The sequence below is a fragment of the Brassica napus genome, chromosome C9 (assembly GCF_020379485.1).
Source record: "Brassica napus cultivar Da-Ae chromosome C9, Da-Ae, whole genome shotgun sequence".
Lineage (NCBI taxonomy): Eukaryota > Viridiplantae > Streptophyta > Magnoliopsida > Brassicales > Brassicaceae > Brassica > Brassica napus.
Window position 1 is genome coordinate 35986355 of NC_063452.1, and position 72089 is coordinate 36058443.

The window sequence follows — 72089 nt, forward strand, 5'->3', positions numbered from 1 at the left end:
AAGCTCCACGAGAGCATCACTGGCGCATGGTGGAGAGAGTTCTCATGTACCTGAATGGAACTCAAGGGCTTGGTATATGGATGGGAGTCAATAAGACCACTGACGTTGTGGGTTATTGTGATGCTGATTGGGCTGGAGATAGAGCAGATAGAAGGACTACAACAGGCTATTGCACTTTCATTGGTGGAAACATGGTTACTTGGAAGAGTAAGAAGCAGGATGTTGTATCATGCTCTAGTGCTGAAGCTGGGTATAGAGCTATGCTAATGCTTACCAACGAGTTGGTACGGATCAAAGGGGTTCTTAGGCACTTGGAGATTGAGCAAACAACACAAATGACTTTGCATTGTGACAATCAGGGGGCTATTCACATTGTGACAAACTCAATGTTTCATGAGAGGACAGAGCACATTGAAGTAGACTGCCACAAGGTGAGGCAGATGATAGTCTTGGGAGTGATCTTGCCATGTTATACAAGAAGTGAAGATCAATTGGCAGATGTGTTCACCAAGGCAGCAAGACAAAAGACTATGGAGTCCATTCACATCAGATTGGGACTCATAGATCTTGGGAAGAGAAGGAGCTGATCCCCTAAGTCATGAGGTCTTTACTCTTTTTCCCTCATCAAGGTTTTGTCCCAATGGGTTTTCCTTGGTGAGGTTTTTAATGAGGAAGATCTCATGGCTATCCAAGCTTAGACTTTCACAAAGCTAAGCTTGAGGGGGAGTGTTGATATGAGATCAATATATGGGAAGAGAAAGACATGAGGAGTTGAGTATGATGAAGAGGCCGTACATGGCGTAGTAATACTAGTTACCCGAGTAACTTGCAAAGGTTAAACCAAAGTTACCCTAGTTATACTAGTATACTAGTTATACTAGTTACCCGAGTAACTTTGGATGAAGAAGAGAAGCCCTATTCTTTTAGCTAAGGCATCAGACCGTTGCAAGGGAAGAAGAGGTGTGTGTGACAGGCTGGAGAAGAGCTGGATAAAGCAAAAGGAGCTTTATGCACAAGGAAGAAGCTCATTGGATGGTTTGAATTAAAGCAAACCTTATCTCTTGTAATAGTGTCTCTTTATGAAACCCTCATCCTAGTGTTGCCTCCTCATATATATTGTAAACTCTTATCAGATTAATAATTAAGAAGTTTGGGATTATCTCTCTCTTATTCATAATGATTCTTAAATACTCTTAAACATGTTTACTACCTAATCTCTCTACAAATCTCTCATTAACCTTCTCTAATCTACCTCTAATCTCTCAATACCTACTCTAATCTCTAAAATCGTACCTTGATGAAACAACTATGGCCAGACTTGGAATGCACCAGCACAGCATCAACAACCTTCAAAATAGGATGCATGTCATTGGGGTTGATAAGGAGATACTGGAAAATCAGTGGACCAGAGGAGATGAGGCCATAAGAAGCTTCATTGGTACATGGTTCCAGATGAGCAAGGAAGATGTAGACACTTGTCTTCCCACAAGTAGTCATCCACCTCCCTACTGGCCAACCTACTTCCAAATTTAAGCTAAATGAGTATAACAAAGCGTTGAGTGGGAGGCAACCCACTATTAGGTAATTTTACTTAGTTTTATTTCGAAATAGTTACTTATTTTCGCATTTAACTTATTGCAGGTCCAAAAAAAAGACCCAAGGAGACGATTTCTCAGTCTATCGATCGATGAGACCATATCGACATCGATCGACAGTACCACACCAGAATCGACCAACAAACACTCACACACGTCGATCGACAATCAACATCAGCGAGCAGGTATATCGTTCTATGATATATATACGTGTTTTTAAATACGTTATAGTTGTTTTGGAGTATTTTTCATATGTTTTCAGGTTTAGGTACGTTTTGGAGGAAAGTGATGATTTTGGGGTCTTTTAGAGCCTTTGGAGTGCAGAATTGGAGTGCAGAATTGCACAGATGTGTCAGATGTTTAGATATGGATGGAGACCTTCCCACGATGTTATTGAGCTGATCTTTTGACACAAAATAGAGCTTTGAGTTAGCTTTCCATTTCCACCAGTTTGAGGTCAATCTAACGGTTAGATTAGAAGTTATTCCCGGTTTACTGAAAAGTGGTCAATCTGTCTCGCGAGAGAGAGAGCTGTCGAGGAGATGAAGGAACCTCGATCGACGGTGCACCCTTGGTGTCGGTCGATGGTGATTCCAGAACACGGGCCGAGTATATTTCAAGACCAACTTAAGCGCAGAAGCAACCACAAATTACCAGAATATCCATGGACGACCTAAAACCCTATTTCTGTATTTTCTAAGCCATTGTTGATGGCCAAGCTTTATTCTATTGTTTCTTTTTGGTTAGGAGAGAAGGGAGGAACTCTTCCAGAGTCCTCTTGGAATTCTTTTGGTTTTATCATTGCTTTCTATTTTATATCTATTCATCTATGATTTATGTGACAAGCTTCATGCTTGAATAGGTTTAGGGGTCAGATAGTCATGAGGGATTAGTCCAAAATATAGAACTGCTAAGTTGTTAGGATATGAATCAAGTAAACTGTTCTTAATGCATGTGTTCAAGAATAGCTAACTAAGACCTTGTCTAAAGATATTAGGGCGCAAGCGGAAGCTTGGTTCTCTGTCTGAACTAGTTTATATTGTGCTAGGATTGCTAGAAACAAGCGGAAGCTGATTTAGTTTAACCTAGTGAACAAGTCAAACCCACGCCGTAAAGCTTGCTAGAAGGAACGTCGATCGACAACTTAGTATTTGCATCGATCGACGGGCTAAAAAGTGTATCGAACGACACTTTTTCAAGACCAACAAGTGACAGCTGAGATCTTAGATCTAGTCAATAGATGACCCAAATAAATGGAAATTGATGGATCATTCTTATGTTTGTGTTCTAGAATATCCAACCTTAGCATCTATACTATTATAATCATGATTGCCTGAATAGAAACCCTAAGTCTAGCAAACCATCCTTCCATCAAACAACTTATCAATTTACTGAACAACTACCTTGTTCACTCTATTCTGTTATTTACTGCTTTATAATCTATTAGCCTAGCTTAATCAATAACTATTTAGATCTAGTGTGTGCCTTAGCTCCCTGTGAGTTTGATCCCTAAATGCTACAAGTCGACCTATTATTTGAGAGAGTACAAATCAATCCTTAGGGTAATTTGAGTGATATGAAATTTAGCGCCGTTGTCGGGGATCCGTAAGTCAAATAGGAGGTCCTTCAAAGAAGGAGACTGCTGATTCACGCATGGCCCGTAAGTCTACAACGGTAGCATCGATCGACACCCTCCAAGCAGCAGCGATCGACAGCGTGAACCAAGCATCTAACGACACTATTCATCCTGTGTCAGACAACACTGTTCACTGCGGCGCTGTTCGCCTCGACACTGTTAATCTGGGCACTGTTTATCCGGACACTGTTTATTCTGACACTGTTCATCCGGCAAAACACAACACCACCTGCGAGGAGACAGAGAAGGTCGAGGTACTCATATTGAGTCTTGATAAGAATGGAGTCTTACGAGACGAAGAAGGTCGCACTCAAATCAGTATAGGACAATTTCTTGATACGCAGGGGACTGCAATCCATGATGATTCTATTGTTGCTGAGAGGGAAGACTTTGAGCTGAAACGTATCTATATCACTCTTATGCGTCAGCATCCCGTTCATGGCTATCCTCACGAAAAGCCAATGGATGATATCAACATTTTCGAGGAATTGGTATCGTTTATCTTCAATGAAGTCCTTGAAGACTACCACTTCTACAAATTGTTCCCATACTCTCTTGATGGAGATGCAACATATTGGTTTCAGAAGTTGCCACCAGGGTATCTCAAAACCTGGAATGACATCATGACCGCTTTCCTCAACAACTATCTCTATGATGCTACAGCAAATCTAGAGATAGAGATGGAATATATGCTGAGATATCAGATTGATGACCCCACCATGGCAAAGAGAGATGAATATCATGGATCTGGAGAGCCGAGCAGAGTAAACGAAGCTGGTACTGGTGATCCGACTCAGCATCAATCGACAGCACGACCTCAACATCGATCGACAACACCATTGCAGCATCAATCGACAGAAACCCCTATTGCCGATTGAGACCTATTGAAATCCCTGAAAGTTTGAGTATTCTTTAGGACATTTCATACTCAACACTGATGAGCACAGATGAATCAAGTTGTTATCTTTCCTCAAATGTAGCGAAAGAGATCACCATGGAAGATTTCTTGGAGCTAGAAGAGTTCTTGGAGCTAGAGAATGGAGAAAATCTTGAATATTGGGATATTGATAAAGAGATCACTATGGAAGATTTCTTGGAGCTAGAGGAATGGTTTGACCCGGAGCAGAAGCTTGATGATGAACGGAACACTATGAGAAAGGATCTGGAGACTTCATCAAAGGCCAGCATCGATCGACACCAACATGATGAGATCGTTCGACACTCACCCCACATCATCAACCAACACCCACCCTATATCATCGTTCACCCATCGTTGGACGAGTTGCCAGTATACATAGTCGAGCTGGAACCAGTTGTGGTTCCATGCACTGTTGTTGAAGCTGAATTTCCTATCCCACCAGATAGAAGTGTGCATTTAGGTTCCTACAATGGGGTATTTGCTGATGATATGTGTTACGGGATTTTTGTGTAGGATCTTTGTGAGTACTACGGAACGATGGACAAGGCTAGTTATTTGTATAGGTTTTGTGAGTATTAGAGAGGAATAGACTTGAAGAGATGTTTTATTAGATAGAACAAGTCGGAACTACAATGATTGGTGTATAAACCCTAGTTCTAGCCGCCTAGCTATAATCTCTAAGTCTTGAAGTGTCGATCCCATGCTTTAGGGTTATGATTCCCTTTATATAGTCTTCCTAAGGTGGGCCTTAGTCGGTTGGAGTAGGTTAAACTCTTCCATATTCGGAAATATGGAAGGTTCTCCTTATCAGAAGTTTTCCATTTCCCGGAGGAAGGGGGGCGATCCTGGGACCGGACCCGGAAAACTCCACAGCGGGGAACCGGGGCTCCTTCTAGCGGGGATTCTGGGAACCGGGGTTCCTTCCAGCGGGGATCCAGAGGCCTGTGTCATGCCTGGGGTCTGGAGGAATTCAATACCTGAGTATTTTTCCCCAACAGTTTGCCCCTTATTGCTCGATTTCGTCATCGAATTCGGGGAATAACCAGTGCACTCAAGTCAACCGGAGTTGCTCATTCTCAGCAGGCTTCCCTTAGGCAGGACATCGCTCCAGTAATCCCGCTATCCCGGGTTCCACTCAGGCCGGAACCGTATTCTAAACCCGGGGAATGATCAGTTTCCCTTACATCAGACCGGGGTCTGGTGCTGTTTGGACCGCTGATTTTTCGTCGAGGACGGGGAGCACTGGGCTTCTGATGATGTCTTGGAGATGGTGGAGCCTAGAGCTCTGATGTGTAGAGTATAGACCGGGGGGCTAGCACCCGTACGGTTTGATGTTACTGGATGCTGTTTTGATTCCTCAAAAAAGCGAGCGCTTTCCTTTTTTGTGGAAAGCATTTTCCCTTTTTCTGCAGAGATCGGGTTTCCTTTTCATTGTCCACTATTTAAATCAAGGATTCTTTGGGATATTTGGAAACATCCCTATTTCCTTTTCTGATCCCGCGGAAAAGGGAACGACCTGGATATAAATAGAGATTCACGATAGTTCTTAGCTGGCCTCAACCCATCCCTAGCGCTGATTCTTAGTTGAGAAAGATGAATCTCGAGCCGCTTTCGTTTCTGTCCTCGCTCGTGGGTGGTTGTGAAAGGCCGTATCATCCTTTCACCGATCATTTCTCATCCCCCGTTCCATCTTGGGGGAATGTTCCGGAGGCTGAGAGTGAAGCGGTTCCGATGGCGCCCCTGAGAAGGCTTCGTTCCTGTTTCTTTGATGATGGTCCCCGTTCTGAGATCCGGAGGAGGATCTTGCTAACATAAGGAGGAAGTAATTGATTCATCCTTCTGTGGGGATGAGGAGTCCAACCGAGTTCGAACGCGCTCCGGATGGCGGATCGGGTGAGGTGGCTGTCTATGAAGCGTACCTGGAAGCAGGCTTCCGAGGTGCTATTCCTTCTCTTATAGGCAAAGTGTCATCCTTCTTCGGTTTCAGTCCTTCTCAACTTACTCCCCTAACCTGGAGGACTTTAATGTCTCTCCAAGTACTCCGAGTACTCCATGGATTTTCCATCGGGGTGCAAGAGATATTACACTTTATTACTTTGCTCCTTTGGCAAACAAAGATCGGTTCTACCATCTTTGATCTCGTGATGGCGCCCCTTTGGTTGAGGAACCTTCGAGGGGTGTCAGAGGGAATCGTCCCTTCGGGGATGGTTGGAACAGTCGGTACGTGTTCATGAAGATTCTTGAGCCAGTGGGTCACCCTACGTCTTGGCGTACCGTGGGTTAGCTCTTCTTCTGAGTTTTGAATTTTACCATCCTTTTGGGGACCTGATCCTGACATTTTAGCTCTTGCTCTGTCAGATGTATCTCGCCCGGTTTCCTTTGCTGGAGAAGCGGTGGCCAAACTCGTAATGGGAATTCCCCGGCGATTCCGCTGGGTGACCTTCTTGGTAAGCAGGGAGGCCCTGCGTCATAGCCATGTTTGGGGTAAGCCTTTGTTCTCCATCTGATAGGACTCTGTCTTATTTTGTTTCTCATGTATGTATACACTTTTTGCTCTAGGGAACACGGTGAGGTCTTCGGTATCAATTATTTATGACGAGTATCAGAAGGTTAAAACGCGGAAGCGACATCTTTCTTATACTCCTCCACCAAGACTAGCGAGGGCCGCTTTATCGGCTGGGGGTTTGTCTTCTATCTCGTCAACAAGCGCCGAGAATATTATGCCTAACTGGGACCTTCTGGTAGATACCCATCGGAGATTGACTAGCGAGGCCCCCCTTCTCCGTGGCCAGGTGCAAGATATGATGGCTTGTCGGGACCTTCTAATTCAGCAAGTGAGAGCTTCGGCTAGGTGGTAGCTGATGAGGGAGTGGCTGGAGAAGCGCGTAGATCATTGGAATCCAGAAGAAGAGTATCGTCATCACCTGTTCTTATCTGGAGGGTTTGGCCGCCAATCGGAGAATCTCTCCCAGGCTGCATCCCCGAGATCTGTTATAGGGTTGCGATTCTCGGAGGGACCCTCTTTTTGATTTATCTTTTCAGACTTTGGTTTTTGTCACTTTCTTTTGAATAAAGGCTCTTTGTAGCCTGCTCCTTGACTTTATGAATGATGCTTCGTTTTTTACCCTTTTACTCCTTGTTGTTACTTCTCTCCTGTATGCTTTTTTGGAAAATATTGTTTTTCGCCTGTTTCTCGATCGAAGTGGGACTTTGGAGTCTACGGTCCCTCTTTTCGTAAATTTGAATGATAATATATGGGGATCATTGGAGAGGGAGGCGCGAGGGCTCCTCTTGGATCCTTAGATTGCGTCTTGGGACCCGGAGGTCCCTGTCAGACCACGAGGTCTTTTATCTTGGACCCGGAGGTCTTTTCTCTTGGTCCTGGGACCGAGACTGGGGCCCGGGGTTGATGTAGGAATCCAGAGATTCTTTAGCAGGATCCGGAGATCGTGGTTGGAACCCGGAGGTTTCTGTGGTTCTGATTGGACCCTGAGGTCGCATAAGAGTGCAGGGTTGTTCCTTAGATCCGGAGATCGTATCGGTACCCTTGTGCACCAGGATCCTGAGGTCGTGTGGGAACCCGGAGGTTCTTTAGGGATGTAATGACCCCGATGCGCCCTAGGCTGCACAGGGGTTCTATCCTTTTTTCTAGAATCGTATTAGGCCTATGAGGCCGTGTTGGAACCCAGAGGTTTGGATCCGGAGATCGTGGTTTGGAATCCGGAGGTTCTTTGAAGTTGTAATGACCCCGATGCGCCCTAGGCTGCACAGAGGTTCTAACTTTTTTCGGAACCCTGAGGCCGTATAGGAACACAGAGGTTCTTCCTTAGACCCTGAGATCTTTGATTGGAACCCGGAGGCTGTAGGGGAACCCGGAGGTTCTTCCTTATATTTTATACGTAGGACCCGGAATCGTTTGGGGAACCTTAGGTTTCCTCTTTAGATCAGGGGCTCGCATAAAGACCCGGAGTTCCTTGGGAACCTGGAATGCTTTTGTTTTTCGCAGGGACCGTACTCCGTCTTCCTAGGCCAGACTACTACCGGTACCTGTTTGGATTTTGCATTCTGCCGCTCGGAAGCTGGCCAATATCGAGTTCCTATGTTGTATTCTACTTCTGCAGGAAGTCACTGACATGCTTAAAGGGTGCTGGTGTGGGTGTTGTGACCCAAGTGCCAAGCTTACGCTGCTTTCCACGTCTGGAGAAGCAGGATTTAGATTGCTCCATGTGTTTCACAGTACTTTTGCAATGAGTATATACCATGTGTTCCATGTATCGCGTAGCTCGTAGCGTTTTCATACAGGTACTTTTCACATTGGTACTCTGGGGACCCTGATGCCCCTTAGGCTGCACAGGTGTTTTAGGTAGTTTTGACAGCATACTAAGGTTTGCGCATACCCATTCGTGTTTTATGTCTCATACCTGTTTTGATTCTTTGTGGGCGTGCCACTTTTGTGAGGGTTGGCCAGGATCGAAGGTCTCTGGAGACCTGATACAGCTCGTATGCTCCTTTAAGTATTATGATTTCCCCTCTACTTTTATTGTCGGAACTATTCTATTTTAAGCTTTGTCCGTAGACGTTAAGCATACATAGGAATAGGAAATCATAATGCTTAAATAGTATATAATAGTAGAGAAATCATGGTCTGGAGACCGTATTAAAAATGATAGGCTTTGAGGTGCAGGGCATTCCAGAAGTTAGATTGTATTTTACCTTTGCTATCTTGCAGCCTGTAGGCGCCTGCTCTCCGCACCTCAATGTCCTTATAGTGTCCTTCCCACCATGGGGTGAGTTTCCCCGTTGTTTTTTCTGCTCGTCGTAGAACCCAGTCCCCTTGCTGGAAGGTTCTCGTTCTGACTTTCTTGTTGTACTTCCTGACGACGTCTGGCTGGTAGGACCAGTTTCTTAGTCGAGCGGCCTCTCTTTTTTCATCGAGCAGGTCGAGGCTTAGCGCCATTTGCTCGTTGTTTTCCTATTGAGAGGTAGATCCGTAGACCGTTTTTCTTATGTGCATCTCTGTAGGTACAATGGCCTCAGAGCCGTAGACTAGCGAGTAGGGGGTTTCCCCTGTTGCTGTTTTTGGAGTGGTCCGGTAGGCCCAGAGGACTCCGTGTAGTTCTTTTGTCCACTTCCCGTGAGAGCCCTCCAGTCACTTTTTGAGCATGTTAACAACTGTTTTGTTTGTGGACTCGGCTTGCCCGTTAGCCAGGGGGTGTCGGGGTGTGGCGAAAGTTAGTTTTATGCCCCAGTCCTTGCAGAACTCCTTGAAGTTGTGACTTGTGAACTAGGGTCCATTGTCGGTGACGAACTTGTGGGGGACCCCGAAGCGAGTGATTACGTAGGTCCACAGGAACTTGCGGATCTGGATATCTGTTATGCGGCTGAGCGCTTCTGCTTCGACCCACTTGGAGAAGTAGTCAGTGACTATCAGAAGGAAGACCTTCTGCCCCGGTGCCATAGGAAATTTCCCTACTATATCCATGCCCCACTTTCTGAAGGGCCATGGTGAGCTTATGGACTTGAGGTTCTCCGGGGGGAGCTTCGAGACTGGAGCGTTCCTTTGGCATTTGTCGCAGTGCTTGGCTTGTCTGTTGGCGTCGGCGGCCATCGTGGGGCAGTAGTAACCAGCCCTTCTGACTCTAAGCACCAGACTTCTGCCGCTAGAGTGGGATCCACAGTCTCCTTCGTGTAGTTCTACAAGGATTCTAGCGGCTTCTTGGGGTGTCACACACCTTAGGTACGGGCCAGAGAAAGACCTCCGGTATAGCTTCTCCTGGGAGATACAGTACCTCGCGGCTTGCTTCTTGATCTTTTTGGCCTCGCTACGGTCTTCCGGGAGGGTGTCGGCCTCCAGGTACCAAATCTGGGGGGTCATCCAAGTTCCGCCTTCTTCGACAGCTGAGACCGCCTCTGATGGGGGATTCTCCATGGTAGCTGGCCATTGAAGCACGAGCAAGGGGATACTCATCTGGCTATTCGTTTCGAGGGCGGACCCTAGATTGGACAGGGCATCGGCTTGTGAGTTCGGTTCCCGGGGGATTTGAGTGAGTTTACAGCTCTTGAACTTCTTGATTAGTCGTTGAGTGACCGCCACATACTGGATCATGCTGTCGTCTTTTGCTTGATATTCCTCTTGTACCTGGTTAATTATCAGTTGGGAGTCACCGAAGACCTGGATATTCTCTGCCCCCATTTGGTGAGCAAGGTTTAGGCCCGCGATTAGGGCCTCATACTCGCTTTCGTTGTTGGTTGCTTTGAAGTTGCATCTCACGGCCCTTGAGGCTGTATTCCCCGTTGGCGAGGTAAGCACTATCCCTACTCCTGCTCCTCTGACGTTTCTGGATCCATTCTCCTTCTTCCTTAATCTCGCCTTGGAGGCGTATCTCCTGCTCCAGAGCGGGGAGAAAGGCAGGGGAGAATTCAGCCACGAAGTCTGCTAGGACCTGTGACTTTATAGTCGTGGCGGGTCGAAATATTACGTCGTACTCCCCCAGTTCCACGGCCCATTTGGCTATGCATCCGGAGACTTCGGGTTTGTGGAGGACCAACTTTACAGGGAAGGAGGTAACAACCACAATTGGATGAGCCTGGAAGTAGGGTCGGAACTTGCGAGCGACGGCTATCAGGGCTAAGGCCAGCTTTTTGAGGTGGCTGTAGCGGGTCTCCGCATCCAGGAGAACCATGCTTACATAGTAGATTGGTAGCTGCATGTTCCCCTCGTCGCGAACTAAGACGGCACTCACGGCGTGTTTAGAGACTGCTGGATATAGCAGCAGGACTTTCTCCTGGTCTTCCGGATGCATGAGTATCTGATTATAGCCGGAGAATGCGTCCATGAAGCTCATCAGCTGGTGCCCCACGGTGGCGTCCAACAGCTTGTCGATATGAGGTAGCGGGAAGGGGTCCTTTGGACAGGATTTATTTAGGTCCGTGAAGTCAATGCAGACTCTCCACTTCCCGTTCTTTTTCTTGACCACGACGACGTTGGCTAGCCACTCTGGATACTGCACCTTACAAATGAACCCCGCGCCGAGCAGGCTCTTGACTTCATCGTTGATGATCACATCTCTCTCAGGAGCAAACTTCCGTCTCTTTTGTCTGACGGGTTGGTGTAGGGGATCCACATGCAGCTTATGCTTAATGATCTTCGGATCGATCCCAGGCATGTCTGCGTGGAACCAAGCGAAACAATCGGAGTTAGACCTGAGAAAGTCTATTTCGTCTTCTTCTCAACCCTTCGGTTAGCTTGGAGCCGATCTTGAGATGTCGGGTCTGATCTCCTTTGGTTAATGGCACCTCATCCATTTCTTCTACCTCCGGTTCCTCGGTGTGATGAGGTTTGCTCTGTAATTGCTATAAGACCTTGGTCTTTCCTTTCAGAGTGGTCTGATAGCAGGCGCGGGAATATTCTTGATCCCCTCTGATCGCCTTTATGCCCCCAGGGCGTAGGGAACTTCACCATTTGGTGAAGAATCGAGGGAACAGCCCCAATTCTGTGGATCCAGGGCCGTCCTAAGATCATGTTGTAGGACGAATCGCAATCAACCACGAGGAATTTGGTTGACATGTTGACTCCTTCGGCGTATACATGTAGGGTTATCTCCCCAGTGGTTTGCTTGACTTCCCCGCTGAAACCTATAAGGGGGGTTACCCTACGAGTTAGAGCGCCTTCCTCCAGCCTCGGGTCCTTGTATGCGGCCTGGAAGATGATGTTGCCTGAACTTCCATTATCTACCAGTATCCTTTTTACCAGGCAGTTCGCTACAGTGAGCGAGATAACCAGGGTGTCGTGGTGAGGAGTGAGGACTTTCTCTAGCTCTTTGGCCGTGAAACTTATTTCATCCGTCCCTAGGAGCAGGCGTTTTGGCTTGGCAGCCTCTAGGCCGTGCTTGGCATTCCAGGTGCTTTTCCTCGCGGCTGCATGGCTTATGCCGCTGACTTCCAAACCGCCCGAGATGACATGGATAACTCGTTCCTGTCGCGGTGGCGAGACGGGAGCAGCTTCAGTGGGCTTACCCGTAGTCTCCTTGCTTAGATGGCTCTTGGCCTTCTCGGAAAGGAACTCTCTAAGGTGCCCTTTCCTAAGCAGGTCGTTGACCTCGATCTTTAGTGCAACGCAGTCCTCCGTTTTGTGACCGTGATCTTGGTGGAAGTCGCACCAGAAGCCAGGATTCCAGAAAGAGTCGTGGGCTTTCATCTTATGAGGCCACTTGACCTGCTGGCCCATCTGCCTCAGAACATTGATAAGCTCCGGCCTTGAGACGGAGAGGTGAGAGATGTCTGGCCACATGGACACTGCCATCCCTTCTGCCTTCTCGATTGGCCGGTTTTGGTACCTTCCCCGGTTGAGTCCCTAGCTGGTCTTTGAGAGGGTTTCTCGTCTCGCTCGGTTCGGTCTGGTCTGATCGTCTTAGGATCTTGCTTTTGTTGCGCCTTGGCACGGCTGGCGACGTCTTCCTCCCATTTGACCTGCGCCCAGGTTCGAGATAGGACATCTTCCATGGTTTTGCACTGGTATTTGGTCAGCTCTTTGTAGAGGTCTCGGTCAGGGAGGAGGCCTCTCTTGAAAGCAGAGATAGCAGTGGGGATACTGCATTCGGGGATAGCCACCTTTTCTTGATTTAAGCGGCTATGTAGCCTCTCAGGGGTTCCGCTCGATGCTGGAGGATTTCGTAGAGGCTCTGAGAGGTTTTCTCCAGGTCCCTGCTTCTGGCGAATTGTTCCAAGAACTTATTGCTGAGAACTGTGAAGGAAGCTATGGACCTGGAGGGTAAGTTGATATACCATTGCAGAGGAGGTCCGGTCAGAGTTGAGCTGAAACCTTTGCACATGGTAGCTTCGCGTGACCCTTTGGGGAGTGCTACAGCGAGCATCCTCTGTCTGTATTGGGCGACGTGGTCGTCCGGATCAGTGGTGCCGTTATATGCCTTGATACTGGGGAAAGAGAACTTCCTGGTCATCTTGATCAAGGTGATCTCATCCGTGAAGGGAGTGTTGGCGTAGGAATCGGGGTTGCTCTTCCTTGTGGGGGGAGTTACCCCTGGGAGTCTCTCTACCATGGATTGCATGGCGTCGAGCCTATCGGAGAACATCTGGTGAAGGTGAGCAATCCTGGGAGACTCCGCTCTCACTGCTTTGTCTGATGCTTCCTTATCAGGCTCGGGTTCCGAGTCGCTGTCCTCCCCGTCATAGGTATGAGCGTCCGTAGCTTTTTCTCGCGTAGATGCTTCTCCTCCCGGCGCCGCAGTTGGGAGATTCGTGCCTGCCCCGGAGTTAGGTGTTTCCAGAGGCGGCATGGGGCGAACCTGAGTCCAGAATCGACGCTTCTTGTTGCCTGCTGCGTTAAGGGCTTGGTTCTCGTCTTGGAGGGTAAGTTTCTCTGATTCTAGCTGGCTGAGCTTCTCGGTGCTCTGCTCCAGTTGCTTAGAGTGTTCGTCGATTTTTTCCTTAAGGATTTGGAAATCCGAGGACAGCTCGGGATTGGTATCTTCCCGAGCTCTATGTAACCTGGTTACTTGACCTTGCAGGTCATCGATTTGTCTTTGGAGTTCAGCCTCTGTCTGAGTAGCTTCGGGTAGCTCGTCATGCTCATCCACCGCCATTATCACGTAGTTTAGATTACTCTCCTCCTTCTAGCGCCAAACTGTTAGGGGATTTTTGTGTAGGATCTTTGTGAGTACTACGGAACGATGGACAAAGCTAGTTATTTGTATAGATTTCGTGAGTATTAGAGAGGAATAGACTTGAAGAGATGTTTTATTAGATAGAACAAGCCGGAACTACAATGATTGGTGTATAAACCCTAGTTCTAGCCGCCTAGCTATAATCTCTAAGTCTTGAAGTGTTAATCCCCTGCTTTAGGGTTTGGATTCCCTTTATATAGTCTTCCTAAGGCGGGCCTTAGTCGGTTGGAGTAGGTTAAACTCTTCCATATTCGGAAATATGGAAGGTTCTCCTTATCGGAAGTTTTCAATTTCCCAGAGGAAGGGGGGCGATCCAGGGACCGGACCCAGAAAACTCCACAGCGGGGAACCGGGGTTCCTTATAGCGGGGATCCTGGGAACCGGGGTTCCTTCCAGTGGGGATCCAGGGGCCGGTGCCCTGCATGGGGTCTGGAGGAATTCAATACCTGGGTATTTTTCCCCAACAATATGTATGCAGTAGCTTCTCAGAGAGAGTGGAGATGTAGAGGTGAAGTCGATAAAGGCTCAGCAGAAGCAGCGATCGACACCGACCGGATACCATCGATCGACTTCGGACGCGTATCAGAGCAGAAAAGGATCAAGGGTGATCCTCAGTTATCATTAATTCCTCATTTCTCACATGGTGTCAAAAAAATACAAAATGCGCTGCAGATGCTTCTCACAGTCATTTGCAAAGCTTCGAGCACTACTTATTGCTGAGATGAAAGACAAAGGAGAAAAGTATATGGAGGAGGCTTTCACAAAAAGTATGATGAAGCTTCAGAAAGAAGGCATTGAGACTTGGTTTGGGGCAAGTTCTCGTTCTCATTCAGACTGATTCAGATCTCTAGAAGTTAAGCTAATGACTGAAAATAAGCGCTGAGTGGGACTGATTCTACAGTGTCGTTCGACATCGCTGCTACAGTGTAATTCGGCACTGTAGCGGCATCATTGTTCATCGCAAAAAAAAGGTTTGAGGAAGACGAGTTCTGCACCAGCAGCGATCGATAACCGGCCGGTGTCGCTCGGCAGAGCATTAAAAGTATCGATCGCCACTTAACTGTGTTGATCGATACTCACATCAATGGTAGGTACACTCGCAGAACCTTGTTAAATTTAGTACTTATGGTTTATTTTCCCACCAATCATAGACTGTATAATACTAGGGACCGTTTTGTTGAAGTCTGAGGGAGGTTCTACTAATATTATGTTTTACTTTGGGTATAAAAAAAAAGAGAGATCCAAGGAGACGATTGCTTTAAGAATCGACCGATGAGACTTGGTCGATATCGATCGACAGTACGACACTAGAGACGATCGTTTGCCACTTTATTGTTTCGATCGATACTGACATCAGCGAGCACGTATATTTTTTTCCTTGCTACATTATGTACTTATGATTTATTTTTTCACCAAACATCGACTAGATATACACTGGGGACAATGTGATTTAAGTCTTGGGGAGGTTTACTGATATTTAGTTTATCTATGTGTTTTATAAAATGTTTTCAAAATTTTTATTGAGTCAAGAAGGGGATAATGAACTTTACAATTTTACTTATTATCTAACCACTCTCTAGCACCACTATTAGATTTACGGACTGCAGAATGTATTAGAGATACCAAAGTGGATCACCTGCCTATTATCCATACTTGCTGAGAATGTTTGAAAGAACCAAAGCTGATCTCGCACCTAATTGAGCTTAATCTGCTTGTCTTGGGGCTCTCTCTCTCTCTCTCTCTCTCTCTCTCTCTCTCTCTCTAGAGAGAGATCCTCTCTCTCTCTCTCGCTCCGATTCTCTCTCTCTCTCTCTCCGACTATCTCTCTCCTCTCTCTCCGAGTCTCTCTCTCTCTCTTCTCCCCTCTCTCTCTCCTCTCTCTCTCTCTCTCTCTCTCTCTCTCTCTCTCTCTCTCTCTCTCTCTCTCTCTCTCTCCGGCATCTATATAAATAAGAGATTGAAATGATTTCCTGTGGATTAGAGGGGTAGGAGTGTCTCATGCCATCCCATTATTAAACTCTAAGGGAATGATGACACATCGTTGGAAGCAAGGGGTAGGGGTGTCTCCTGTGACCCAATTATTCGCCTACGCTTTGTCAAGAAAAAAAAAAGAGAGAGAAAAATAAAAGAGAAAATCGAAAATAAGATGAATAAAGTTGGATTGTATCAGCATCATTGTTCATTGGAATAGAGAAGAAAGAAAGAGGGAAGAAAGAGATCAGATAAGACTATTTGTGTGTTCAGAAACTTGCTTGAGTAAGAGTTCATGTGTCTTCTGATCGATACTCCCATGGTAAAGTGTGGGAACCAAAATTTGCACTGTCGATTTTTGTTAAATTAGGAAAGATAGGAAACCCTAAATTTCCCAGAGGTCGTGGATATTTGCTAAACAACACGCCAAGCAATCAGAACAGGAAAAACATGCTAAGTATAAAATTGATGAATCAAAAAGAGAGCAAAGAAGATCTTATTCCAAATTTGCGTATAAGCGTTTAAAACACGTAAAGCCTCGGCCGGGAGAGCTGTCGGCGAGATCCTAGTTCTAACCACCTAAGACTTGAAAACCTAGTAGAGACGCAACTCGATAACAAAAATGGAAAATTGCCTAAATTGTTCTAGGTGCTAAGTTTTCTGTGAATGTCGAGTCTTCTCTTTGCGCCTCTCGCCTTCGCATCCCTTATATACTCCTCCTAGGTCGGTTTGGGCCTTCCTTTTTTGCTTTTTGGCCGAGTCTATCCTTTGGCGGAAATATTTCATTTTTCCCGATCTTCATGATTATCCTTTGAAACTTTAACATTTTTCCTCGAAGTTGACATTTATCTCCAAACATGACATTTATCCTTTCTCGCGAACATTCTATAAAACCATCATAGTATCTTCGGGTCAATTTTTCGTTAAAAGATCGTAAGTGGGCTTTTGCCGCGTTTTTGGCCCTTTGGGCCGTTTTTCAGCAAAAACGTTTTTACGACTTTCTTTTTGGAAGAATAACCTTCAGTACGACGCCGGTTTTACGAGATAGTCTGAATCAATCGTATGGTCGAGACAGCCATGGTGTTAAGTTTAACTAATATCATCTTTATACGATCGATCCGAACTTATACGAGAAAATAAGCTTTTTGTCGTTATTTCATCAAGTTTCAACGGTAACTCTGATCGAGATGAAAGAAGAGACAGTTCGACCGAGACCCGAATGGGGGAGTTCGGTTGATCGACGACCTCCTTTGACCTACCGAGTGCAGCTACCAAAGATAGACGTAGCATGCCTGGATGCTATCCAAAACCCATCTTAACCTTCAGAATACATTGCAGACAACTTCGAACAACATTCTGATGATGCACTGGAGTCTATGCAAGTTGATCAGTCTTCTGAGAGGAGAACCTTGAGGAGAAGAAAGGAAAAGGTGCATAAGCATCTCAAAAGGGGAGTCAATGAGAAGGAGATGGACAGCTTCACTAAGAGAGTTCTCAGGATTCCCTTGGACAAGCCATTTGAGGAGGCTTACTTTATCCACAGGTTGTGGATGTTTTTCAGAGAGACCAAGGAAACTAAGCAGGACATACATAGGATCTTCAATCAGATCAGAGAGAAGATGAAGCAGAGGATTACACTGAAAAAGAAGAGTGATCCTGGGAAATTTGTTGTACCATGTTTGCTGAAGGGCATTGAGTTTCCATGTCCGTTGTGTGACACAGGTTCATCAGTCAGCATACTACCCAAGACGATAGCAGACCATCTGGGTCTGAAGATAGAGCCTTCGGAGGATTCATTCACTTTTGTGGATTATTCTACGAGGAACTCAGGAGGAATCATCAGACACCTTGAGGTGCATATTGGCAATGCACTAGTTCCAGTTGACTACCATGTCCTCGAAAACAAGCAGAACAGGAGTTCTTCTCTACTACTTGGGAGGGCCTTCATGGCTACTGTAGGGGCAGTTTGCAACATGCAGACTAATCAGTTGTGTATAACACTGATAAATCTTGATGTCTACTATGATCTAGTCAGAGTTGTCAAGCCAAAGACGTCCAACACTGGAGTTAACACCGGATTCATAGCAGCATGCCACTGCGATTATGAGGATGAATACGAAACATAGTATTCAAGTTCGATCGATAGCGGGAATCCACTATCGATCGACATTGCCATTCATCCGCTGATCGACAACATGTCCATAGATTCGATCGACAGCCATCCTGCGAGTGAGACTTTCGCTCTGCCAGCACACTGCTATCCGAACTTTGAAGTCGCTACCCAGCCTTAGACATCGATTGATTACCACTACGGTGATACGATCATCAGACATGGTGACTATTCTATTGGCAGTTGGGATATTATACAACACACAATATAAAAGTACTATATAATAAAAAATATATAAATTACATATATAATAAAACAACACACATACACAAAAAAAAATTAGAAAGTTATATACATATAAAGTACCTAATTACTCAAGCTTTGTTTCCGTAATTTAAATTTTCATTTACATATATAATGTATTTTTATTTTGTGTGAGCTTTATTTAATGTATTCTCTATTGTATGAACTTATTTTAATGTTATGTAGTATTTATCATATTTTATTTTTTTTGGTGTACTTAAGTTATTATAAATTAAGCTTAATATATATATTTTTTTCAAAATAAATAATTACAAAGACCAAAATAAAAATATAAGATAGTTTTGAGATTCGGAATAGTGAAACCTCAAATTTGTGGTTTCGCTTTTCAGAACCTCAAAATTTAAGGATTTGAGGTTGGGTTGGAATGGAGCAAAATTTCAAAATCTGAAGATTTGAGGTTCGATTGGAGATGCTCTTAGTAGATTTTAAGGTTATTTGATAGATTTTTTTTTGAAATTTTAAGATTTACAAACTATTAAATTATAAAATATTAAACATACCATACATGAATAGATCCAAATTGTTATACATGAAACTGCATATCTAACTGAGAAGAGAACTTAATGACACTTAGTAGAATCTTTATTTATCGTTTATAATATAAACTAAAATTGAATTAAAACTTATAAAAACGTATATTTATAATCATGTATAAGAATATTATGACGCTTAATTCCGTTTATTCATTTATCATAAATATAAATTATAAAATTATTTAAAGTTTATAAACAAAGAGATGCCCTTTGCTTTCCCAAAAGTGAAGGGGGTTTGGGGCTTCGGAGCATCTCATCATGGAATGAAATTTTCAGCTTGAAGCTTATTTGGTTCTTATTCTTCCGATCTGACTCTCTTTGGGTGGCTTGGTGTCTCCAAAAGTATATCTCTAAAGGATCTTTCTGGTCTTTAAACGAAAAGAACTACTCTATCTCATGGACCTTCCGGCGCCTTCTTAAGTACCGAACCATGGTCCTTCCCTTCCTCCGCGTCACAGCAAGACGCTGCCTCTTGGGTTATTGGCTCATCCTCTCACTCCCGCTTTTCATCAAAGCTTATGTGGAATGTCATTCGGCCTCGACAACAGTCGCTCATTAGAGCTAATATTGTCTGGCACACTGCAATAATTCCCAGGCACTCAACTAATGCTTGGTTGTTCCTTCTCAACAGAAATCCGACTTTAATGAGAGTCAAGTCTTAGAATTCTGGTACTAAAACTACTTGTTTGTTGTGTGGTCTTCTTGATGAGAGTAGAGATCACTTGTTTTTTCACTGCATTTACTCTTGGACCTGCTGGAGTAATTGTGTGCTTAAGCTGGGATTTGTTATGGTTCCAAGAAATTGGGATAAGGTGATTTACTGGCTTTTTCATTGCCTAAGAGATCCCCTGGTGATATGGCTATTTATCAGGTTTGGGCTGCCGTTCTGTTTGAGGTTTGGAAGGAATGCAATAGACGTTCCCGTGATGGTACCACCCTTCTAGAGGTCGTCTTGATTCGCAATATGCGCATGGTTAAAGATAAGGATATTGCTCTTTTCAATAAGGCCACTCGCTTGGTGCTGACCTTAGTTTTGGCTCTCCAACTATTCTCTGATGTAGAGTTTGTAAGTCTCTTGTAGCTTTTTTCTTCCTTTTCTTCGGTATAAGGCCTCTTTCCTTCTCTTAGTTTGTGATCAAACTTTATTTTTCTTATTTCATATGAAAGCTTTTTATAAAAATAAAATAAAAAGTTTATAAACAACAAAATCAAATATTTAATAATTATTATGATTTGATTATTTTGTAAATATTTATATTTTTGAATGGCAGAATCACCAAGTACAGATGAAATATAAACCTGTTAATCGAATTGTGAGAATGTAATGTTACCTCTTAGGGTGACCAGATTTAGAAAAAAAAAAAAAAGACTTTCCAATGGGAAATTCGAGTTCTTATAGCTATTTTCATTCTTACTAATCGTTTATACATTAGAAACTTTGGTGTCACAGGAGGGGAGTCACATGAACAGACGAGTGAAGGCGACAAACTAAAAAACAAAGTATAGTTTTAGTCAAAGAAGTGTCAAAGACGAATTTGCAACAGATTCTTTCTGGAACAAATCAAATATAACCTTCAATCGATTCCTGAACTTCTCCATTATACTTTTGCTTATCCTCTGTTCAAACTTTATTGGTTTCAGCCACCGGATCCTCAAGTAGACCTCACACTTGCTTGTTTTACAATCAACTCCTGCTTTTTTCACTTCATACCTTAGATGAACCTATATTCATTATCAGAGTCATTTACTAATAGGCTATGAAGTGAGACTTGTTATAAAAACCAGAGGAAGAAGAAGAAGAAGTGTTACGCGAAAATTGTCTCCAAATGGAACATCATGAAGAGCTACAATGTCATTTAAGATCCAGCCTTCATCATTTGGAGCTGTAGATTTCTGTTGTGAGCAGGTAACTCCGCCCCCAAACACAGAGACAGTGTGATTGTATTTGTAAGAAACCCGTCTTTCGTAGATCCCCGGTTTTTTAGACTCCCATGTTGTGCTCGCGTAATTGAGACATCCAGATTTCTCCATGATCTTACGCTCCATTTCTCCTCCACCGAAGATCTTCATAACTAATTCTACCTGTAACAAATGACCATATACTATGAATGGGTCAACACTGCATTGTTGCATGTACTCTACAAAAATGTATAAAACATGAAATAAAAGATAAAGGAATGAAAAAGATATACATCGCCAGGTAGATCACATGCGTACACCTTTGACATCTGTAACGGATCGGCATCTGAAACAACTGCAACATCTCCTGGCAAGAAGAAAGGATCTGACACATCTGATTCTTCTTCTGCTATATGTGCTCTTTGATCAACACTTAACGTCCTCGTTTTCCACAAAGCCATGATTGTCCTGTCATTTTCATGTATAATTAAAATAGCTACCAACTATGAACTTTTATCGCTGTCGGTTTGGTCAGGTTGTTAATCTTGCAAACCAAATTGCTTTGAATACCTGCTAGTCGCATCAAATGAGACAAATGACTGGAAATAGAACCAAAGCCTTCCTTCCTCATCCTGAGATTTAGCCCCATGCTTTGCATCAAGACCTCGGTTCTTTTTCAGAATAATGAGCAGCAAAGGGCTACCTAAGGAAGCAAGAGTTGGGGGGAGCACTTGGATGTCATCCATATCTTCCCAGAGAAAGTAAAACTTTGTCTTGTGTCCAAATATATTAGAATAGAACGCCACAATTCTAGCCGACAGAAAGAGCTTGCCCTGAAAGCATTGCATGTCTTAGATTCCATTAGCCAGCGTTTCTTAGATAATCAGCCAAAACGAAATGACAATAAATCCAAACCTGCACAGGGAGTTTTCTCTTCAAGTAACATGTATATTCTTTGAGAAGAAACTCTTCATGGGGCAAACCAAACAGTTTCTGGAAAGCGGAGTTCTTTTGTGGCGACCGAATGTTCAACTGTCAACACATAAAACAAGGGATCAGACATAAGAATTTTTCGAGCAACCACATCGAATTGCAAAGACTGGCCATTTAATGATACTTCCCTACAGTAGATTAACGTGTTCACCTTCTTTCCGACTTCCTTTTCCACCTTGCTCAAGTAATCCTTCATTGTTTCAACACCGTTCTTGTTTTCCAGAAAAATTCTCAGCTGTAATTTTGATTGAGACGCTTGAGCATGATGACCAACTAAAGGAACACACAAGTCCGCAAGTTCATCCGCTGTGAGTTTCAGGAAATTTATCTCCGCATGCCCAAGGGAGACACCCTGGTCAAATGGACCATCGAAATCAAATACCTCAACATCTAATACTGACGGTGGTTCCTCCATTGCATCAAATTCGATCACCTCTGCAAAAACCAAACCATGAATTATTTTAGTGGCATGGTGGCAATAAAATAAAAGGAAACAGAGTAGAAATTAAAGAGACGAAAGGAGATGCTGGAATTTCACTAAAACTGAAGAGGAATAGACAAGAGAAAACGTTTTTTTTTTTTTTTTTTTTTTTTTTTGACAAAAAAAAAAAAAAAAAAAATAGAAAAAGTTTTCCTACCATTCCACTGAGGATCCTGTGCTTGAAGTTTGACAGAGCTTGTTCTTGTTTTCCCATTGCAAGTGAAAACAACATAAGGATCAAAGAGCTCTGTTGCTTCCACCGAAGCCAAATTTGTGCCCTTAATTAGAGCTATTGTCAGAATCCATCCCTTACCATTAGCTTTGCCTCCTTGGTCTCTTCCTAAATTTTGAAAAGTAAAAAAAAAAAACTCTTAGGTAGTTGAACTTTTAAAGTAAATAAAAGTATTGATATTATTTTAAGAGAGAAACTATAATTCACCTCGATGCAGTCTAGCTTGTATAAAGTGGACTGTCATCATATAAACACGCTCCAAAAGAAGAACTAGTGTCCCACTAGAAAACAGCTCCCCAAAACTATCAGGTAAATCAAGACCATAGAATTCAACTCCTTGGATTTTGCTGGGCTCACAGTGAAGCATATGTACCACAACATACACAGACAACAGAACTGCACAGACGACAGAGGAACTCCAGAAGTATAGAAAAGCTGATTTCAAATCTGTCTTTTGCTCTGACTGCACTGTTGCTATGACCTGCTCCTTGTCCAATACAACAGCCGGATCAAGAGTTTTGTAATTCTTAGCCAAGAGATCAGAAAATTGCTCAAAACTCTCTTTCAGCCCTTGCCTAGCACCTCCTTCAATCATACCTTTCATTATAGTACTTTGGCTGAATTGAATACCCCACGATATAATCAGCCGAGAAGATTCACCAACAGCGTTTGGCTCCGTTACAGGTTCAATCTTGTAAAGCAACTCTACTTTAAAGGTGTTTCCATAAGGAACATCTGGTGTACTTACACTTACAAAAACAGCAAACTGATTCCCACTCGCTTTCCGGTAAACTTGACTCTCTGTAGCTTTTCCTGCTTTGACCAACTTTGTTGCAGGTCTCATGTATGTGACAAGCCGTGTTAGACGAGGAGTAATATCTTCCTGAATCATTGTCCAAGGCCCTTCCTGTACATCGGTTAAACTTTGAAGTTCAGCCAACTCTTTCCTAAACTGGGAATTGGGCGAGAAGAGAAATTTGTTAAGATCAGAAGGTGAGACTAAATATTTCTGATCGACAAGAATTCCCCCAACAAGATTCTCAGGCATTTCTTCTATTTCTCCGTCGCTAGACTGCATCAGATCAAGGCCTTCTTCAAAGCTAGTACAAGTAGTAGCAGCAGAGGAGCAAGATTTGTCTGTGGCGTCCTCATAATTTGAGGTTACACTATCTCCTGCTGGCTCATCGTTGAGTCTCTTAGAGATTTCCTCTTTCTTATGAAAAAGCTTGTCAATCTGGTTGACGAGATTCTTCATAATGTGCTTCCCATCATGGTGTTTACGCCGTTTCCCTTCTTTAGCAGATCCTTGGACTTCTTTAACAGCCTCCAAGGTCACATCCTGCTTATAAGGGAGAACTTTTTCATCAGAGGTACTTTCAGACTTCCCTTGCAAAGACATACTGAGAAGGATTTTCCCTGGAATACAAAGGAAAAAAAAACAGCTTATATCAGAAGATTTACATATGCACACACAGATACAGAGAGCCCAATGTCTATAAGGAAAGCTAGCAAACTCAAAGATTTGATGATTCAGGTATCTCTTTGTAATAGCAGAGAAAGCTTCTTGATAAACAGAGACATTCTCCTAAACAAAGCAATTTATAATATCAACACATTCTCCTCATGTGTTCATAACAGCACTCAGAGAAACCTCAAGATGAAAATGATTATAAAACACATTCTCAAGTATGATCCAAAGCCAACAGTAGACTCAAATTCTCACCGAGAAAACACATAATCTATAAGCATCATTCATGATTAATAAAACTAACTTTTGTACTCTAAATGGCTGCGCAAATCCAACAGGAGAATCAGATACTAACCACATTCGATGTTAACGAACTTGCCATCACTGGGCTTTTCAATGACGAACCACGTCGGCAACAGCGTCTGATTCTCTTCACCGGCGACGGAACAAAGCGGAATCCGAACTTTACCAATCAAACCCGTGGAGACATCAGACTGATGATGATGATCTTGGTCATGATGAAGAACAGATACAACAACATCGTCACCTTCATCAACAGCGCCAACTCTGAAAACGAATTCCTCATGCCAGATCGGATTGGAAGTACCTCTGGAAACTCTCGTCTTGGACTTGTGTTTCCCAACGTGAAGCACGACGGACGTCTCTTGAACAGGCAAATCCTTCGCTTGTAGGACGTACACGTAAAGCCTCATCGTGGTTGATCAGAGGTAGGGAGAAGTTGAATGGAAGAGCGGAAGAAGAATAAGAGAGGGGAAGTTAAAACCCATAAAGGGAGGAGATGAAACGTGGGAGAGGAAGAGGGTGACACGGAAAGGAAAGTGATGATTGGGATTTTGGGATTATGGGTCGGTTTCAGAGATTCGGCAATTTTTGTTGGTCCGTCAGCAAGTTTTGCTTTTTTTTTTTTTTTTTTTTATATATTTTCTTTATTTCTTTGCTTTGTGTTCAATGCTTAGCCTAAAACCGTTTCAGCTTTAATGGAATTTGAGGAACACGTTTCTCAAGCAACATTGCACTTTTTTTCATTTCTTCAAGATTGTGCCTTTTAATTATATTGAATCGTGTGAACTTTGTGTTCTCAGATTTGTTTCCTTAACGAAAATATTATTAGGCTTTGTAAAAACTCTTGTTTTATGCTATGATTTTAGATGTGTCGTTAGAGTTTTGGCTTTCCAATTAAATTTGTTTCTAAGAAACTATTATTCTAACAATTTTTTTAGGAATATCTTACTAAATATGTAAAATATCTTTCTAAATTTTAGTTATATATTTCGAAAATAAGTATAATATATTCTTAAAATTGAAAAATATATTGACAAATATGTATAATATCTTTACAAATTTAGAAAAACTTTCATAAATGGTTATTTAAATATACATTCTTGAATGTGAATTTAGGAATACATATTTAAAATATACGTATATTTAATAATATATTACTGCATATGTATAACATTTTAAAAAAAGTTTAGTATGACATTCTTAAACTTTTTTTTGCTAAATTTTTTTTTAACCTGGTTGAATTTGGGGGAGTCAAAGTCCGCGAATGGATTTTTTTCCCACGGCTTTCAAATGAATCCTAAAGCATAGACACATATTCGCGTTAGATGATCAGAATAATATCACTTAGAGCATTTCTGATGTACACATCTATAATTTCCTTTAAAATAGAGATTTCTATTATAAAAGTGAAAATGCTCCAATGTATGCCTCTATAATAGAGTTTCTCTATTTTAGAAGAAAATATAGAAAAAAGTTACTTTTTACCTCTATATTTAAGGGTGAAAATAGGATATCTCTATATTTTCTCCTAAAAATAGAAGAACTCTATTATAGAGGTATACATTGGAGCATTTTCACCTCTATAATAGAGTTTCTCTATTTTAAGGAAAAATATAGAGATAGAAAGAGAGGTGGGTTGGAGATGATATTAGTTTTATGTAGCAGGGTGATAGCGCGTGAAATGTGTTTGCATCTCAAGCCGTCCACTACCACCCAACCACAAGGTCCCGCTCGACATTCTTAAACTTGATATCTAAATTTTACAAAGATACTATGCATATTTAAATATGGATTTAAGTCAAGTTTATCAAGAAATATTTTCCTAAGTATATACACACAAGTTACATTAAAAAAACTAATTTATATCGATATGAATCCATTTTTGAATTTTGGAAATTTAGTTTTTATAAATTCACGAAGATATCCTGCATATCAATAAAGTCTCCCAAAATTTTCTTAAGAAAAAATAATTTCGAAAAAAGAAAATAATAGTAAAGAAAAGTTTTATTTTTGAAACAAAAATTGAAAAATATATTCAAAAATAAATTTTGAAAAAGATTTATGTTTGATTTTAATATTTTGATGTTTAATATTTAATTATTTAATAAATAACTAATTTTTATAAATGAGAATATAATTTTCATTTACTTCTTTAATGAAACTTAATTTCTTCAGTTTAATTTTGAGAACTATTTATGGAGCAAAAACTAAAAATGAATTACTTAGAAAATTCAACTAAATAACCAGCAAATTTTTATTCTCATACTAGCCCACGAAAATTTAAGTCACCAAAATAAGTTTGGGCATGAGTTTATTTTACTTCTGAAACAATCTTCTTTCTCAAATTAACTGTTCATAAGCTTTTTCACAACGAACTTTTAATAATGCTCAAATTACCCTAGAACAACTTTACTATCTCAAATAATAGGTTCAGTTGTAGTAATTAAGGATCAAATCCATAAAGAACGAGGGAAAACAATAGACTTAAATCAAATATTGATTAAGCTGGACAATATATTTTAAAACAATAAATAAATCAGAACGAAGCAGACTAATTGGTTGGTTTGTTAACGATCTATAATATAATGAGGCAGTTGCTTCATTCCTGAGCTGCCACGTCAGCAGGTAAGTGGGTCCCACTTTTAATAAATGTGAAAAAGTGTCATAATATAATGAGGCTGTTGCTTCATTCCTGAGCTGCCACGTCAGCAGGTAAGTGGGTCTCACTTTTAATAAATGTGAAAAAGTGTCAAGCATGTGGTTCGAACCCGAGTTATTGAGTAATAAACACCAACATTTATATCACTAAACTAAAGGATACTTTGTACATTGATGGCCGAAACTAATATATATTTATGAAGGTCGGAAACCTTTGCTTCTTCGGTTTTCTCTGTGGGACTCACACTTAATTTTTTTTATCTAATGATTTAATAAATACTTTATAACTCACGTTTTGAAATGAGCTTCATTAAAAAAAGGTCCAATAGACTTCTTTGTTCTGTAAGTGTTCTCTTCAATAAAATTTTAGGGCTTTCGATTTTTCATCATCGGTTCATGACTCATCTAAGAAACACAGATTGGCTCTTTGAGTTCCATGAATCAGTTTATCTTCTTTAGTCTCTACATCTCCCCATCTTTAATAAATTCATCATCGGTTCTTTTATTTTGCCTGATAAATCATGATTGTGTGGTTTTAATTTTCTTTGGTCATCCTTAGTTTGCACCCTTTGATCTAACCAAGAAGAAGAAGAAGACATTTGTCGTTCATGATGCCATCGAGGACTTAGTTGAGTCACACGGGAGGCATACTATATGTTGCCTAATTGTTCAAGAAGAGTTTATGTGTTGTGAAACATATTTGTTTCTTTTCATCAGTTGCTTTGTTTAATCTTTTTTCCTGAAAATAATGATGGCTTTGACAGTTCATTTACGGGAGCCAAGAAGTAAAAGAAGAAGAAGCTAGTGAGTGTTTGACATTTTCTGTCTTCCTGAGTTTTTTTTCCTATTCAATAAACTTAGATTTTGAAGATTATGTACCTCACATTCTTTTTATTTTGATGGTTGTTAGGTTGAATGAAGATCATTGAATAAAGAAAAATGTCGATGTTCCAGAAGATTTGGAGGGTACTTTATATTTCTTTCTCTGATAATTCTAGCGACATAAATTTGAACCTTACAGAGGGTATATTGCAGAGCATCCTAATGACGAGGAAGAGGTGGGGGAATTGATCTGCACCAGCAACGTTACCTGTGGGAGGGAAGTGACATGGGTTACTTATACGACGAGGTAAGCATATCAAGATTACCTTACTAGCAGAGTTCTTTTGCACAGCTATTGTCAATGGAATTAACACTTGAAATTGATGGTGCTATATTTCATGTTCCAAATGCTAACGCAAGCTTCAATGTTGATTCTCAGCTTTAACATGCCAAAATCACAATGCAGTGGATGTTGTAAGGTAATTCAGTAGGTACACATGTTCAGTTGAAAAAAATTCTAAACTGTATTTATGCATCAAAATTATCATCCGTAACATAATAATGTGTTTTTTCTGTGCTAGGAACCATTTGTAAATAAATGTCTCGAATGTATATGACTGCTGAGTTTGTTGTTTTTGACAGTGAAATCACTAAGCTTGCAATGTGTCAGGACAGCAAAAGCATCTCAGCTGATGGTTAGCTTTACAATTTCGTTGGTTTCTTTTTCCTATTATGTTGGATGAATTATTTTAGCTAACAAATATCGCAACAGAGCGCTGGCAATAATTCTAATAGATTTATATATACATTTTGAATTGGAAGTTTGGTGAGAACAGGAACAAGCACTTCTATCACGTTATTGGACAGTTATACGTCATTTCAAGAGAATTGATTTCTTATATTTCTCATAATCAGTAAGATTTTAACTGTTTTGTCTACTTTGCATTCATACTTCATTCTCCATCTAATTTCTCGGTGTTACTATATAATGATCAAGTCATTTTCTGCACAAATAGGTAAGCGGGGATGTTACGTTGGGTGCTTGGTTTATTGGGCTTGGCTATACAAAGTCTGTTGTGACTCTAAAAATTTTACCTCATTTAACATTGATTCTGGTTCTTGGGAGAATTGCAGATTGTGAATGAAAGGCACAAACATGGAACATATGTGTAGCTGTGTTCGATTCGACATGTAGCGGTATCTGCAGATCCGCTGATCCCATTGTGGAGGTTAACATGCAATGTGTTGACCTGGAAATCATTATTTGGAAGCTACATTTTGAGGCCTTTCCTCAACATATAAATAGACCATAGACAGAGTTTAATATTTATAATACTCAGTGATCATGGAGTCTGCAGAAAATAGTCCTTTTGCATGTTCTATATGGAACCAAGAGATATATCCTTTGTATGATGATTGTATTATGATAGCTACTAACATAGGAGATGACTAGAGAAAGAGAAATGAGTATGAATCTCTTATATGGGTAGCTTTTGTAAACATATTTGGGTTTATTAACAGTTGTAACATGCAATTATGTTTATAGTAAAGGAAACCCGTCGCAGCGTCAATAACAAATGCGCCTGTTTTTTGGTTGTTTGGGATTGAAATAGTTTATGGGTTTTCTAAATCAATATAATTGATTTGACTAAAGCTATCTTGGATGACAAAAAGAAGGATTGCAAGTTTATAACTTCTACTTTAGACTTTAATTTCAACTAAATTATAATCAGTCTTTTATCCATATCATTTTAGTTATAAACGTAAGGATTTATTAGAATAAATAACAGTTTCAACAATATTTAATATGTGATTTAATAAACAAAAGAACACGTACCATTTTTAGGATTTAAAGAGATTGGAGACAATAGTTAATGAATAAGAAAAGAATACGAAGCAGATGATGAAAAATGATTCGAGCAAGTTAGTTGCAACACTGAGCTAAGCGAGATAAAAATATCAATCAATAAAGAATGAAAGAAGAATGAGCAGGGTTAAGTTATTACACAAGCCAAAACTAAGACAAATCAAACAAAATAACGTAAAAACAAATGTAAACAATACAAGAGGAGAGGGTGAAGATAAAATGCATTGAAAAACTGAATGCTATATTAGTAAGCAAGAGGCAAAAAGAGATTAAATTGCAAAAACCCAGCGCCTTAGCGCGGGTAACGATCCCTAGTATGAGAAATAGCTAGATTCAGGGTTCATGCAAACATGATTATAGTGATATAGAATGCATAAGATATGTATGTGATATTCTAGAACTTGAAGTCTAATGTATAGATATCTAGCTTTCGCATGCGAGTCTAATAAATTATCTAAGTCCAATGTTCTAGCTATCGCATGTGAACACGGAATGAGTGTCGATCGTTGCTACCTTTCTAGCATCGATCGACACTTCCTTAAACCAGTTTTATATTCATATTTGATAGGTTCACTAAACTTCATAAACCAGCTTCTAGCAAGGATATTGGTCGACACCGGAAGCTTGGCCGATATCATCTTCAAAAACACTCTCGAAAAAATGGAAATCAATCCATCCGAAATCACCCAAGATCCGAGCCCACTAGTAGGACTCTCGGGGGAAGCTACCATGACTCTCTGCATGATCAACCTCTCGGTTAAAGCCGACAGCATGACGAAAATCGTGGAGTTCTTGGTCATCGATCGACCCATGTCGTATAACGCGATCGTGGGAACTCAATGGCTGAATTCAATGCAACCAGTCCCATAAACATACCACATCTGTCTCAAATTCCCAACCATTCACGGAAATGAGACCATCTGGGGAGATTGGAGAATCTCGCGAGTCTGCTTCGCTGCAGAATTAAAGCGAAAAAACCCATCGGTGGAGGCTCCGCCTAAAAAGAAAAAGAAATCGTCTGCCATTGACAACACCCTAGAACAAGACGAAAATGAAATCTTTTGGCAGTCACGCGTAGCCAAAGCCTTGGAAGGAAAATGCGAGCCGGCCTGCGAGCCCGTTGTCTCGGTATGCTTAGACAAAGTATTCCCAGATCGATGTGTTGAAATTGGCGCGAACCTGAGCGAGTCTCTGAAATTCGAGCTCATAGCTTGTCTGAAAAAGAAATTGAACACGTTCGCATGGGCCGCGGAGGACATGCCAGGGATTGATATCAACATCACATGTCACTAGCTCAACGTCGACCCGACTTTCAAACCTGTCAAACAAAAGAGACGAAATTTGGAACCAGAGAGCGCTGGTGCGGTTAACGACGAGGTTGAATAACTCCTCAAAGTCGGATCCATAACGGAGGTTAGGTATCACGACTGGCTCGCTAACCCTGTCGTTGTCAAAAAGAAAAACGGAAAGTGGCGAGTGTGCGTTGATTTCACCGATCTTAATAAGGCATGTCCAAAGGATAGCTTCCCACTGCCACATATCGATCGCTTGGTTAAAGCGACAGCTGGTAACAAACTTTTGTCTTTCATGGACGCATTCTCCGGGTACAATCAGATCATAATGAACCCCGACGATCAAGAGAAAACCGTATTCATAACTGACCGCGGCACTTACTGCTACTGGGTGATGCCGTTCGGTCTTAAGAATGCTGGCGCAACTTACCAACGACTCATCAACTGTATGTTCTCCGAACAAATCGGAAAAACAATGGAGGTGTACATAGATGATATGCTCGTAAAATCCCTTGAAGAGCGAGATCATATCACTCACCTCCAAGAATGCTTCAAAAGACTAAACCTACACAATATGAAAATCAACCCCGCGAAATGCAGGTTTGAAGAAGCATCGGGAGAATTCTTGGGGTATCTCGTCACCTTCCGCGGAATGAAGGTCAATCCAAAACAGATCACCGCGTTGATCGAAATGGTGTCGCCAAGAACAAAGCGAGAGTGTAGAAATTGACCGGAAGAGTCGCAGCACTCAACCGCTTTATCCCGCTGTCAAGGGATAAGTGTTTGCCTTTCTACGACACCTTGAAGGGGAACAAGAAATTCGAGTGGACCGAAGAATGCGAAAAAACTTTCCAATAGCTGAAACACTACTTGGCCACTCCCCCGGTGCTCGCAAAATGATACTACTCAAATTACCCTAAGGAGTGATTTATACTCTCTCAAATAAGAGGTCGAGTTGTAGTACTTAGGGATCGAAATCACAGGGAGCTAGGGAACCTAAGAAATCTAATATGATTTGTTAAGCTAGATGGTTTTAGAGATTTAAATGTAAATTGCAGTTTTATATTGAACAAGTGTTTGTTCAATTGATTGGTTGAGGTTTTGGTGCTTAAAAAGGAAATAGTTAGACTTAGGTTTTTTATTCAGAAAACTTGAGATTATAATCCTACAGATGTCTAATGAGTTGTATGCATGATAATGTAAAGCTCAACTACTTAGTCAACAATTCTATCAGCTTTCGCATGTTTAGACTTGTCTATTAAATAGATCTGATGATCTCAACTATCGTATGTCGACCAATTAGAAAATGTCGATCGATGATCCTATACGGATATCGATGCATACACATTTCGCTCCGTCGATCGATTTTTCAATAATGATATCGATCGACGCACTTCTAGTTAAGCTTTATGCGCAGGTTGAATGATAGCTTACTAAGCTCACTAGATCAGCTCTCGCCTTACTCATAGCAAGAAACTTAGCTCAGTTAGAATGTTTTCAGGATGAGAATGAAGCTCTTGCTTTTATCTATCAATCCTATGGCAAGTTCTAGGTAGCTAATCTAGAGACAAACATTAATGAACAATCCTAATGACAATTACCACAACTCAGCAATCTATAGTTGGGACTAGTCCCTCATAGCCTATTTAAACCCTAAAATCTAACAATTGAACTACTCAGACATGGCTAAGCAATTCATAATAGCAGTTAGGTAAGAAAACTTCATTAGAATAGTAAATAGATATTAATGGAGTTCCAATCACAAATTATAACTTTGGATCTTCTCTCCAATCTATCAAAATCCTAGAAAACTTTGCTGTGAAAATAATAAAATAAGAAAAGCACACTTTGCTTCTAACATGGTGGCAAAGCTTATATAATTAGGTTTAAACTTGTCAGGGGTAATCTTGTAAATTGGTGAAGACTTGGGCTTCAAGTCGGCTGTGACCAAACGGGCTTTCTGCGCTCTTCGCTGTCGATCTATGTCAAGAAATGAATATCGATCGATTATTCCTCTCCAATATCGACCGATGGTCGAGCTCGATGGTCATCTCGGGTGCTTACTCCAAATATCTCCAGAATGCTCCAAAATCATCACTTATCTCCAAATCACTCCTGATCTTATAAGTATAATAAATAGACTCTATAATATAATAGTTATTAGTAAAAATACCTATAAACCATGGATGAAAATGGGTCAAATACATAGTCTATCAACTCCCCCAGACTTACCATTTTGCTTGTCCTCAAGCAAAACAAACAGGCAGTCTCTTTGAAAGAAGTTTGAAAACAGCAGGGACTCACATGATTTAAAACTTGGAATCATAACCTCTACAATATTGCAATCCACATCTAAGAAGTCCTAATCACAAAAGCACATTATACCATATCCTAGCTTAGCAACCAAATTCATCTAGCCAACAACTTAGCAAATCTTGTCTGACATTCCCTTCTACCAACCTCATTTCTTAGCAGAAATAAAAGTGTAGGCTTTACCTTGGAGGTATCGATCATAGGATGCAAGGACTTTCAAACAAGTATCTGGACCTTTAGGTAAACATTAGTTCATATCCTCTCTCTCTACTAATTTTCTCTCTTAGTCAAAATCTGCTTATATTAGCAAGATCATTGAATAAGATTGGACAGGCTTCCATGAATCAAGCCTTAATGGTGGTTGCCACCAAGTCTTGTTAACTTCTTTTTGACCTATATCCTAGGATTATTTGTGATGCAAGCCTTAATGGTTGTAGCCACCAAGTCCTGTTCTAATCCTTTACCTATAGAATTCTTATGAAATAAGCTTTAATGGTTGTAGACACCAAATCCTGTTCGAATTCCTTCCTAATAAATCTCTAATAGTTATATATATATATATATATAATATTTTTTTTTAATTATCTATATTTCGAAAATAGAGAGAGAAAGAGTGATTAATCTATCTACACAAGGCTTTACCTTCCAGACTTGTTTGAAGAATCTGATTCCATGCATACCAAGCCCGAAGATAAGCAGTTGTGTCAAGTTTAGTGTTGGAGGTCAGCTTTGGTTCCTTCAAACAATCTCAGCAAGTGTGAATAGTTGACAGGTTGATCTACTTTAGTACCACTACAAGAAGTATGTACATTCTTAGCTCACGAAAAATGCTATAGTAGGGCTTTCATAGCGTTTTCTCATATGGTATGTCATCGGCAGCCATCATAGGTACCCCATCTACGATAGTATTTTTTTTTTACGCTACGTAATGTGTAGATATGATAGCAATACTTAGATGATGTTATCAACATAACTGTAACACTATTTTTTCGTTACAAAATGATTACAAATCATATTTCTTGCTATTATAGGTCCATCTACAATAGCAATGGTATATTGCAATAATATTTTTTATTTATAACATTGTAAAATGCTGTGAAATTATTGGTAAAATTTATAATTAGAAATAAAATAATTGAGATTACACCAGAAATAATTATAATTAAAAATAAAATAAATTTTATTTATAAACTAAAATTGGTTTACAAATAAATTTCAGGTTATAAAACAAAACAACAATTAAAAGAATCTAAGTAAAATCAGAAAAAAACTAGGGAAAATTGCCAAATATGACTCACAACTTGATTTCAAACACAAAGGTTAACCCAAATTTGAAACAAATGCAAAAGTAACCTAAAAGGCTATTGAAATTACAACCAACCCCTTGTGAACAAACAAAAAAACCAAAATTTTTTTACGTTTCTAACCCCCGTAAGTCGTCTGCCCAGACGACTTTCCAGTAAGTCGTCCAGACGACTTTCCAGGAAGTCGTCCAGACGATTTTCCAGTAAGTCGTCCAGACGACTTACCAGAAAGTCGTCCAGACGACTTATCTGGACTAGTTTTACTTAGAAATAATTTAAAAATTTTGTAAAAAATATTTTGATAAGCGAAAAATTGAAATCATGTAATTACCATATGTTTTAAGAGATATAAATTAAGATATAACAAAAGTTAATTGTTTTCAACATAGATGAGTGAAAGTAGTGAGTCATGATATTCTTTGGTTTAGGTTTTGCCAACATATGTTGTAGTATTGTATGTGTTCTTAGGGTTAGATTTTGGAATGCATAAATGTTTTTTTGAAAACTTTAAAATTTACCTAAGTGTTTTAATTCTGTGTATATTAAACACTATTTAAGTATAACTACGGGTTTATAACGTGGTTAGTTAGTTAATTTAGTCAATTTAGTTTAGGGGTTAAATTTAGGGTCTGGGACGACTTACTAGTAAGTCGCCTGATGTACAGTATTCAACAGACGACTTACTAGTAAGTCGTCCAAACCGGACCAAACCTTTAATTTTACAATGTACTTTTAAACCTAACCGGATTATTTACCGGCCATATATAAGGTGTTTTTTTTTTCACTGTTTATCGAAAATCAGAAGCCGTTTCTCTCAAAGGCGATTTCGAAGGCGATTTCCGTCGATTCTCTCTAATCCATCGTTCTCATCGTTCTCATCGTTCTCACCGCCGGTTATCTCTCCGCCGTTATCACCGTCGTTCTCACCACCGTTCTCACAGCCGCTTCCTCTATTTAAGATCCGAGAGGAAACCCTAGCGCGCATTCTCTCAGAGGCGTTTCGTTGAACTCCGCCGCCGGTAAGTTATATCTCTTACTGTTGAGTGATTGATTGAGGAAAAGATGAACATAAAACTGGAAGTCTTGGAAGACTTATAATTAAGTCGTCTGGGAAGTCTTCCAGCTGGAAGACTTCCCAGACGACTTAATTATAAGTCTTTCAGCTGGAAAACTTGCCAGACGACTTAATTATAAGTCTTTGATTGTTTGAGATGGTTGTCTTTGATTGTTTTGCAGGCAGACAAAAAAAATGGAGATGCCAGAACTCTCCCGTAGGATATATACATTAGGGGAAGAGTCCCCCGCAGTGCATAGCATTTCGTATCATACTTGTTGGACGTTGCATGCTGCTTTAAAGAAAGCTCTTCATGATGACGAATTTGAAGAGCTGAAGGAGTCGAAGTTGGGAGTTTTCATCAAGTTCCAAGAGCTGGGATTTGATTGGGCTTCAAGGCTGGTTCACTACATGCTCGGTTTCCAGCTGGACATAAAGAAGAAGTATGAGCTGTGGAGTCTCGTTGGTCCAGAACCTGTGAGGTTTTCACTATTAGAGTTTGAACACCTCACTGGTCTAAACTGCGAGTACATCGAGGACCTTGAGAGACCTCACTCTGTTGTTACAAAGGAGTTGACTTCTTTTTGGGAGATGCTGGGAGTTCATGTCGAAGCTGGGCCATCTACTCAGGAGATAATAGCAGCACTTGAGAGATGCGAAGGGTGGTCTCGGGATGATCGCAAGCGGCTCGCGTACCTTGCCATTTTCACTGGATACATTGAAGGGAGAAAGTATTCAACCCCTACACGGGTTAGTCTGGCAAGGCTAGTGATGGAGCTAGAACGGTTTGAGAATTATCCATGGGGGAGAGTCGCGTTTAAGGTGCTGATGGACTCTGTGAAGGGCAGAGATATTTCGGGTTGTTACACTATTAATGGGTTTGCGCAAGCTCTCCAGGTCTGGGTGTACACAGCTCTTCCGGAACTGGGTGCTACTTTTGGTAATCCTCTCCCAAACAATCCGTCTCCCCCGATACTGGCTTACAAGGGTCGCAAAGGACGCAAACAGTTTAAAGAGGCTATCCTCAGTCAGGTATTTACTTCAATCTGGAAGACTTCGCAGAAAACTTATAATTAAGTCGTCTGATAAGTCTTCCAATTAGACGACTTAGTAGAAGACTTATAATTAAGTCGTCTGGAAAGTCTTCCAGCTGGATGACTTAGTAGAAGCCTTATAATTAAGTCGTCTGGGAAGACTATCCAGACTACTTAATTATAAGTCTTCTACTAAGTCTTCCAGCTGGAAGACTTTACAGACGACTTAATTATAAGTCGTCTACTAAGTCGTCCAGCTGGAAGACTTTCCAGACGACTTAATTATAAGTCGTCTGTGAAGTCTTTTCTTTCCATCTTTCTTAATCCGTCAAATATCTAAGTTCATATTTTCTATTTACTGCAGACTAGGGTGATCAACTTTATTCAAAAGGACACTGGTGAAATGTTTCCAAAATGGGAGTTTGATGTTGAGGACCCGCTCGCGGAGAACATAATTAAACTCATGTTTGTGAAGAAACCGTGGAAGTGGACCATGGATTGCTGGGAAGTCACCGGTACTTGGGTCAATACAAAGTCGGCGGTTGTGAGTCCAGCGAAGAAAAAGGTAGTGAAGGAAGACAGTCCAAGACCTCGGAAGAAAGCTCGTAAAGAGGCACCTGCTGAAGCTAGTGAAGAGGCAGCTGCAGAGGCTAGTGAAGAGGCAGCTGCAGAGGGTAGTGAAGAGGTGACTACGACTGTTGGTGGTTTGACCGAAGAGGATATTAAAACTATGTTCAAGGACATAGCTGATGCCATGAGGGAAGGGTTTGGGACGTGCCTTAAGGAGATCAAGTATCTGTCGGAAAGGGTGGAAGCTGTGGAGAAGAAGGTTGGTATCACCACAAAACGGAAAGGGACATCATCTCAAAACACTACCTCTCCACCTAAACCGACGCTCGAACCCGGGGTTAATAACAAATCCTTGGATTTTATATATGTATTTTGTTTCATGTTTGAAGACACTCATTGGTTATTATTGTATAAACCCATCTTGTATATTGCAGAGTGAAAGTGTCAATGGGATGAACGCGGGAAGGAAGAGCTTGGCGGAGGATAAAGGTCCAGATATGCCCGCAGCTGTGCCCGCAGATGCTAGTTCCTCGGAAGATAAAGCTCCAGAACCGAGCCTTGTTCTATTGGACAAAAATCAATCCACTGTTTCAGATTTGCAGAAAGAGGATGCTAGATATCTAGAAAAGAAGGATGCTGCTTTGGCACTTTGCCGTGCAAAGAGTGATCGAACAAGGAAACTTGTCCGATCACAGAAATCTCCTTATACGGCAAACAGGACGGCCAGAGTGATCATTTCAAACAAAAATCTTTATCCAGGCTATAATCCTTTTGCACCAATTGACAAGAATAAGTTGAGGGAGCTCGCTGAGTGGTTGAAATCTTGTCCGTAAGTGTTTGCTTTTCACATAATAGCTTGCTTTTTACATAATAGCTTGCTTTTCCCATAAAACCTGATTGCTTTTCAACATTTTGTGTTTGCAGTTATTATAGAACAGCTCTCGATAAAAAACCACGTAAAAGTAGAACTTGGTGGTATCAAATCCTCCGAACCTCCCTAGAGTGGCTGGAGGACTGTGTAAGTCTTCTGCTATGACGTAGACAACTTACTTGTAAGTCGTCTGGTAAGTCATCTACGTAGAAGACTTACCACTAAGTCGTCTGATATCTTCTGACTTGTACTTTATTTTATATACAGCATATTGATGCTTGGATAAATGTGCTGAGGAAGAGGTACAACGCTAACCCACAACATTTCAGGAGCGAGAGAATGTGCTTCCTTGATCATCTCTTTGCTCAGCAATGGAGATTCAACTTCAAGGATTTTAAGGACTCGAAGTCCGATCAAAACGGTTTAGGAAGAAGACTCCCTGGTGGGGCGTGGAATTATTATGCAGGCACTATACCATCATTTTGCCAATCGAACAAGATTTGGGGGACGGATATTGATGATATCTATGCTCCAGTAAACTTCGCCGACAGTCACTGGATTGCTATTTGGATATCGATCCCTAAGAGGCACATAGTCGTCTTTGACAGCATTTGTTCCAGTATCTCCCCAGAAGAACTCGATGTGGTAATGGAGCCTTTTCTCTACATGGTCCCTTATCTGCTTGTTGAGTGCGCTTCCTCAGACGAACTACGTGCCCAATACAGCCTGGAGCCATTCACATATGAGAGACCGACCAATATACCTCCGGCCCGAGCTGGTGATTGTGGCGTGTACACTCTAAAGTACATTGAATGTCATGCTCTTGGGATCGAGTTTAGTAAAAAAGACTTTGCTAAGGCCAACGGGAAGAGTATGAGGGATAAGATGGCAGTGGATATATTTCAAGAGCTTCCTGACGCGCATGAGTTCGAAAACAAGGACATGGATGACATCCTGGGTACGTATGACGGGTGATAAACAGGCCACTTTAGATGATTTTGTATGATAGATTAGGCTGATGTGTGTATTTGAACTTGATCCCTATTTGGTATTTGAACTTGATCCCTATTTTGTAACTATATTATGCGCAGAAGACTTACAGTTAAGTCGTCTGGATGACTTAACTATAAGTAGTCTGGAAAGTCTTCTGAGCAGTGACCTTTTGTAACTATATTTCGGATAATATAAAGGGCAAGACCATCTCAAATTTGTTTGGTAGTGCAATTTGACAAAGAAGTTGACACAGATAAGTTCATAACACAAATTTTTAGTACATAGACTGAACACTGGACGACTAACTTGAAGGTCTTCTGGAAGAAAAAACTCTGGACGACTAACTGGATGACCTTCTGGACGACTTAATTGAAGGTCTTCTGGAAGACTAAACACTGGACGACTAACTGGATGACCTTCTGGACGACTTAATTAAAGGTCTTCTGGAAGACTAAACACTGGACGACTAACTGGACGACCTTCTGGACGACTTAATTGAAGGTCTTCTGGAATACTAAACACTGGACGACTAACTTGAAGGTCTTCTGGAAGAAAAAACCCTGGACGACTAACTGGACGACCTTCTAGACGACTTAACTGAAGGTCTTCTGGAAGACTAAACACTGGACGACTTACAATGTGGTTTCGTATGGCCAGTTTCCTTGCATTTTGAGCATCTATAAGCCCTGTGTTGCTTCTGGGGTTTGCGTCCTCTCATCCTGGATAGCTCCAACCAAGATTGCCATCTTGATTTCTTCCGGAGGAAAGCATGTGCGTTCCTCAACTTGTTGTCCAACACAAGGATATATATTCTCTGAGTATCCTGCAAACAGAAAATCCTTTGAGTACACTAGACATACAAGTGTGGAGATATGCAAACCAACAGATGTTCCAGCAGCTATAGCATGAGAGCAAGGTATTTTCTCCACTGCATAGACACCACAATCACACTTTCCATGTTCCAAATCAACCACACAGTCCATTTTCCCACCTTTCACAAAGAATCGCCATCCATCAATTGGTTGTACCGTCATCGTATCTGCTATCTCCGATCGAACAGCAAGCAAGTATTCAACACCTCGACTATGTTGAGTTGGGAGACTCAAAGCATCTTCTCTCCTTTTCCAAAACCACTTTCCTAGCTTCTCCCTTATGAACTCCAACAGGAACTGAACCGGAAATCCTCTAGCTCGCTTCAGAGCGGAATTAATAGATTCAGCGATGTTGCTTGTCTTTATGTTGTACTTGTCCCCCTGACAATAAACCCTTGACCATAGGCTGACGTCAGCATTCTCCAAATACGTTGCAAGGTCCGGGTTTGCACTCCGTATCTCAGCCATGTACCGGTCAAAATCTGAAACCGTATGAGCATAAGCAGCACCTTTCACCAAGTACAAGAGATGTTTCCCTTTATACTTTTTGACAATGTTATCTTGAAGGTGATAATAACATATTCCTCGGGTTGCCCAAGGAAACACCTTATCACACGCACTTTTAATGGCCGCGTGCCGGTCAGAGACTATCACCAGAGGCTGCTCATCAGATACACAACTAGCCAATTTTGTGAAAAACCATTCCCAAGAAGGTTCATCTTCAGCATCTACGATCCCAAAAGCCAATGGAAATATCTGAAAATTCCCATCTTGTGCGGCTGCAACTAACATAACACCTCCATATTTCCCACTTAGGTGAGTCCCATCCACCACAATGACCCTTCTCTGATACTTAAAACCTTTGATAGAAGCTCCAAAAGAGAGAAATAGATACTTAAATCTATTGATAGAATCAAGTTCTATAGCCGTGATAGAATCGGAATTTGCTAAGGAGATTTGCTCGAGATATGATGGCAGACGCGAATAACCATCTTCTGCTAATCCTCTCACCAATGTTTGTGCATATAAAAGTGCTCTGTATGAAGTGGTGTAATCAAGCGTCATGCCAAACATGTTCTTCATTGCATCAGTGATATGCTGCGGATTCAACTCATCAATGATTCCAACACGATCAATGAAAAGCCTACCAACATACTTCGGAGTACAGTGTCTCCGCTGAGCGAGTCGGTCTCCCGCTGAGCATGTATGTTTTTCCACATACTTTGTTACCCAAAACGTGTTTGTCCCATGTTTCACACTCGCTCTGACCTTCCATTGACAACCACTAACCGGACATGTTGTCACAAGGAGAGTTTTCGTTGACTTGTATATTCTGAAGGAGAACCTAAACCTCACTGCTGTCAACCGCAGCTCTGAAAGCAGTGCATCCTTGCTAACAAAACTCTGGTTGACATAGATACTGTTACCATTCGATCTTCCTCCTTCAATCTTTTCGATATCTTCAAAACACATATCATCATCTTCCTCATCCTCATCTTCAACCTTTCCATAAACACAGTAATCCTCACCATTCTCGTCCGCTTCAGCAACAATAGAGATACCAGCATCCTCCTCCCCATCGTCCTCATCCCCATCGTCCTCCTCCCCGTCATGATTTTCATCTTCAACCAAATCATCATCATCATCTTCAAAACATTCATCAGCTTCATCATCTTCCCTGAACTCTGAAACCGTTTCCACCTTGCTACGGCTTGATACACAAAGCCGTACTCCATGCGTTTTGGTTATCTCGAGCAAGTTTCGAACTTGTCTATCACTTGTAACATGAATAGGAGGGGTGTCTGGAGCCTGCATCATTTCTGCTGGTAATGAGTAGGTTATCTCCACAGATTTTTTGCTCATGTCCAGGTTATAATCTTCTTGAGCCATTGCAAGAAGTTCAGCATGTGTCGAACCTTCCCCCAAAAAAATGATTCTCGCTCCTTTGACATTATCAACCACAAAATCCCAACGACAATCATTCAACAACCATTCTCCATACACTGCATGTAACTGACGCATCATCTACAAAAATTCAAAATAAAACACATTAGTAAACATAGAGAAAATGAAAGTTTACTAAACATTGACGCAGACGACATACCAGTAAGTCGTCTGGAAGACTTACCAGTAAGTCGTCCAAACAGGTCATTTTTGCAATTGAATTTAAATAGGACGACTTACTTGTAAGTCGTCCAGCTTTGTTTGTTAAAAAAAAAAACCTAGACGACTTACCAGTAAGTCCTCTAGGATAAATGGGTTAGTTTTGCATTTGACCGAATTGTATCAGATATTTGACTTTTCCGGGACGACTTACCAGTAAGTCCTCTAGGATAAATGGGTTAGTTTTGCATTTGACCGAATTGTATCAGATATTTGACTTTTCCGGGACGACTTACCAGTAAGTCATCTCAGGGAAAACAAAAATTTTAATATTTTATTAAAGCTAGACGACTTATTTGTAAGTCTTCTCAGGTTAGTTTGCAATTCGAAAAAGAAACTTATATATTTAACTTTACCCAGACGACTTACTTGAAAGTCGTCCAGGCAGACGACAAACAAGAAAGTCGTCCGAGATAAGCAAGGTTTGACCATAATCTAGGAATTAAATATGGACGACTTTGCTTATCATGGACGACTTTCAAGTAAGTCGTCTTACTGGACGACTTCCGCGTAAGTCGTCTGGGATAAGTTAAATTTAAGTTTTATTTTCCAATTACAAAAGTAACCTGAGACGACTTACGGATAAGTCGTCCAGATTTAATAAAATATTGAAATTTTTGTTTTCCCGGAGAAGACTTACTGGTAAGTCGTCCAGGAATAGTCAAATATCTGACACAATTCGGTCAAATGCAAAACTAACTCATTTATCCTAGACGACTTATCAGTAAGTCGTCTAGGGTATTCTCTAGTTCTTTTTTTAACAAACAAAGATGACGACTTAAAAGTAAGTCGTCCGTTTGACCAGAAGACTTACCCGTAAGTCTTCTACAGCCAGACTACTTACGGGTAAGTCTTCTACACAAACAGATCTGGAAAAAATTTCAGTTTCATACCTTAAACTAGTGAGATGACTTCCTTAGCACACAGAGTCTTCTCCAACCACCCACAATCTCAAACGAAAGTAACCCACCAAGAATAGTATGCTTGAATGGCTCTATAAACCATAAAAAATTTTGAATCAAAAGCTTGAGTTTTTTGGATGAATATGGAGGCAAAGTGAAAGAGATGTTGTTTTTAGTTCATAACAAGTGAGAAAGAGAGAGCGTAAATCGATTTTAGGTGCATTAAGAGCTTCAAATTGGTTGTTCATGGTGGTTGGGGTATTGATCACAATGGCAATCTTGTAATTACTTGATGATGAGGGTGAGAGAGTAAAAATATCATTTTCGGAAAAAAAAAATAACAAAAATGTGATGGTATTTTCGTGAATATCATGAACTTGTGGGGGTGAATAGGGCAAAAGAAAAATCCAAGAAAAGCATGGGTTAGTTTTAGGTTTGACTTTGAGTTTTGAGTCAATCTTGCAAAAAGCCAAAAAACTAAGCCATAACTAAATTCTTCGTATTCTTCTTCTTTTTCTTCTTCTTGTCGATCCAGACGTCCACCACACAGTTCTTCCACAAAAAGAGATGGTTGAGCGATTTACCTGTAACTTTTGCAGTAAAATTCCACCCTTCAGCATCTGTGATCACCATTGTAGTGAACTCACAACGCTTCCTGCAGAAAATATCAAAAAAAAAAAAAACGACCATGACTAAACTAAGAGTATGGTACACAGAACTCGACAGTGATTAATGGACATTACGCATCAGATTGCAGTGACATCTTAATTAAGATCATGAAGCTAGGAGTAAAGCAAGAAATTCACATAGCTTTTCTCAATCAAAATTGAAATCTTTTTAGTAATCTAAAAACACATCATAATCACTCTTATATATGATTTAACTTCAGAGAGTGAGAGACAGAGAGGTGACCAGTGGTGATTTATTCTGGCTGGAACAAAGAACACACGGTTCTGAGAAGCGATATGGTGGTGACGAGCGATGGTGGTGGTCGTGACGAGCGATGTGGTGGTGGTGGTGGTTGTGACGAGCGACGGTGTCAAAAAGAGGGTGGTCGTGAGGCTTCAATCGACCTTCTCTATTCTCTCCGTCTCTCTAGCTTCTCTGACTCAACGAGATCTGTTCAGATCTGATAAAGATAATTAAAAAAGAAAAATAAAAAATAACAATTAACCTCAAGCGTTGATTCAATCATCCAAGGGTTCAAATTGGTGATCCATGCCATAAATAATCCTAACCAATAGAAAAAAGGGTGAGGATAGATAGAAGATTGATTTTGGGCCTTTGATCCAAATCAATCAATGGTTCAAAAAAAAAACAATACAAATTATTTTTTATATATTTATAGTTATTACAAAAAAAATATCTAAACATTAAGGGGGGCTTATTGTACTAAGGATTTGGAAGAATTCTGGTTTTTGTTCAAATCTCTCCTTATTGTATCTAATATTTATAAAAGTTCTATCAAATCCACCCTTATTGAATTAATCATTCATTCAAATTCTTTCAAATCCCCCCTTATTGGAAAACAAGGATTTCACTCCTAATATTTATCAAGAGTTATTTGGAATTATTAGGTAATTGGTTTTATAGACAAAATTCACCGGAAACAAATACCATCTAATGAGATGGTATTTCAAAATAAATAAATAAAACATTTTTTTTCATCTTCTTCGTCTAATCTACGTCGTCTGTCTCTTCTTCATTAGCTTTGGTCTTTTGACACTGCCAAGACTAGATATATTTGAGTGTCAATTTTAATTCGATGGAGGAGTACCAAGTGCAGTTAACTATGGCGATCAACATCTTATCATGATCCCAGAGAATGCACGTCTCAGCTTGAGTCGATGTGCGGATTGCCCTTGGGTTTGTCGTTAAACTTATGTCACGTGGAGGATTCTGATCATTTGATTATCAGGATCATGGGTTTAGAGGAATCATGATTATCATAAATCTCAAACTTTTTTTTCATCTCTTTGTGTTGTTGTTCATATCCAGTTTTGAAACCATCCAAGTTACCACGACAGAAGTGGAGATTCTGGTCATGCAAATGTATTATATCCGTGCACAGTGTTGAGGAAGTCATAATCGTGTGAAACAACAACCAAAGTATTCTTCCAGCGACATATACTCCTCTAACCAGAGAACCGCTCTAAGGTTGAGATGGTTGGTGGGTTCATCAAACAACAAAAGAGTAGGTTGCACAAAGAGAGCTCTGGCTAACGATATTCGCATCCTCCATCCACCACTGACTTGACACCTAGAACTAGGCTAAGCCACCTAAACATCCTCTTATGAAACATCAACACCCATGAGTCAAGACCTAGGACACCCGAGCACGTCCATAACCAGATAATAGCATTGCACTAGAAACTAGACCTAGAACGTTTGAACACTGGTCCAACATAACTTGTTGCTGAAGGAAAGTCTGGAATAAGAAATTGCTTCAGATGATACATCATGTGGCACTGAACGGCCGGGTGCGGGTCTCTCAAAGAGATCACCCGTAAACACATCACCACCAAATGGGAGAAACAAAGACCAAAATAACCATGGAAGAGCAACAATAAAGAACTTTGATTTTTTTTTTCCTTGTACAGTCTATTCTTCTGCATGATATGATCACACTTCAGAAGTCCTAAGTGAAACAATTGTTATATACAAATCACGTTTGGTTTGCACTTTTTTGTATCATTGTTTGGGCTTTGGTCATGTTTTTGTCCACTTTGTGTTAAAACGTTTTGTATTACTTTTTCAAGTCTATTTTTCATAAATTATATGTTAGTTATTATATTGATAATGATTAGAATATATACGAATATGATATGTGTTGAACTGATAAGAACTGCTTAAGATTATCTCTTCTTTAGTTAAACTAAAAATTGCATATATATACCTGAATATCAAACCCCTATAAAAATATACGTGCAGCTCCTTTGCTACTGAGATCATTCATTACTTTTCTGAAAAAATTAAAGTTAGTTTTCTCTAGAGTTTTGTATGAACTTTTTTTTGCCTTTGCTATTGTTTGTTGCTCCATGTGACCATTAATAAGTAGTTGTATAAAACTTTCTTTGACGTTGAATAATACGATTGATGTCGATTATTTTTTGTTTTCTCTAGTGTATTGTATGATTTTTTTTTGCCTTTGCTTTGTGTGTCTTGTTTTTCTTCATGTTACCATTAATAAATAAGTATATGCTTTGACGTTGAATGATATGATTGTGTTTGACGTTTTTTTTTTTTCTAATGCTTGTATGACATCTTTTAACAATATTGAACGTTTGGGTAATCTATCTAAGATGGGAGATACACATGATGATGAAACCATCCTTCACAAGCTTCTTATGTTTTGGCCCGAATTAGCCAGATATCTTTGGTAATATTTATTTATTTATTTTAAAAGTCTAGCAAATCCCTCATCAAAACCTTAAAATCCAAATAGATTCATCTAAATCCCATCTAAATCCCACCATATATGAAATCCCTAGTATTTTTCCAAATCCTTAGTACAATAAGCCCCCCTAAATAATTTGATATCAAAATTTGAAAATTTTAAATGTAGTATATAGTTTAGAGTATTTTATTTAATTTATAAAAATTATAATTTATTTAAAATTATAATTTATTTAAAAATTAAGATTTAATGTTTTATTGTATAGGTTACTATGAGGTATGTGGTTTAGGGTCTAAGGTTATAGGGTCTATATTTAGAATTAAGTATATGGTTTGAGTTTTAGAAAATACTTAGCTTAAGTTTGAAATTTATATTAAAAGTTTGAAAGTATTAGATTTATGACTTTGTATGTAGTGTTTAAGTTTAGGGTTTATGCATTATATTTAGGGTGTAAATTTAAGATTTAATGTTTGATGTTTAGAATTTAAATTTGAAATTATATTTTTTAAATCACAAAGTTTAGATTGAAGTTCTATTATGAATAGATTAAAGTTTAAAAATAGAGAAATTACATGTTTACCACTTTCATGCTACAATTTTTATTTTTTACCACCACTAAAGCGACATTTTCAAAAATACATGGGAAATTGCCAAAAATACTATTTTCAAGGTACCACTTTTCATGTTTACATAACCACCTTTACCCTCTTCTTTAATGTAGGGTAAAAAACATTTATAACCTTTTGATTACCTTTCACAAAAAAAAAACATAAAGTTAACTAATCTAAACTTAAAACATCAACCCTAAACCATGAAACATCAACTCTAAACCCTAAACCCCGAAACATCAACTCTAAACCCTAAACCCTAAAACTTCAAATCTAAACCCTAAAACATCAACTCTAAACCCTAAACGTAAACCCTAAACCCTAAATCTAAATTTAAAACATCAACTTTAAACCCTAAATCATCAACTCAAAACCCTAAACACTGAAACATCAACTCTAAACCCTAAACCTTCAAATCAAAAACCTAAAACATCAACTCTAAACCCTAAACGTAAACCCTAAACCCTAAACCTTATATTTTTCTGAAATTCGAACCCTAAACCATAAACCGTCAAATCTAAACCCTAAAACATCAACTCTAAACCCTAAACATAAACCCTAAACCCTAAATCTTCAAATCTAAACCGTAAAACATCAACTCTCGGGTTTTAGGGTTTAGGGTTTAGGATTTAGGGTTTAGAGTTGAAGGTTTAGGGTTTAGGGTTTAGAGTTGATGTTTTAGGGTTTAGGGTTAATTTTTTAGGGTTTAGGGTTTAGAGTTTACTTTTTAGGGTTTAGGGTTTAGTGTTGATAGTTTAGGGTTTAGTGTTGATGGTTTAGGGTTTAGAGTTGAAGTTTATGGTTTAAGATTTAGAGTTGATGTTTTAGGGTTTAGAGTTGAAGGTTTAGGGTTTAGAGTTGATGGTTTAGGTTTTAGAGTTGAAGATTTAGGGTTTAGGATTTAGAGTTGATGTTTCGGGGTTTAGATATTAGAGTTGATGTTTCAGGGTTTAGGGTTTATTTCAAAAAAAATAGGGTTTAGGATTGATGGTTTAGAGTGTAGGGTTCTTATTTAAAAAAAAAGGGTTTAGGATTGATTGTTTAGGGTTTAGAGTTGAGTTTTAGGGTTTAGGGTTTGAATTTCGAAATAGTATAATTCAGAAAAAAATTAAAAAAATATTTTTTATTTTTTTAAATTTTTATTTATTTAAATATTTATTTATTATATATATAAAGAACATGGGCATAAAAGTTTTTTGCCACTTAATGAAGAAAGTATTTTTGAAAATATCCCTTTAGTGGTGGTATAAATGAAAAGTGGTAGCATGAAAGTGGTAAACATGTAATTTCCCCAAAATATATTCTTCATTAAGTGGCAAAAGACTCTTATGCTATTGTTCTTTATATATATAATAAATAAATAAAAAATCTAAAAAAAATAAAAAATAATTTTTTTCGAATTATACTTTTTCGAAATTCAAACCCTAAACCCTAAAACTCAACTCTAAACCCTAAACCATCAATCCCAAACCCAATTTTTTTTAAAAAATACAAACCCTAAACCCTAAACCATCAATCCTAAACCCTATACTTTGTCTGAAATACGAACCCTAAACTCCGAAACATCAACTCTAAACCCTAAACCCCGAAACATCAACTTTAAACCCTAAACCCTAAACCTTCAACTCTAACCCCTAAAACATCAACTCTAAACCCTAAACCCTAAACCTCAACTCTAAACCCTAAACCATCAACACTAAACCCTAAACTATCAACAATAAACCCTAAACCCTAAAAAGTAAACTTTAAACCCTAAACCCAAAAAAATTAACCCTAAACCCTAAACTCTAAACCCTAAATCCTAAACCCTAAACTCTAAACCCTAAAACCCTAGAGTTGATGTTTTAGGGTTTAGATTCAAAGGTTTAGGGTTTACCTGCAATTTTTGCAGTAAAATTCCACCATTTCAACATCTGTGATCACCATTGTAGTGAACTCACAACGCTTCCTGCAGAAAATATCAAAACAAAAAAAAAAGACCATGACTAAACTAAGAGTATGGTACACAGAACTTGACAGTGATTAATGGACATTACGCATCAGATTGCAGTAACATCTTAATTAAGATCACGAAGCTAGGAGTAAAGCCAGAAATTCACATAGCTTTTCTCAATCAAAGTTGAAATCTTTTTAGTAATCCAAAAACACATCATAATCACTCTTATATATGATTTAACTTCAGAGAGTGAGAGACAGAGAGGTGACCAGTGGTGATTTATTCTGGCTGGAACAAAGAACACACGGTTCGGAGAAGCGATATGGTGGTGACGAGCGATGGTGGTGGTCGTGACGAGCGATGTGGTGGTGGTGGTGGTGGTTGTGACGAGCGACGGTGTCAAAAAGAGGGTGGTCGTGAGGCTTCAATCGACCTTCTCTATTCTCTCCGTCTCTCTAGCTTCTCTGACTCAACGAGATATGTTCAGATTTGATAAAGATAATTAAAAAAAAAATTAAAAAATAACAATTAACCTCAAGTGTTAATTCAATCATCCAATGGTTCAAATGGGTGATCCATGCCATAAATAATCCTAACCAATAGAAAAAAAAGGTGAGGATAGATAGAAGATTGATTTTGGGCATTTGATCCAAATCAATCAAGGGTTCAAAAAAAAACAATACAAATTATTTTTTATATATTTATAGTTATGACAAAAAAAATATCCAAACATTAAATAATTTGATATCAAAATTTGAAAATCTTAAATCTAAATTTTTTATTTGAATATTGTTGTTGTGTGATTGACTAAAATATTAAAATAATAAAATTTAAATGAGAATCTCTCTTTTGTTTTGTATTTTTCTTGTTTATTATTTGGTGGTTTAATTATAGTTTGTAAATGTATAATTTGAAATGTAGTATATAGTTTAGAGTATTTTATTTAATTTATAAAAATTATAATTTATTTAAAAATTATAATTTATTTAAAAATTAAGATTTAATGTTTTATTGTATAGGTTACTATGAGGTATGTGGTTTAGGGTCAAGGGTTATAGGGTCAATATTTGGAATTAAGTATATGGGAGTTTTAGAAAATACTTAGCTTAAGTTTCATATTTATATTAAAAGTTTGAAAGTATTAGATTTGTGACTTTGTATGTAGTGTTTAAGTTTAGGGTTTATGCATTATATTTAGGGTGTAGATTTAAGATTTAATGTTTGATGTTTAGAATTTAAATTTGAAATTATATTTTTTAAATCACTAAGTTTAGATTGAAGTTCTATTATTAATAGATTAAAGTTTAAAAATGGAGAAATTACATGTTTACCACTTTCATGCTACAACTTTTCATTTTACCACCACTAAAGAGACATTTTCAAAAATACATGGAAAATTGCCAAAAATATCATTTTCAAGGTACCACTTTTCATGTTTACATTAACCACTTTTACCCTCATCTTTAATGAAGGGTAAAAGACATTTATAACCTTTTGATTACCTTTCACAAAAAAAAAAAACATATGGTTAACTAATCTAAACTTAAAACATCAACTCTAAACCCTAAATCATCAACTTTAAACCCTAAACCATGAAACATCAACTCTAAACCCTAAACCCGAAACATCAACTCTAAACCCTAAACCCTAAAACTTCAAATCAAAACCCTAAAACATCAACTCTAAACCCTAAACGTAAACCCTAAACCCTAAATCTAAACTTATCAAATCCCCCCTTATTGAATTAATCATTTATTCAAATTCTTTCAAATCCCCCCTTATTGGAAAACAAAAATTAAAACATCAACCCTTATAAAAGTTCTATCAAATCCACCCTTATTGAATTAATCATTTATTCAAATTCTTTCAAATCCCCCCTTATTGGAGAACAAGGATTTCACTCCTAATATTTATCAAGAGTTATTTGGAATTATTAGGTAATTAGTTTTATAGACAAAATTCACCGGAAATAAATACCATCTAATGAGATGGTATTTCAAAATAAATAAATAAAACAATTTTTTTCATCTTCTTCGTCTAATCTACGTCGTCTGTCTCTTCTTCATTAGCTTTGGTCTTTTGACACTGCCAAGACTAGATATATTTGGGTGTCAATTTTAATTCAATGGAGGAGTACCAAGTGCAGTTAACTATGGCGATCAACATCTTATCATGATCCTAGAGAATGCACGTCTCAGCTTGAGTCGATGTGCGGATTGCCCTTGGGTTTGTCGTTAAACTTATGTCACGTGTAGGATTCAGATCATTTGATTATGAGGATCATGGGTTTAGACGAATCATGAATATCATAAATCTCAAACTTTTTTTTCATCTCTTTGTGTTGCTGTTCATATCCAGTTTTGAAACCATCCAAGTTACCACGACAGAAGTGGAGATTCTGCAAATGTATTATATCCGTGCACAGTGTTGAGGAAGTCACAATCGTGTGAAACAACAACCAAAGTATTCTTCCAGCGACATATACTCCTCTAACCAGAGAACTGCTCTAAGGTTGAGATGGTTGGTGGGTTCATCTAACAACAAAAGAGTAGGTTGCACAAAGAGAGCTCTGGCTAACGATATTCGCATCCTCCATCCACCACTGAAATGACACCTAGAACTAGGCTAAGCCACCTAAACATCGTCTTATGAAACATCAACACCCATGAGTCAAGACCTAGGACACCCGAGCACGTCCATAACTAGATAATAGCATTGCAATAGAATCTAGACCTAGAACGTTTGAACACTGGTCCAACATAACTTGTTGCTGAAGGAGAGTCTGGAGTAAGAAATTGCTTCAGATGATACATCATGTGGCACTGAACGGCCGGGTGCGGGTCTCTCAAAGAGATCACCCGTAAACACATCACCACCAAATGGGAGAAACAAAGACCAAAATAACCATGGAAGAGCAACAATAAAGAACTTTGATTTTTTTTCCATGTACAGTCTATTCTTCTGCATGATATGATCACACTTCAGAAGTCTTAAGTGAAACAATTGTTATATACAAATCAAGTTTGGTTTGCACTTTTTTGTATCATTGTTTGGGCTTTGGTCATGTTTTTGTCCACTTTGTGTTAAAACGTTTTGTATTACTTTTTCAAGTCAATTTTTCATAAATTATATGTTAGTTATTATATTGATAATGATTAGAATATATACGGATATGATATGTGTTGAACTAATAAGAACTGTTTAAGATTATCTCTTCTTTAGTTAAACTAAAAATTGCATATATATATATATACCTGAATATCAAACCCCTATAAAAATATACGTGCAGCTCCTTTGCTACTGAGATCATTTATTACTTTTCTGAAAAAATTAAGGTTAGTTTTCTCTAGTGTTTTGTATGAACTTTTTTTTGCCTTTGCTATTGTTTGTTGCTCCATGTGACCATTAATAAGTAGTTGTATAAAACTTGCTTTGACGTTGAATAATACGATTGATGTCGATTATTTTTTGTTTTCTCTACTGTATTGTATGATTTTTTTTTTGCCTTTGCTATTGTGTGTCTTGTTTTTCTCCATGTTACCATTAATAAATAAGTATATACTTTGACGTTGAATGATATGATCGTGTTTGACGTTTTTTTTTTTTTTTCTCTAATGCTTGTATGACATCTTTTAACATTATTGAACGTTTGGCTAATCTATCTTAGATGGGAGATACACATGATGATATAACCATCCTTCACAAGCTTCTTATGTTTTGGCCCGAATTGGCCAGATATCTTTGGAAATGTTTTTTATTTTATTTTAAATGTCTAGCAAATCCCTCATCAAAACCTTAAAATCCAAATAGATTCATCTAAATCCCATCTAAATCCCACCATATATGAAATCTCTAGTATTTTTTCAAATCCTTAGTACAATAAGCCCCCCTAAATAATTTGATATCAAAATTTGAAAATTTGAAATCTAAATTTTTTATTTGAATATTGTTGTTGTGTGATTGACTAAAATATTAAAATAATAAAATTTAAATGAGAATCATTCTTTTGTTTTGTATTTTTCTTGTTTATTATTTGGTGGTTTAATTATAGTTTGTAAATGTATAATTTCAAATGTAGTATATAGTTTAGAGTATTTTATTTAATTTATAAAAATTATAATTTATTTAAAAATTAAGATTTAATGTTTTATTGTATAGGTTACTATGAGGTATGTGGTTTAGGGTCTAGGGTTATAGGGTCAATATTTAGAATTAAGTATATGGTTTGAGTTTTAGAAAATACTTAGCTTAAGTTTGAAATTTATATTAAAAGTTTGAAAGTATTAGATTTATGACTTTGTATGTAGTGTTTAAGTTTAGGGTTTATGCATTATATTTAGGGTGTAGATTTAAGATTTAATGTTTGATGTTTAGAATTTAAATTTGAAATTATATTTTTTAAATCACTAAGTTTAGATTGAAGTTCTATTACGAGTAGATTAAAGTTTAAAAATGGAGAAATTACATGTTTACCACTTTCATGCTACAATTTTTCATTTTTACCACCACTAAAGAGACATTTTCAAAAATACATGGGAAATTGCCAAAAATACTATTTTCAAGGTACCACTTTTCATGTTTACATTAACCACTTTTATTCTCATCTTTAATGATTGGTAAAAGACGTTTATAACCTTTTGATTACCTTTCACAAAAAAAAAACATATGGTTAACTAATTTAAATTTAAAACATCAACTCTAAACCTTAAATCATCAACTTTAAACTCTAAACCATGAAACATCAACTCTAAACCCTAAACCCCGAAACATCAACTCTAAACCCTAAACCCTAAACCCTAAAACTTCAAATCTAAACCCTAAAACATCAATTCTAAACTCTAAACTCTAAACGTAAACCCTAAACCCTAAATCGAAACTTAAAACATCAACTTTAAACCTTAAATCATCAACTCTAAACCCTAAACTCTGAAACATCAACTCTAAACCCTAAACCTTAAAATCAAAACCCTAAACATCAACTTTAAACCCTAAACGTAAACCCTAAACCCTAAACCTTATATTTTTCTGAAATTCGAACCCTAAACCATAAACCTTCAAATCTAAACCCTAAAACATCAACTCTAAACCCTAAACGTAAACCCTAAACGCTAAATCTTCAAATCTAAACCATAAAACATCAACTCTAGGGTTTTAGGGTTTAGGGTTTAGGGTTAATTTTTTAGGGTTTAAGGTTTAGAGTTTAATTTTTAGGGTTTAGGGTTTAGTGTTGATAGTTTATGGTTTAGTGTTGATGGTTTAGTGTTTAGAGTTGAAATTTAAGGTTTAAGGTTTAGAGTTGATGTTTTAGGGTTTAGAGTTGAAGTTTTAGGGTTTAGGGTTTAGAGTTGATGTTTTAGGGTTTAGAGTTGAAGGTTTAGGGTTTAGGATCTAGAGTTGATGTTTCGGGGTTTAGAGATTAGAGTTGATGTTTCAGGGTTTAGGGTTTATTTCAAAAAAAAAAATAGGGTTTAGGATTGATGGTTTAGGGTTTAGGGTTCGTATTTCAAAAAAATAGGGTTTAGGATTGATTGTTTAGGGTTTAGAGTTGAGTTTTAGGGTTTAGGGTTTGAATTTCGAAATAGTATAATTCAGAAAAATATTAAAAAATTATTTTTTTATTCTTTTAAATTTTTATTTATTTAAATATTTATTTATTATATATATAAAGAACATGGGCATAAAAGTCTTTTGCCACTTAATGAAGAAGATATTTTTGAAAATGTACCTTTAGTGGTTGTATAAATGAAAAGTGGTAGCAGTGGTAAACATGTAATTTCTCCAAAATACATTCTTCATTAAGTGGCAAAAGACTTTTATGCCATTGTTCTTTATATATATATTAAATAAATAAAAAATCTAAAAAAAATAAAAAATAATTTTTTTCAAATTATACTATTTCGAAATTCAAACCCTAAACCCTAAAACTCAACTCTAAACCCTAAACCATCAATCCCAAACACTATTTTTTTAAAAAAATTCAAACCCTAAACCCTAAATCATCAATCCTAAACCCTATACTTTTTCTGAAATACGTACCCTAAACCCCGAAACATCAACTTTAAACCCTAAACCCCAAAATATCAACTCTAAACCCTAAACCCCGAAACATCAACTCTAAACCCTAAACCCTAAACCTTCAACTCTAAACCCTAAAACATCAACTCTAAACCCTAAACCCTAAACCTCAACTCTAAACCCTAAACCCTAAACCCTAAACTCTAAACCCTAAATCCTAAACCCTAAACCCTAAATTCTAAACCCTTAAACCCTAGAGTTGATGTTTTAGGGTTTAGATTCGAAGATTTAGGGTTTACCTGCAACTTTTGCAGTAAAATTCCACCCTTCAGCATCTTTGATCACCATTGTAGCAAACTCACAACGCTTCCTGCAGAAAATATCAAAACAAAAAAAAAAGACCATGACTAAACTAAGAATATGGTACACAGAACTTGACAGTGATTAATGGACATTACACATCAGATTGCAGTGACATCTTAATTAAGATCAAGAAGCTAGGAGTAAAGCAAGATATTCACATAGCTTTTCTCAATCAAAGTTGAAATCTTTTTAGTAATCCAAAAACACATCATAATCACTCTTATATATGATTTAACTTCAGAGAGTGAGAGACAGAGAGGTGACCAGTGGTGATTTATTCTGGCTGGAACAAAGAACACACGGTTCTGAGAAGCGATATGGTGGTGACGAGCGATGGTGGTGGTCGTGACGAGCGATGTGGTGGTGGTTGTGGTGGTTGTGACGAGCGACGGTGTCAAAAAGAGGGTGGTCGTGAGGCTTCAATCGACCTTCTCTATTCTCTCCGTCTCTCTAGTTTCTCTGATTCAACGAGATCTGTTCAGATGTGATAAAGATAATTAAAAAAGAAAAATAAAAAATAACAATTAACCTCAAGTGTTGATTCAATCATCCAAGAGTTCAAATTGGTGATCCATGCCATAAATAATCCTAACCAATAGAAAAAAAGGTGAGGATAGATAGAAGATTGATTTTGGGCCTTTGATCCAAATCAATCAATGGTTCAAAAAAAAACAATACAAATTGTTTTTTATATATTTATAGTTATTACAAAAAAAATATCTAAACATTAAATAATTTGATATCAAAATTTGAAAATTTGAAATCTAAATTTTTTATTTGAATATTGTTGTTGTGTGATTGACTAAAATATTTAAATAATAAATTTTAAATGAGAATCTTTCTTTTGTTTTATATTTTCTTGTTTATTATTTGGTGGTTTTATTATAGTTTGTAAATGTATAATTTGAAATGTAGTATATAGTTTAGAGTATTTTATTTAATTTATAAAAATTATAATTTATTTAAAAATTATAATTTATTTAAAAATTAAAATTTAATATTTTATTGTATAGGTTACTATGAGATATGTGGTTTAGGGTCTAGGGTTACATGGTCAATATTTATAATTAAGTATATGGTTTGAGTTTTAGAAAATACTTAGCTTAAGTTTGAAATTTATATTAAAAGTTTGAAAGTATTAGATTTATGTAAACTCTCCTACATATGATTTATTGATCAGCCAGATGGAATTAAATCCCTCACACATTCCATTCTCAATCTACAATCTAAAAAATTTAAGAAAAAAATAGCACAATAGCTTCGGTCTGAATCAGGCAATTTCGATTTCGGACACAAATCCTAAAGAGACAGAGAGTGAAGAGAATCTTGTTTGATTCCCAAAACTCCAGGAGACATTCAAACAAAAACACAAAAGAGCGAAGGAGATTCATACGAGATGGCTAGCACAAAGAGTATTCAGTGACCTGCGAGCCAGGATCAACTGATGTAGCTCCCAAATTCGATTTACGGTCATTTCTTCTTCTTAACTGCGATCGACGAGAGACAAATTGGTGGAGAGTGATTCTTCGTCAGCTAACTACTGGCCAGGTTCGCGAAGAACTGAGCAATCCCATGAGTCTCAATAACCATGGAGCTTATACAATAACCCAGCTCTGAGAAGAGGATGAACGTGACGGTAGTGGTCGCGACTCCGGTGAAGACACCAGCGAAGACAAATATGAGAAGCGATGGTGGTGGAGGTGGTGACGAGCGATGGCGGATGTGAGAGATGGTGACCGAAACCGAACCGAAACCGAACCGAAACAGAAATCTCATAAGTACCAATTGGGTATAAGAATGATTTATCCCATATACCCAGAACCGAATGGTTCCTATCCGAAACCGAACCGAATACCCAGGGCTAATGGTGAGTAATGAGATTATTGAACTCACCCACTGATGCTTACACAGAGCTGTGAAAAATAATTTGTAGTATATCTTTAGTACTATTGGCAATTAGTAAGTCTAGAATGGTGTTAAAGAGTGGTTAGATAACAAACAAAAATCTATTAGTTCATTATCTCTTTTTTGACTCAATAAAACTTTTTGAAAAACATTTTAATAAGACTCATAAATAAATAACTATCAGTAAACCTCCCCCCAGACTTAAACTACACTATCCCGAGTGTAAATTCAGTCGGAGTTATGGTGATAACTAAATCATAAAGACTCAATGTAACAAGTTAGAACGATATACCAGACTGGAATGGATGTCGACCGATGTAGGGATGTTGATATCGGTCGCGGCAGGTTAGGCAATGTCGATCGATGTCGACAGCTTCTCGTCGGTCGATACGCACAGCAATCGTCTACTTGGATCTCTTTGTTTTTTTTATGACATGCAATAATTAAAAACCAACATAAATAGTATATCAATAAAAACTAAATAAATATTACCTAATAGTGGGTTGCCTCCCACTCAGCGCTTTGTTATAGTCATTTAGCTTGACTTTGGAGGTGATTAAGCTAGTAATTTTGAGCACTAGGATTTGTTGGAAAACAAGTATCCATCTCTTCTTTGCGCTTGTTGAACCATGTACCAGTGAAGTCTCTCATTGCTTCATCCCATCTACGCCATTTTTCTTTCATTGTTGCAGTTGTGTTTTCCTTCCTCTGCAATCTTTCTTCAAGACTCTCAAGGTTGAACTGATGTTTTCTAAGTGTGGCGTAAGTGTCAGCTGAGAGATATCTCCTCTCCATGGTAATGTGTGTCGGACATGTCTGATGTCATCTTTGGTACTAGCCGGCCTCGGTTTGTAGCGTCGGCGACCGATGATCGCTTATGAATGTCGGTCAATTTGTTGTTACGTCTGTCGATCGATGACGATGCTTCTGGTCGACGGGCAATGTAACTCTGAATCTCCGCCAATTCCCCTTGCATAGCTTCAATCTTGGAAGTCAAAGCACTAATGTTAAGATCCATTGGGAAATAGATGTCATCACATCTCCCATCAAGCCTCTCTTCTGTAGTTTCCAGAGCTCTATAAATCCCTTATACCAACTGATCTATCTCTTCCCTGGTGTGAAAGTTTTGTTGAGACTTCATCGTATGTGGGCGTGGTGGATTGTCGGCGACCTATGTTTGCATCTGGTTGTCGATCGATGTGCGTTGACGAACGTCGATCGATGTCTGTTGATCCCTGTCGATCGATGACGATCGAGCAACGTCAGTAGCATGTTGAATTCTGGCTATGTCTTGCTTCATCTCCTCCATGCAAGTAGTTAGCCAACTGATACTATCGTTCAATGGATAGTAGACAACATTAACTTTCTTCTGGAAAGCTTCTTTTTTCTTTTCTTGTTCTCCACAGACTCCATAGAACATCTCATTGATCTCGTCCTTGGTGTAGATCTCTGGTACCAGCTTTGTCTGTGTGAATGAGCTAGCATGTTCAGGAAGACATATGTAGCTTGGCTCATCTCTCGAAGCTCTCTCCAGAATTCTTTTGATATTCATGTTGTGAAGACGAATGGTGTTTCCATCTAGATGTCTAGCGTATTCCTGTTCATCTATGTAGACTCCATACTGATCCTTCTCTTCCCAGTAGAATTTCCTGGTACCGTGGGAATCAAAGGCTCTTCTGCCGAATTCTGGCTGTCTGTCGACCGATATTGGGACGTCAACGTCGATCGATGTCGTAGGATGGATGTTGTTCGATGGGCGATTCTCCCTATCGATTCATTCTTGAATCTCTCTGTCGACCGCTGTGCGTCTGTCTGTTTCACTGATTCGGCTGAAACGAGTTCCCTTTCCACAGGCTTCTGCAAGAAGTGAATCTGGTCCACTTGTGCCTGAATCTCTGGTCGTAGAGGGAGAAATTTGGGGACCAGAATTCCTTTCTTTATGTATTCTTCATCATACGGATCATCAGGGGTCTTAGGTGGTGCATCGTTTACTGCCATGATGGGATTGTAGTAGTCGTTCTCCCAATCATCTGGACGACTATCGACCGATTCGTCGTGGGATTATCGGTCGATTTCTGATTGCCACTGTCGATCGATGTTGCAGTGTGAGTTTCGATCGACGCCGAGTATTCTGTCTCGTATTCCACTCCACAGTGGCAGGCTGCAATGATTCCTGGATCATTGATTCTTCTGGAGGACATATGTGGGTTCTTGACTGGAATGGGGTCGTAGTGGGCATTAGGATCTATGAGTGTTGGACACAACTGGTTGGTTTGCAAGTTGCACACTGCTCCCACTGTTGACAAGAAAGCTCTCCCAAGTAGTAGAGAAGAGTTCCAGTTTAGCTTGATGTCCAAGACATGGAAATCAACTGGAACTAGGGCATTACCAATCTGCACCTCTAGGTCTCTCACAATTCCTCATGAGTTCCTCTGGGAACAATGCACAAAAGTGAACAATTCCTGCGAATGCTCCACCTGCAGACCCAGATGGTCTGCCATAACGCTAGGTGGGATGCTGACTAATGCTCCTGTTTTGCACAAGGCATGTGGAAATTCAATACCCTTCACCGTGCATGGTATTGCAAATTGCCCAGGATCACTCTTCTTCTTCAATGTAATCCTCATCCGTAACTTTACTCTAGCTGCACATAACATTCTCTTGATGTCTTCTTCTTTCTCCCATGTTTCTCTAAAGAACATCCACAATCTGTGGGTATAATAGGCCTCTTCGAATGGCTTATGTAGAGGAATCCTGATAACTCTCTTTCGGAAATTTTCTTTTTCCTTTTCATTAGCCCCCCTCTTCAGATGTTTCGCCACTTTTTCCTTTCTTCTCCTTAGGGTTCTTCCAGTAGGAACCCTATCCCCTTCCATAGGATCTTTTCCCTCAACTGAAGGTGTCCTGACGGTCTCTGGTGGTTTTTTGAAGGTTTGGGTTTGGGTCTGAGTGCATTAAGACGTGCAACATCTATCTTTGGAATCTGCACTCGGTAGGTAATAGGTGCTTGTCGATCGATAGGTGCTGGAGGTTGTCGATCGATGTCAACATCTTTTTGTCGATCGATGGTGGTAACATCACGTCGAGCGATTCTGACATTATCAGGGTTGGGTGGATGTGGGTGTTTTGCTGCGAACTCGTCGTGAGTCAGAATCCTCACGGCATTGCAAGATGCGGTTGACTCCGTTGGTGTCATCGGTCGATGCTCTGGAGATCCTATTAATCGATTTGGACTGGGCGACGTCGATCGATGTTTGAAGTCTGGCGTCGATCGACACCAATGCGATCAGCCGAAACTCATCAAACTTTCTACTTCGAAATCTCCTTCTTGCAGCTTCTCTTCCTTCACCACTTGCTAGAAATCATCCTCAATGATATCATTCACGTGGTGTTTCATCACATCATCCCCTACCCCTCTTGTCGAGGCTTTCTGCCTCTTGACAGCATCTCCTGTCCGTACAACCTGCATCTCCAACTTCTTCACATGAGTGCTCAAAGTCTCAAACTTTGTGTTCAGGTTGGTGTAGACAGAATCAATCTTCCCATTGAAGTCCACTGTCATTCGCTGCTGTGTCTCAAGAACCCTATCAAGCATCTCTTCAATCTTGCTCTCTTGAGTAGGCGTCGATGGCTTCTGGTAGTAGGAATTTTCATAATTCCTGTTGTTACTGTAGGGTTTCTGGTACTGCGAACTCTGGTTGAAATTACCCCTATTTCCATAGGAATTTCTGTTTCCACCCTCGTTTCCAGAACTTTGGAATCCAGTTCCACCAATATAGTTCACTTCTTCTTCTTCCTCTGCTCTACCCTCTGTGTCTACAGCTTCTACATCTTCAACCAAACAGACATGCTTCCTAAGAAGCTTGTGAACACTATCCAGCTTTGCCTTCACCTTATCCATCTGATCATTCCCAAGGATGGTGGCAGACTTTTTCCTCTCAAAATCTGTATTCTTGATGTTGTTGCTAGATGCTAGGTTTTCAATAACCTTCACTGCCTCTTCTGGATTCTTGGTGTTGAAGTTCCCATTGCTGGAAGCATCTAGAGCCACCTGATACTGCACCGCGATGCCTCTGTAAAAAGTACTGAGTAGTTGTACTTCATTGAATCCATGGTGTGGACAGTCTCTCTGATAAGACTTGAATCTGATCCAAGAGCTTCTGAATGATTCTGCAGGCCCCTGAGAGAAGGTAGCGATCTTGCTCCTCAAGTCTTCAGCACGTGCTTCATCAAAGAAATTGCATAAGAATGCATTTTTGATGTCGCTCCAGGATGTGAGAGATCCTGGTGGTAGCTGCTTAAGCCAATGCGAAGCTTCTCCAGCAAGAGAGAACTTGAAGAGCTTGCATAGAAGATAATCCTCTCCAGATGGTCCATAGGATGCTCGTGAGATAATCCATGGTAGGGTATCTGTCCCACGAGTGTGTAGTACTGCTCCTTCAACTCGAAGTCCCTCTGAATAGTGGGAGGACAAATGGCTGATCTGTTGTTGTAGAACTAATCTGGTCGGTTGTAGTTAGCCAACGTCTTGGGTCGCGCAGCCTCATCTACAGGTAAAGTAGTACCTGTAGCATTAGCATCAGACTCAGGGATTGCAGCCCCCTGAGCATCTATCCTCTGACCTGCTGTATTACGCAGATGACCCTCCTGGTCATGCAGGTCACCATTATTATCTCGTACAAGTATCAAAGTCGCAAACATGTCTCGCGGCTCAGTATCGATCGATGTCTAGGATGGAGTATCGATCGATGTCGGATGGACGATGTCGGTCGATGGAAGATGAGTGTCTTCGGTCGACGGTGGTGAGCGAGTATCGGTCAACGGTACTAGTGTCTGGGTCGACTGTGGTTGAACGAAATCGAGCGATGAACAGGTGTTGTTGTCGATCGATGAGGAGCGCGCTTCTTTGCGGATTTAACGCTCCAAACTTGCAGGATCTGGTGAGAATAGTAGTTGGGTTTCCTTGTTGCTTCTAGTACTGCTGTGCATGTACTGAAAATCCAAGAAAAAAATTTTGTGTCGGAAACTTAGCAAAAATTAGATCGAATAGGCGATCAAAGCTCTCCGGCAATGGCACCAAATTTGATACCACTCAAATTACCCTAAGGAGTTATTTATACTCTCTCAAATAAGAGGTCGAGTTGTAGTACTTAGGGATCGAATTCACAGGGAGCTAGGGAACTTAAGAAATCTAATATGATTTGTTAAGCTAGATGGTTTTAGAGATTTAAATGTAACTTGCAATTTTATTTTGAACAAGTGTTTGTTCAATTGATTGGTTGAGGTTTTGGTGCTTAAAAAAGAAATAGTTAGACTTAGGGTTTTTATTCAGGAAACTTGGGATTATAATCCTACAGATGCCTAATGAGTTGCATGCATGATAGTGTAAAGCTCAACTACTTAGTCAACAAGTCTATCAACTTTCGCATGTTTAGACTTGTCTATTAACTAGATCTAATGATCTCAACTATCGTATGTTGACCAATTAGAAAGTGTCGATCGATGATCCTATAGGGATATCGATCGATACACCTTTCGCTCCGTCGATCGATTATTCAATAATGATATCGATCAACGCGCTTCTAGTTAAGCTTTATGCGTGGGTTGAATGATAGCTTACTAAGCTCACTAGATCAGTTCTCGCCTTACTCATAGCAAGAAAATTAGCTCAGTTAGAATGTTTTCATGATGAGAAAGAAGCTCTCGCTTTTATCTATCAATCCTAGGGCAAGTTCTAGGTAGCTAATCTTGAGACAGGCATTAATGAACAATCCTAATGAAAATTACCACAACTCAGCAATCTATAGTTGGGGCTAATCCCTCCTAACCTATTTAAACCCTAAAATCTAACAATAGAACTACTCAAACATGACTAAGCAATTCATAACAGCAGTTAGGCAATAAAACTTCATTAGAATAGTAAATAGATATTAATGGAGTTCCAATCACAAATTATAACTTTGAATCTTCTCTCCAATCTATCAAAATCCGAGAAAACCTTGCTGTGAAAATAATAAAACAAGAAAAGCACACTTTGCCTCTAACATGGTGGCAAAGCTTATATGATTAGGTTAAAACTCGTCAGGGGTAATCTTATAAATTGGTGAAGACTTGGGCTTCAAGTCGGCTGTGACCAAACGGGCTTTCTGCATGCTTCGCTGTCGATCGATGTCAAGATATGATCATCGATCGATTATTCCTCTCCAATATCGACCGATGGTCGAGCTCGATGGTCATCTCGGGTGCTTGCTCCAAATATCTCCAGAATGCTCCAAAATCATCACTTATCTCCAAATCACTCCTGATCTTATAAATATAATAAATATACTCTATAATATAATACTTATTAGTAAAAACACCTACAAACCATGGATGAAAATGGGTCAAATCCATAGTCTATCACAAAACCCGTAGAAGGGGAACCACTGTTCCTCTACATTGCAGTATCAGTCATGGTGTCAGCGGCGTCCTTACCCGAGATGAACACAGCGAGCAAAAGCTAATCTTTTACGTAAGCAAAACTTTGCTCGATGCAGAGACACGTTATCTGATGATGGAAAAACTGGCGCTCGCGGTCGTAATGTCAGCACGAAAGTTGAGGCTGTATTTCCAGTCCCATACAATCGTAGTGCTCACATTATTCCCACTTCGGACGATCTTGCATAGCCCCAATCAATCTGGAAGGTTAGCAAAATGGGCAGTCGAGCTAAGCGAGTACGACATCGAGTACCGAGCGAAAGCTTGCGCAAAATCGTAACTACTCACCGATTTCTTAGTAGAGCTCCCGGCAGGATGCACGACTAGTCACGAACATGATTCGACCTGGACCCTCCATGTCGACGGATCCTCATCTAAACAAGGCTCTGGATTCGGGGTCAGACTCACGTCACCAACGGGGGAAGTGTTGGAACAGTCATTCCGATTGATCTTCCACGCTTAAAACAACGAAGCCGAGTACGAAGCCCTGATCGCGGGCTTACGACTGGCTCATGGCCTAAAAATACGCAACATTCATGCCTACTTCGATTCCCAACTTGTGACAAGCCAATACAGTCCGAGTACGGATTCAACAAACCTTGGACAGAGACGATCCTTGCGTACTCCCAACAGAAAAATGGGCTCCCAGAAAAATTAAAACCCAATCCGCACAATATGTCTTGGTCGACGGAGAACTCTACAAGTGGAGATTTTCTAGACCGCTCATGACCTGCGTAGATGGGGAGAAAGCACAAAAGATAATGGAAGAGGTCCATTCTGGATCCTGCGGAAATCACTATGGTGGAAGGTCCCTCGCAGTCAAAATAAAAATCCATAGACACTATTGGCCAACGATGATTAAAGATTGCGAGAACTTCGCACGAAAATGCAAAAAAATGCCAGAGGCACGCCCCTACTATCCATCAACCGACAGAGGTTCTCTCGTCGATCTTGGCACCATACCCATTCATGCGATGGTCGATGGACATAGTCGGACCCATGCACAAGTCAAACGATTCCTGCTGGTTTTGACGGATTTCTTCTCACAATGGGGCGAAGTGGACTCCTACGCATGCATTAAAGACGCCCAGGTCGAAAGCTTCGTATGGAGAAACATCATCTGCAGACATGGAGTCCCATACGAAATCGCAACGGATAATGGATCTCAATTTATTTCGACCAAATTCGAAGCCTTTTGCGAAAAATAGAAGATTCGGGTGACCAAATCAACTCCTAGATACCCACAATGCAACGGTCAAGCCGTGAACATTAACAAGACCAACATCGATGGGCCTAAGAAATGATTGGACGCCAAAAAGGGTAGATAGGCCGACGAACTCGAAGGAGTTTTATGGTCACATCGCACTACTCCGAGATGCGCAAAGAGAGAAACTCCATTCGCCCTCGTATATGAATCAAAATGTATGATCCCAGCAGAAGTCGAATTTCCTGGAGTACGCAGAAGATTGCTCCCAGAACAAGAAGATTCAAACAATCTAATGTTGCTTGACGAGCTCAATCTAATCAATGAACGACGGGACCAAGCCATTATATGAATCCAGAACTATTAACAGGCGGCCGTAATGTACTATAACGCTAACGTACGCAGCCGCAGATTCAAACAAGGCGACTTAGTACTATGAAAAGTTTTCCAGAACACCGCCTAGCGGAACGCATGAAAACTCAGAGCGAACTGAGAAGGACCCTACAAAATCAAAAAAATGGTCCGACCAGGCGCATACGAAATCGCAAATATGCAGGACATCAAAACTACGAGAACTCGGAACGCGATGCACCTCAAGAAAAACTACCACTAAGCAACACTTCAAACTGAACTAAGAGACGGCTTGATCCCTGAAGAGGGTATGCAGACAATTCGTCGCGTGACGAACCCAGGTACCCCCCTCGTTAAAAAGGGGGGGGGAGTGGGTTCGTATACGTATACTTGTATACTCCCAAAAACTCAAAATATCCACTCCTAGACTTGGTATTTTTGAAACTTTCTAGATAACGCGGCGGAAAGCCTCCCAAAATCCGTCTGTCATCAGAACGCTCCATCACTTGAAAAACGACCTAAAAAGTTCAACTTTGGCAAAGCGAGACGTCGCTAACGCTCAAAGGACTCATTTTTTGTCAAAAACTTTCTGAAATGGAATACTCACTCCAAGAACAGTCCATCCACGACTATAAAACACACACTCCTTCTTAACTTGTATCCTTCGCGAAGAGTCAAAAAGGTAATATCTACCGATAAATTTGTTGCTGGATCACAACAAACTCTCAACGTCATAAACAAACTAAGCCATCTCGTAGAGATATCTCTCGTACACCGACACAAGGGTAATAGCGCTATATAAAAAAATCCAAAATTTTTGGTCAGCACTTTCGGGAGACTTAAAAATTGTCCCCGGAGAGATGCTCGATTCCGACCATACAAGTCACGTAAGCCAAGAACATATCGCGGACTTTAAAGCGGGACGGATTCAGGTCAGAAACGATACGAGAAACGTAAGTCGAAGTAGTTATCACACCACTTAAAGTCGTGATTAGACCTAGGTCTTTCTCTAAACCCAGCACACTGGTCTCTAACATCTCTAGGCATAGTATCAAACACCCTGATACGAGATCCCAAAACATGGCTTCATAAATCCCGCAAGTTTACGTACTGCGGAAAATTCTCGAAACAGATCGGGGATACAATAGTTCACCCAGAGTTAGGTTACGAGATGACAGCTCGTAGTCTTCCCTCTACACCCATATAAATGACTCGATAAGCTCTTAAAAACGCAAAAACGAAGTTCATTAAAAAGTCGCAGAAGTGACAGGGATTCAAAGCCACAAGCGGCCAGTCCCAAGATAAAAACACGTCCACACTTGGCCGGAACAAAACAAGAACAATAAAAACAAAGTCTCATACGAGACTGCAAACTCAATCATCCGCGGAGCCTCGCCTTCCCCAGTCACCCCTTCTGGGCTCGGAAACGCACCATCTCTGCTATCCTCGGCGATAGGAACTTGACCCCCGAGTTCACCCAAACAAGGCGTAAGGATGCACTCAGACTTCAGGCCCGCGAGGATCAAGTCAAAGTCTCCTTTCTCGATAACCTTCAACTTCCCTTCAAGCTGCGACGACCTTTCTCGCGACTCCGCTAATTCCTTAGCAAGGCGTTCGAACTCTGATCCGCACTCGCTGATCATCTCATCGATCAACAAAACAAACTGCGAGAAAAAAAGGAAAAGGGGGTCAATCAAGAAACGGTCGATGTGCATGCACTAAGAAGGGGTAAAGGTTTTCTGTCGACATAAAGCTTGGCACGATGTCGTGACGCCAAGCCGGAACCAGACGCCTTTGCAGGTAGGGGAGCAGCCTCGGAATCCTTGGTGTATCTCCTCTTCTTAGCCACGTCAGGGTTAGCACTCGGCCTTTTGCGACTCTTTGGCATAGCAGCCGGAATTACGCTTGGGGCAGGAAGCCCCAAGACGATCACTATCTTGGCCGGGGGACCAGGCATCGACTCGTGAATCGGTTCGGCATCGACAACATGAACCGGAGTCGTAGAAGAACCCGAGGGCTGAAATTCGACCTCAGGCGCCGACGCGTCTGCAACGACCACCTCTCCTGTTGGAACGTCATCGCGTACAGGAGGAACCTCGGGAGTCATGTCATCGACTGTAACCGCCGATTTTGGATACACGCCACGCGTAGGGTTCACTGTCTCCTCGGCTTCGCGACGAGCCAACTCACTTTGAAAAGAAAGAAACTTAGGGATGTGAGCTGGAATGGCTCCGGAGACATGGGGACCCGACGAACTTGCACCGGCAGCGTTGCTCATCTCGACATCACAATTCTTCTGAAAGTTGCTGAAAGAAGACATCTTCGTGGAGAGGAATTTCTTAGAGAAAAATGCAAAGAGAACTTGGAAGGTTGAGAGAATGTGGAGAGAATGAAGAAGGGAAGCTCTATACTTATAGAAAAAAAACAAAAGCTGAAGGGATTTTCCGCATTAAAATAATCGGAAAAAACTTCTCGAGAAAAATCAATTTTAACCACAGATTCTGATTAACACCATCATTCGCCCGCAAGAATCGTGCTCGAAACTTGTGAGTTGGGGGTTAACTGTTGGGGTCAAAAACGGTTATCTCAAAATCAACGTCTAAAAATTGCATTTCTGAAAGAAATCTTTCTCAACACACTCTCGACAAAAGTTTCGAAGCAGAAGACTCGGGAGAAACGATCACGAAACCAAACGAGCAGTCTAACTCGCTGAACATGGCGAGTTGGATCGAGCACACCGTCCAACTCGCCGAACGGGTGAGTTGGGCCGAACGCAACGTCCAGCTCGCCCGTTCGGCGAGATGGACCCGTCCTGCTAAAGTATTTTCAACGTTGTCGTTGGCAGTATTGCCATCACGAGTTTGTTGGTTATTTAGATCGTCGGCTGACATGTCTGATCGAGCGTAGGTGGCTGAGAGTTAGATTGATCCGTACCCCCCCCCCTTCCTTCTAGCGCCAAACTGTGGGACCCGAAATTCGCACTGTCGATTTTCGTTGATTTAGACAAGATAGGAAACCCTAGATTTCTCAAAGGTCCCGGATATCTGCTAAACCACACGCTAAGAAATTAGAACACGAAAGTATAGAAGAAAATAAATATTAGATTCGAAAAGAGAACAAGAAAGGTTTTATTCCGAATCTGCGTTTAAGCGTTACAACAAGGTAAGAGCCTTGGCCACAAGAGCTGTCGGCGAGATTCCTAATTCTAGCAACTTAAGACTGCGGAAACCTAGTTGAGTCGCAGCTCGATAACAAAAAACAGAAAATTTCCTAAATGCCCTAAGTCATAAGTTTTGCTCTGAGTAGAATAGTTGTGTCCCCATGCATCTTCGACCCCGACATCCTTATATACTCCTCTAGAGGCGGGTTCCCCTTTCCCTTTTTGCCCTCGGTCAAGTCTATCACTTCGCGGAAATATTTCATTTTTCTTCGATCTTCATGTTTATCTTTGAAAACTTCACATTTTTCTTTCGAACTTGACATTTATCTTCTCCTGCGAAATAAAAGATAAACCATCATAACGATTGGGCTCGATTTTGTATAAAATCGTAGGTGGGCTTTTAGCCGTGTTCTGGGCCATATCTCGCCGTTTTCCTGACTTAGGTGTTTTTATGATTTTATAGATAGAGCGCTTTCGAAATGACGACGATTCCAAAGAACATTCAGATTCCTCGTATGGCGTAGACAATTCGAGGTGTTCAGTTATGATACGCCTTAGAAAGGATCACTCAACCGGATTGGAAAAGATATGAACTCCAAAGGAGAACTGATGGAACAATGGGTCGCACAAAGGTTGCGGAGTGGCCTTTGTTATTCTCGAACCAGATTGTTGCCTGATGTGACGCACCAGTCCAACAAAGAGGCGATCTTGAACCGTTGCTTGATATGACTCACAAGACCAACAAACAAGGGCGTTTGCTTGGAGCTAACCACACCAAGGAAACTAGAAAAGTTCTAAACAAAGAACAAAGAGTAAAGACTCAAAAGTTGAAAGAAAATGGAATGATTTTATTATGAGAAGTGTTTACATATTTATACTACTTGAGGAATAGAAAAAGACTTAAGAATGTATTAAAGACAAACTTAGTAAATCGAATCTGGATGAGAAATTTAAATACAATGTATTAAAACTCTTGGATCTCAGATCTGGTCAAAGAGACTCTTCGGCTAACGTCCACGTTCGTCTGAACCAAGTGGTTCCTTCGCGGTAAGGAGCAGGACGGTCGCGGCGCGATCCGGGCCGTCTGTTGGGTAAGGCTCATGTTCCAACTTGGTTCCAGCACGACCCAAGTCTTTGGACAGTTGTAGAATCCGTGCCTTAGAGAAATTTTGATCGTCAAAGTTCAGGAACTGATCATACTGGCCGGCTGATCCATCAGTACGTTCATCGGGACACTCGGCTCAGATCAGATGGACCAAAAGGGAAAGACTATGGTCTGTCTCGGGTTCTTCTCGATCAAAGTGAGTTCTGGCTTGACCATCAGTCTTGGCTTGACGAGTGGTGCGGAGAAGACGGGCTTCGGTTCAGTCGGTTCGATCGTCTGGACGTGGTTCCAGCCTTAGCTCCTTTCTGGACTTACGCGGGTCTATCCGGTACATGGCTTGGTCAGTTGCGCGAACCTTGGTCGGAATGATCTTATCGTCCTGAGCTCCATCCTGGACTGGTTCCATGTACTGAGGCGCATCATTCCCTCTCTCTTCAAAAGGATTTGTCCACAAATCTGGATCATCTGCAAGAAAAGGAGATAAATCAGAAACATTAAAGCTTGAGGATATGCCATACTTACCTTGCAAATCAAGCTGATAAGAATTGTCATGGATTTTCCTAAGGATCTGAAAAGGACCATCGACCCTAGGCATGAGTTTGGACTTTCTTTCTTCCGGAAATCGTTCCTTCCTAAGATGGACCCAAATAAGATCACCCTCCTTGAAAACGACCTTCTTTTTCTTCTTGTGTCCCTTTCTTGTGTACACCTCCGTTTTGGCTTCAATGTTGGCACGGACTGTCTCCTGCAACTTCTTGATCGTGTCCGCCTTCCTCTTGCCATCTGTACTAACTCTTTCACTCAAAGGCAAAGGCAAAAGATCAAGTGGAGATAAGAGATTGAAACCGTAAACAACCTCAAAAGGAGAAAACTTGGTAGAAGAATGCATTGAATGATTGTAAGCAAATTCAACATGAGGCAAACATTCTTCCCAAAGTCTAAGATTTTTCTTAACCAATGATCTAAACAATGCAGACAAGGTCCGGTTCACAACCTCATTTTGACCATCAGTTTGAGGATGAAAAGTGGTGGAAAACATCAATCTAGTTCCTAGCTTAGACCATAACGTTTTCCAGAAATAACTAAGGAACTTAGCATCAAGATCAGAAACAATGGTCTTAGGCATTCCGTGCAATCTAACAATTTCTCTAAAGAATAGACCAGCAACTTGCACAGCATCATCAGTCTTATGACAAGGTATGAAATGAGCCATTTTAGAGAATCTATCAACCACCACAATGATAGAATCTCGACCAGATTTAGACCTAGGCAATCCAAGCACAAAGTCCATAGATATGTCAACCCAAGGATGAGAAGGAATGGGAAGAGCAGAATACAAACCTTGGTTTTTGGTTTTAGACTTTGCTTTCTTGCAAACCACACATCGGCCACAAATCTGTTCCACATCCTTCATCAAACTCAGCCAATAAAAGTGCTCATACACCACCTTGTGCGTTTTCTTGACTCCAAAGTGTCCCATAAGGCCTCCTCCATGAGCTTCCCTGAGAAACAACTCCCTCAAAGAACATTGGGACACACACAAACGGTTATCAAAGAATAAAAATCCAGAAGCTTGATAATACTTTCCATAGGCCATCTTGGAACACTTTCTGAACACTTCTTTGAAATCCGAATCAGTTGCATAAAGACCTTTGATAAATTCGAAACCAAGCAACTTTGTTTCAAGAGCTGAAAGAAGAACATACCTCCTGGACAAGGCATCGGCCACCACATTTTCCTTACCTTGTTTGTACTTGATCACATATGGAAAAGTCTCAATGAATTCGACCCAACGGGCATGTCTCTGGTTCAGCTTCTACTGGCCCTTAAGGTGTTTCAAGGACTGATGATCCGTGTGGATCACAAACTCTTTTGGCCAAAGATAATGCTGCCATGTCTGAAGATCCCTTACCAAAGCATACAACTCCTGGTCATAGGTGGGGTAGTTGAGCGTGGCTCCTCCTAGTTTCTCACTAAAGTAAGCAATGGGTTTTCTGTCCTGCATTAGAACAACACCAATACCAACACCCGAGGCATCACATTCAATGTCAAAAGTCTTAGAGAAGTCGTCCGCAGTCGTTGCTTCGGCGGATGGTTTCGAATTGTCATTGACAGAAGAGTTTTCAAGCTTGGCTTGAGCTATCTTTGCGCGTTTTGGTTTGACCATAGAGGTCGTCGTGATCTCTCGCAATTTATGTTCTGCCAAGAAGCAGAGTCTCGACTGCTTCTGACATCCCCAAATTGCGGCGATTCCGCTGGGAGTCGGAAATTTTATGCCCAGATGAAAAGTCGATGGGACTGCTTTCATGGCATTGATCCAAGGCATTCCCATTATCATGTTGTAGATGGCTAGGTTATCGACTACCGCGAAGTCAACGATTTTAGTAACCTCTTTTGCCATGACTGGGAGTTTTATTGATCCAAGGGTCATAGACGTTACACCTGAGAAACCGGTCAGCGGCTTTGGGATTGGTACGACTTCTCCCAGCTCTATGTTCATCCTTTTGAGAGTATCACGGAAGATGACGTTAACCGTACTCCCTGTGTCAACGAGGATTCTTGCGACTTCGATATCTCGGATGACAAGGTCGATGACGAACGGATCATAGTGCGGTTAGTCTATCCCATCTGCCTCTGCGTGTTCGAAGGTAATTGCGCTGTTCGGGCCATCGCGAGGTGGAGACCGGACTGAATAGTTGGCACTTG

At 40.0% G+C, this 72089-nt stretch overlaps 5 protein-coding genes across 6 annotated transcripts; 2 read left to right on the forward strand and 3 right to left on the reverse strand.

Annotated features, from left to right (window-relative positions):
* Positions 1–9434: 9434 nt before the first annotated feature.
* LOC106421418 lies at positions 9435–11316 on the reverse strand. Its single transcript, XM_013862265.1, has 2 exons — positions 10384–11316; positions 9435–10289 (listed from the first exon to the last, which is right to left on the reverse strand). The coding sequence occupies exons 1-2, from the start codon at positions 11314–11316 to the stop codon at positions 9435–9437; spliced, it is 1788 nt and encodes a 595-aa protein (XP_013717719.1).
* A 131-nt stretch (positions 11317–11447) lies between these two features.
* LOC106421417 lies at positions 11448–12452 on the reverse strand. The gene has a single exon (XM_013862264.2). It carries the CDS (start codon positions 12450–12452, stop codon positions 11448–11450), a length of 1005 nt encoding a protein of 334 aa, XP_013717718.2.
* Positions 12453–20148: 7696 nt separating this feature from the next.
* LOC106421484 (C2 and GRAM domain-containing protein At5g50170) lies at positions 20149–44035 on the reverse strand. 2 transcript variants are annotated; one of them, XM_048769477.1, is made up of 10 exons: positions 43775–44035; positions 43447–43517; positions 22584–23792; positions 22302–22484; positions 21815–22098; positions 21586–21702; positions 21241–21503; positions 20964–21138; positions 20581–20853; positions 20149–20493 (listed from the first exon to the last, which is right to left on the reverse strand). In XM_048769477.1, exons 2-10 carry the CDS (start codon positions 43493–43495, stop codon positions 20284–20286), a joined length of 2763 nt encoding a protein of 920 aa, XP_048625434.1. In that variant the 5' UTR covers positions 43496–43517; positions 43775–44035; the 3' UTR covers positions 20149–20283. The 2 variants fall into 2 exon arrangements, with proteins under 2 accessions (XP_048625434.1, XP_013717776.2); XM_013862322.3 differs by lacking the exons at positions 43447–43517; positions 43775–44035 and adding an exon at positions 24200–32222.
* LOC125593204 lies at positions 35485–36612 on the forward strand. The gene has a single exon (XM_048769479.1). It carries the CDS (start codon positions 35653–35655, stop codon positions 36532–36534), a length of 882 nt encoding a protein of 293 aa, XP_048625436.1. The 5' UTR covers positions 35485–35652; the 3' UTR covers positions 36535–36612.
* LOC125593205 (neurofilament heavy polypeptide-like) lies at positions 36747–38919 on the forward strand. The gene has a single exon (XM_048769480.1). The coding sequence runs from the start codon at positions 36895–36897 to the stop codon at positions 37498–37500; it is 606 nt and encodes a 201-aa protein (XP_048625437.1). The 5' UTR covers positions 36747–36894; the 3' UTR covers positions 37501–38919.
* Positions 44036–72089: the final 28054 nt, after the last annotated feature.

Bases quoted from the DNA above. Each gene is read 5' to 3' on its own strand.
- LOC106421418 (XM_013862265.1), bottom strand. From the start codon at position 11,316: ATGCCTGGGATCGATCCGAAGATCATTAAGCATAAGCTGCATGTGGAT. The intron at 10,290-10,383 runs GTATGAGGCCCT...ATAATTAACCAG, and splicing joins GCAACCAACAACGAAAGCGA to GTACAAGAGGAATATCAAGC.
- LOC106421417 (XM_013862264.2), bottom strand. From the start codon at position 12,452: ATGGCAGTGTCCATGTGGCCAGACATCTCTCACCTCTCCGTCTCAAGG.
- LOC106421484 (XM_013862322.3), bottom strand. From the start codon at position 24,557: ATGAGGCTTTACGTGTACGTCCTACAAGCGAAGGATTTGCCTGTTCAA. The intron at 22,099-22,301 runs GTAGGAAAACTT...TGGTTTTTGCAG, and splicing joins ACAGGATCCTCAGTGGAATG to AGGTGATCGAATTTGATGCA. The intron at 21,703-21,814 runs GTGAACACGTTA...ATGTGTTGACAG, and splicing joins AAAAGGAAGTCGGAAAGAAG to TTGAACATTCGGTCGCCACA.
- LOC125593204 (XM_048769479.1), top strand. From the start codon at position 35,653: ATGGAGATGCCAGAACTCTCCCGTAGGATATATACATTAGGGGAAGAG.
- LOC125593205 (XM_048769480.1), top strand. From the start codon at position 36,895: ATGTTTCCAAAATGGGAGTTTGATGTTGAGGACCCGCTCGCGGAGAAC.